A 70,146-nucleotide genomic window follows, 5' to 3' on the forward strand; every position below is an offset into this window, starting at 1 on the left:
CTGCTAGTACCCAGGGAGGCCAAGTCACCTTATGAAGAGATTCAGTGACTTTCCCAGGACACACAGCCAGGGAGTGGCAGGGCTACCCTTGAACTCCAGGCCCCGTACCCACACCCACCAGGCTGCGTCTAACCCCCACCTTATGAGACCCCCCTAGCAGACATGGCTGCTCCCTCTTGCTGCTTTGCTCCTGCCCTTTCCTCATAGTCCCACCACACTGAGAGAGGACAATGATGTCCTCAAATAGCGGACTTGGTGATTCTAAATGTGGCTGGGTTGGCGGGTCCTCCTGGGAAACTGCTGTGAGCCGTAGCACTCTGTGAAAGAGCACTCACCCCCTGCAGCCCCGGGAGCTTGTGGACAGGTCCAGGGCCCAGGAGTTCTGGGTCTTGAAGGTCAGAACTGACTTGGCCCCTGACCATGGGCAGCCACAGCCCTGTGGACACTACACACCGGTGTGCATTACATGAACACTCCTGAACTTGAGCCACCCTGACAGCACAGCCTCCCCCAGCCCCCGCCCCGCATCCGGATGTTGAGTGGTGGTGGTCAGGCCCCCAGAACTTCCTTGTGTCACACCCTCACCAGAGGGGGACCAGGAGCCACACAGTAGCTTGGGCCTGGACTCCCGTCACGTGGCTCTATTGAGGTCACATGTGTGCCTAATTCTGAGGTGGCTGCCACACGCCCCCTGCTCCACACCACCCCGCCTCGCAGGAAACGGAACGTGCCAGGCCTTGAACACCTCTGCTCCTTCTGCAGGGGCCGCTTCCTGCACGGCTCTTCCCATGGCTTAGCTTCACTAGCACTCAGGGCTTTGTCCTGTGTCTTTCACTCAGAACAGTTTTACAGGTTACTCCCCCGTGGGCCAGACACTGGGACCCAAAGGGGCACGCGGGGCCTGTCACCCACCCTTAAGGAGCTCAGTTCCAGAGAGGCTGGCAGCCAGAGCTCTAGTATGTGCTGAGGTACAGGAGGACCCAGGGATGGCCTTGGGCACTGTGAGCGAAGAGGAGGTGTCCACGCTGGTCCTGAGCACTAGAAAGGGGGACTTGCAGGCTGGGGCTGGGGCTCAGTGGTAGAGCACTTGCCTCACATAGAACCCAGTGTGAGGCACTGGGTTCGATCCTCAGCACCACATAAAAATAAACACATAAAAAGACATCGTGTCCACTTACAACTAAAAATAAAACAAAGAAACGGGGACTTTCCTCATTGAGAAGGTGGGGACTGCGGGCAGAGAGTAAGCAGGGGCAGGCCGTGCAGGGGCAGGTCAAGCAGGACAGGCCAGGCAGGGCAGCTGCCTTTCAGAAGCCACAGGTGTCTGAGGAGTCCCTGAAGACGGGGGCAGCCGGCAGTGGGGAGCAGATTTGACAAGAGGGCCGTTGGGGCCGGCTGTCATCACCTCTCACAAGTTTTGACTTTCATCTCTGTGTTTTGTGATTTTCATCTCGATGTTGTGATTTCCATCTGAGCGAGGTCTTCCTGCAGCTTCTGATTCTCCTTCCTGGACGGATTCTGAAGCATCTCTAATCTGGCCAGGCATCACTTCCGAGCAGGGCTCACCTGCCCTGGGGAGCCTGCAGGGGTGGGCTACGCTGCTCTGCCTGCCGTTCCCTCTGCACACCTGAACCTTTCAAGTGGCCTGTCCCCACAGAGGCAGGGCAGCAGTGTGGGCCCCCCAGGTCCCCTAACTCTGTGGGACCTCACTCACCCAGGGAGGGACTTGCAGTCCTACGCTATATGCTACGGGCTCACGCTGGCAGAAGCATTTTCCCACACAGAAAGCAGCTCCTTGACTGGCCACATCAGAGGTCCCCAGCCGTGGGGGGTGGTGGAGCTAGGGGACGCAGATTCTATCTGGTAGGAGGCGGTGTCTCATGTGGGGCTTTGGGGGCTCCTTTCCTCCATTCTGGACTCCCACTTCCTTCCTGGAGAGGAGTCAGGTTGGGGAGCCTGGGCCTGCGCTGGCAAGTGAGTCCGGCAGGGCAGACCAGGCTGTGTCCAGCCCCAAGTCCCCCAACAGGAAGGGCTCAAAATGTGTGCTGAGTGAAAACTAAGTGGACAGTAAGAAGGACCCCAAAGGGGGGACACGGAGCTCTCCCCTGAGTGGGGGTTGGGAGAGAGAATAGCTAAAATGCAGAAGGGCTCCTACGTTCAGGAGCTCAAAAAGAGGGGGACCTCGGGGCCATGGATGGCAGGTGTCTAGATTGTTGAGCACTTGGCCACTCTGCACTAAAACAGGATGAATGTGAATATTTTCTCACTTTTTAATTTTATTCATAATTCTATTTTTTTTAATTTTAATATTTATTTATTTTTATTCTCGGCGGACACAACATCTTTGTTTGTATGTGGTGCTGAGGATTGAACCCGGGCCGCTCACATGCCAGACGAGCGTGCTACCACTTGAGCCACATCCCCATCCCCATAATTCTAGATTCACAGTTCTAGCTCAGCTTTAGGTTCTAGTTTGGAATTCTAGATTTGTAGAAAAATTGCCAAGATAGAGAGAATCACCCAGGTTCCCGTCTGTTTGCATCGTACCTAGCCATGGTCCATTGATTTGCCAGAACTCAGGCACTGATGTCGGTACAATGGTATTAATGAAAGCCTAGGTCAGGTTCACATCTTACGTATCTTTCCACTGATCACTTTTGTCTTTGGGATTCAACTCAGGATGAAGTTCTGGATTTACACGTGACACCTGTTTAGTTCTTCCGAGCTGTGATGATTTTCATATTTTTCCCTTTTTTATGACCTTGACACTTCTGAAGGTCAGATATGCTGCACACTGTCCCTCAGTTTGGATTTATCTGAGGTTTTGTCATGATTAAAACTGGGTTACAGGCTTGGGGGAAGAATTGCAAGGTAGCAAAAGTGACTCAGCCCCGGGGCTGTGACTTGGTCGCTTGGCCCAGCAGGTGTCTGGAGGGTTCTCCTCTGCACAGCCATGTTCTCCCCCCACACTCCAGGCCCACTCCTCCCTGAAGGAGCTCCACCAAAGAGAGTGGCCACGGCACCTGGGGAATGCTCTGTCACTACGCACCCCCATGGTCACAGTCCTCGATTCCTCGGCAGGGTGGAACAAGGAGGGTGAAATCAGGGACCCGAGACAAAGTGGACAGAAGAGTTGTCAACACTCTAGGATCGAAAAAGGTCCCTCAAAATATGCTAGCAACTGCCCTTTCCTTTCCACAGTTGGCCTGTCCTGGCAAAACAGATGTCTTAGCCAAAAGAACCGTCATTAAAACTATTCAGAATACAGAAAAAATGGAGCAACCCCATTTAAAAACAAACAAAACGACGACAGCAGCCGTTGCCCCTGAGTGAGCCAGAGGTTCCCGCATTCCTGCCAACCTCGCTCACCTGGGCTCAGCCCTGCCGCCGGCCTGGGGTCCCATCCCACCTCCGTCTCCAGCCACGTCCTGTGACATACTGGTGGCCTTTTCCAGCTTGGAGCCTGAGACACAGACTCTACTGTGGGTGGAAGAGCTTTTCTATACAGCAACAGAAATTCCTCCCAAAGAGGAGCAGGCCAAGAGCGGGGCCACCACTTCCTAGCCACAGTGCAGACCCTCTTTCTACCCAGAGCGGTGTCCTCCTGCCCACCAACTTTAGGGTCCCAGAGCACGGCTGGCACAGGGTAGAGAAAGGAGATGGCCAAAAACCCGCAGAGACCTACCTCGTGGCTTCAGTGGCTTCTCACCATAGCTCTCCGGAGCCAGGACCCCTACTGTGGAGTGGCCTTCTGGCTGTGACCAGCAGCCCACCAAGCAGTGGTGGAGGAAAAGCCCGTCCTCAGGTGGAGTCCCCGCATCTCCATCCTGTGCACAGCTCGTGGCTTCCTGCTGGCAGCAGACGGGGGCGTCGCCCCCCACTCTGTGATCCTTCAGCTGCCTTCACAGAGGGAGCTCAGCAGGAGCCCTGACCCTGCAGACCCCAGCCCTGCAGCTGGGCACTGCAAAAGCTTCTGCGCGCTCACAGAAAAGGGTCTTGTGGCCCCTCTGTCCCAGAAAAGCCCACTAGGAAGGTCTGCGAGCCCCGGCCTTTCCCCAGCCTGGGGCCACGTGGGTCAACAGGCCCCTCTGCCGCCCCAGTGTTTTCTCAGGGGGTTTTGGTTTAACGGCATGGCTGATGCTTCCCTCACGAGTCTGGCAGGGTGGGCGAATCGCTAGCAAACTCTACAAGGTGTTTTGCTCTGCTTACAGACAAGAGCTTGGCCTCTGCATGTGCCACCTGTATGAGCCAGGGCAGCTGTCTCTCGGCTGCATGGGTTCTGTTTTGCCTTTTAAATGATGCTAATAATAGCCAAGTCACAGGACGCTCTGAGCCCTGCATGGTAGAATGAGTACCCACGGTGGGCATAGAACTGGTGCTCCGCGAAAGTGAATTCCGCATTTTTACAGCGCGGTAGCCTGTAGGTGATTCTGATCTCAGAGCTTCTTCAGCTGCACCACTTCCCTTGGCTATGACAACTCAGAGGGGCAGAGACAGCAGGACGATGGGGACAGCGTCCCAACCCCAAGTCTAAGACCCTTGAGGGCATGTAGGTCAGTCGGGGCCATGTCTACACCACAATCCAGAACCTCAGCTTCCTCGTGGACTTCCTTTCCTCACAATTTAGGACTAAGAACAATTCACTGTGAGTTCTTCTGGGGAAGACCTTGTGGTAGATGTCGGCAGCAGCATTAAGCTCTTGAGTTTTAAGGCACTGTAAAAACAATCTGCTTCGTTGGTTTTGTGAGAATAAATGGATTGATGTATAAAAAGTCCCTATTACAAAGGGCTCAGAACAGTGTGCAGAATACCGCGAATGTTCAGTGCATGATAGCTATTGTTAATTTATTATTGTATTAACCGCCTGATGCCTAACAGTTGGATCTAAGCATCAAACACAAATTGAAAGAGCTTCAAAGCCTTAAATGATTTAAAAAGTGACTGATTGAAGAGCCGGGCACAGTGGTGCACACCTGTAATCCCAGCAACTTGGGAGGCTAAGGCAAAGGGATCTCAAGTTCAAAGCCAACCTGAGCAATTTAATAAGGCCCTAAACAACTAAGTGAGACCCTGTCTCAAAAAATAAAAAGGACTGGGGATGTGGGTTCTATCCTCAGCACCAAAACAAACAAACAGCTACTGATTGGAGTGAGATCACTCAGCCTTATTATTTCAATTCAATTCACGCACAAACTTTTGTGAACATCTCTCCACTCTGGTAAGCTCACACTGGGGGGAGGTCAGCTATAAATAGACATGGTCCCCTCCCAGGGCCCCAGCCTAAGGGGCTTGGGAATGGCTTCATGTAAACAGACGATCACAATAGGCATGGCAAGTGGGGCTAGAGAAGCCCCATCAAGGCCCCATATCAGAACAAAGGCGGGAGCCACAACCCCATCGGAGATCACTGGGAGAGTCCCCCAGGAGGCAGCTCTGAACGTGACTGGTGACAAAGAATCAGGCAAACTGCTTCTCAGAGGCAGGTCCCTGGGCTGAGAATTTTACTAAACAGAGATCCCGTGTTGCTGCTGGAACTGCCTCTCATGTTTTATTGGTGGGGACTGACTGTGCAATTTTCAGACAGCTTTATAGGCTTGAACCCTAGTATCGAAGAATATATCGGGGAGCAAGAAATCCACTCCCTGAGGAGGAAGCCCATTTTCCTGACGCGGCCCAGAGTTCCAGGAGGCAGTGGAAAGGCGAGAGGGGGTTTGCATGAAGGAGGCTTGGGTCTCCTGGCTGTGGGGTTCCTGGGGAAAGTCACCACTCTGCCCACCCCCAATAGACAGAAGGTGATGGACATGTGGGGACACACACACACACACACACACACACACACATACGTCCAAGCAGCCAATCAGAAAAGAACAAGGAAATGACATTGGTCTCGGGTTCCAGGTATCTGAACAGAAGTGAAAGTTAAGTGCAGCCATTTTCACCCTCATGGAGTCGCAGAGTCCAGGAGAAGGCAGAGGGAGCGGGGACAGGACTCCAGGGAGTGAGATACAGTGAGATGTGCTAGGAGGCCGTGTCCTTGGCTAGACACTTAGAGAATTTCAGAGAGGTCCTCTCAGGCCTGGATTGGACAGACCCCAATTCTGAAGTTCCAGTTTCACATTCAGCCGCACTGACTCCCCCATTTATTTTTGCACACTTATGGTGTCTTATGCAAAATTCAGACTTCTCCTTCCATGAGTCTGCACCAGCCTCCTGATACCAAGTCATCCAGAATCAAAATCAAAAGCTGTGGGCAATAGAATATTTGAGTGGAAGAATCATCAAAATAATTCAGTCCAAGATCTACCTCTGGAATGGTGGAGTGAGAAGTTGGGCAACTTCCTTTTGATGAAAACAAATATAAAATTAGATAAAATCATCAAAAAAAATTTGGAGCGCACTAGAAAATGATCCAGGGCAGTCAACAAATCTAGAAGTCTAATCTTTGAAAGTGCAATGGTATCAGAACCGCCAGAAGTATGCAGGTCTTCCTGCCGGAGGTTCCAGCACTTATCTTGGGTAGGAAAACCACAGGTTTACTAGTGGGAGAGGGGGACTTGGTTTGAAGTCTGTCAGTGAGCACCAGCAGCTGTACCAGCTGTAGGTAACAGATTTGATCTGAGATGGGGAGATGAAAACTTGCAGTTTTGGGGGTTAAGGCTTATGCAATCAGTTCTACACAGGATGTAAAAAACTCCAGCCTTCCTGGCCTACATTATAGCCTTGATTCAGGTTGGACAGAAGGTCAGCCAGAATTGGAATGGAGAGATCCTGAAGTAAGAGGGCTTTCAAGAAAGGGCTGAGATAATAAACTTCCTGTGCATTCCTAACCGACTGCCTTAACATGCAGGAGTAGGGCGGTGGGTGGGGGGAGGCCAGTAGAAAGTGAAAGCCAAGTGAAGTGGGGTCTGAGCATTGGCTGCAGATTTGAAGTGTTTCTCCAACCACACAAGCATGGGCAGCAGAGGGTGAAGGCTCCCTTCTTCAAGATGTCTGAGCATAACCTCTGTTATGAATAAGAAATACCCTTAGGGAATCAGACTAAAAAGCAAGTAAAATACTAACAATAGACACTACCCGGTGATATTAGTGGCTGAATGTCATGGAGAAGACTAATGCTGCAATTAAAGTCCAGATAAGTTATTAGAATTAAAAATAAAAATAGCTTCTTAAAAAACAAAGTATCATTCAGAATCACTATAATACTCAGTTTTCAAACAGAAATAACAGGACATGCAAAAAAATTAGGGAAGTGTGGCTAAAAAACAAACAAAATAAAACAAAAGCAGCCAACAGATTCTGACAATCCTTGAGAACATCTGTTATAGTTATGTTCAAGTAATTAAAAGAAAATATGTTTGAAGACTTAAATAAAATTATGTTTACAAGAGTCAATGAATAAAAATATATCAAGAAATCAAAAATTTTAAAAAGAATCGTATGGAATTTTTAGAGCTGCAAACTACCAAAACTGAATTGAAAATTCATGAGATAGGCTCAACAGCAAATCTGAGATGGCAAAAGAAAGAAACTGTAAATTTGAAAAGAGAGCAGTATAGTTATACATTCCAAAGAACATAGAGATAAAAGAGCAAAGGAAATGAGTAGAGACTCAGAGACTTGTTAAATAATGTAAGCTGTTGAAACAAATGTAATAGAAGGCCCAAAGGGGGGGGAAAGAGAAAAAAACACGGAAAAAATATTTGAAGAAAAAATAGTTGAAAATTCCCTTATGTTAGTGAATATCATTCATATAAACATTAAAGAAACTGCATGAACCCAAAATAAGATAAACACAAAGACATCGTAGTCAAAATGCTAAAAACCAAAGAAAGGAGAGAAAGGGGTCACATTCATGTCAACAACCATATGATTGACAACTGACTTTTCATCCAAGACAACAGTGACTGGCAGGTGGTAAGTGATGTATTTAAAGGGATGAAACAACAACAAAAATTATCAGGTGCAAATTTGCTGTCCAGTACATGGATCCTTCAAAATGAATAGTTTACAGATAAACAAAACTCAGAGTATTTGTTTCTATCAGACATTCTACAAGAAAAACTAAAATCTTTCCAGAGAGAAAACCAATGAAACCAAAGATGATATTGACAAATCTTCACCAATCAAGGAAGAGAAGATTCTGTTTTCCTCCCAGAATCCCCAAAAGGTTCAGGGATTAGAAATTAGGGTCATGGGGTGCTGGAAACCCATGTGATAAAAAATGTTACCAGATGGTAACCCAGTTCACAGACAGGAAAGAACAGCAGTGAGAATAGCAAGCACACAGGCAAATTAAAAATATGTAACATAACAGCAAAAATATAAAGCGCAGGGATATATTATCTCTTTTTCTCTTCTTAAAAAATTCATGTGAATATTTAAAGCAGAAATTATAACACAATGTTGTAGGTTTTTTATCCATATAAATACAACATCCATAACAGTAATAACACAGAGGAAAATAAGGAATAGAGCTATAAAAGTACAGAGTTTTATTTTTCACCAAATATAAATCAGTATTAATTTTAAAGCAGATTTGTTATAAACTGAAGATGCATAATATAATCTCTGGAGCAAACATTGAGGAAAAGAAAATTCAAAGCAATGTTGTTTTAAAAATAAAGGGCTGTGGATGTGGCTTGGTGGTGGAGTGCTTGCCTCAGTTGAAGGTCCTGGGTTTGGCCCCCAGCACTCCAAAGTAAATAACTACATAAACAGAGGAATTTAAATGTATATCACAAATATTTTTTAATGTAAAAGTATCCAGTAAAGTAAGACTATTGGGACCATCAAAGAACTTGACAAGTAGAAAAAAAAATAGCACAATAGTAGATGGGAATCCAAACATAAAGACTATGTTAATTATAAATGGATTGAATGTGTCACACAAAAGGAAAATTTTATTAGACTGAAAAAAAAAGAGCAAGATTCAACCCTATGATGACTACAAAAGATTTACTTCAATGTCAAAGACTCAACGAGATGGAACAAGGATAGGAAAATATGCACCGTGTAAATAATAAATGCAATAAACAGAGCACTTACATTAATATCAAAGTAGTCTACGATAAGAAATAGCATTGGGAAAAAGAGGGTGGTTTCGTGATAACAAAAGGGCACATGCAGCCAGAGACACCAGAATTATTTGTATGTTCCCCTTTTGAAAGCCCTAATGCATGTGGAGCAAAGACGGGCAGAATTAGAAGGCAAAGCACATCGTGGAACACTTATTTGAAGATTTTGATACTCCTCATGCAGGAATTGACAAACAAGTGCAAAGCAGAGCACATGATGTATTTAAAAGGCAGAAACAACAACAAAAATTATCAGATACAAATTCGCTATTTGCAAAAAACTGAAAAAACTGGCGAGCACTTCCAGCCAACCCGACCCAAGACAGAAAAAGCAGCCTCCCAACATGGGGGAGCCAGGGTTTCCAATCCTACCTGGAACAGCTTGGGTAAATCCTGTGGGCATAAAGCTAGCCTTACTGATCACCGAAGGCATAAAAGTATGCCAAGTGTGTTCTCCAACCACTAGGGAATTCAGTTAGAAATCAATGTCGGAAACCAATCTAGTCAAATTTTAGATTTATGTAATGTGCACAAAGAGCATACTTCTAAATAACCTCAAGAAAAAAATCAAATGGAAAATTAGGAAATATTTTTACCTGAATCAAAATGAAAGTATAGCAAATAAAATTTTATGACAGCAGTGAAAATAGTAGTGACATGAAAATGTATGACTTTAAATGTTAATGTTAGAAAATAATAGAAGCACGCTCTATGATCAAGGAGAAGGAAAAGCAAATCCAATCCACTGTGAGTGGAAGGATGTTACTCAGAAAGCTCAGAACAGGAATCGATGAAATACAAGCCAAACAAAGAGATAACCAATGAAACCTAGGAAGGTATTGACAAACCTCCAGCTACACCAATAGGAAGAGAAGATTCTCTTTTCCTCACAGAGTCCCCAAAAGGTTCAGGGATTACAGGTCAGGGTCCTGGGGTGCTGGACACCCATGTGGTTGGTGAAAGGTTGCCGTTAGGAAGCTGTTAGACCCACCCCTGGCTCTGCCTGTCCACTCCCTTGACACGTGCCCCTCCTCACTGCCCCAGGAGCCTGAAGGCTGTCCCCTGGTGAGTCTCGGTGGAAGGATTCTGAGCACGCTTGAGCACACTCTGAAGCCAAAGGAAGAGTGGACGCCTGCCCGCTGAGGGTGGACAGCTGCCAACCCCGGCTTCCTCCCCACTCTCCGTCCACAGCACAGACAGCTAGGCCCAGGCCTCCGAGGAAGAGAGTGAAATGTCCTCTATGGGAAACCGGACCAGCCAGAGTGGACGCAGGCCAACAGCAGGCAGGGAAGGGCGTTCCATGGCAACTCCCAGGTCAAAGCAGCTGGAGTGAGAGCAGTCGACAAGACCTTCGCCCGGGCTCAGAATTCCCAAAGAGCTGTTTCTCCTCCCCTACTTCTCTTAACACAACATTCTGAAATATGAACAACTGGCCAACAGCAAGTAGATAAGCAGATATTTGAGGGGAAAAATCTAAAAAATGTCTTTATAAAGTCATGCAGGGAAAAAATAGGAAAAAGAAAAAAATTATCTTGGAGGACATAGCCTATGCAGGAACTTCCAAAAGACTCTGATAGTTATTCTTAAAGAGTTAATAGGTAATACTGAATCATAAAAAAATCAAAACAAGATGTCTAAGAAAGAAGATTCAGAGATTTTTTTTTCCAAACTTTTAGGGATCCATAGGAAAAAAACGAAAAAGAAGACAAAGTTGAAGAAATCTCAAAGAAATAAAGCAAAAGAAGAAAAGAGAAACAGAAAAGAAACAAAAGATTTAAAGATCACTCCAGAAGGTCTAAATAACAAAGTCTTACACAAAGATGTATAAAGAATACAGAAGGGAGGGGATTTTCAAATACTTAAGGAAAGTTTCTTAGAGTTGAAAGACATAAGTTTCCAGATTGAAAGGGTCCATTGTTCAGAACAGTGATAAACTCAAAATCAAAGTTATATCAAGGCTCTGTACCATAAAATTCCAGAATAATGAAGTAATAAGAATATCTACAAGCTTCCAGAAATAAAAACAAGTAGCAGAGAGTCAATAACCAAAATACCTTTGAACTTGTCCAGGCAACACCAGAAGTCAGAAAATAACGGAACCATGTTTTCAAAATGCTAAGGGAAAATTGCTTGCAACATGGAGTCCTGTCTTAAACCAAATGAACCAGGGATGAAAGTAGAACGGAGACATTTTCAGGCAGGTGGGGTCTCAAAACATTGGTTTTGTATCCCCTATCTTAGAAGGTACTCAACAAGGTGCATCATCCAAGGGAAGTCATAAGACAAGGAAGAGAAGATCAGGGATCCCAGAAAGAGAACAGACATCAGGAGAGAGGCAAGGGGTCCCCGAGAAGCCCAAAGAGAAATCCTAAGGAGTCTCCAGGTGCTGCAGGCCTGGGAGAAACCCACCCACACAGGGGCAGGTCGGGGCTCTGGGAAGGTGATACCACCGTGTCATTATTATTCAAGTTGCCTACTATGTTTGAATGTATTGGATAGGAAAGGTAGCAGAATACAACAATTACTAATAGGGCATTATGTAAAATTGTGGATGTGTAACCGACGTGATTCTGCAATCTGCATTTGGGGTAAAATTGGGAGTTCATAACCCACTTCAATCTAATGCATGAAATATGATATGTCAAGAGCTTTGTAATGTCGTGAACAACTAATAAAAAAAAAAAAAGATTTACACAGTCGGGCAACTAGTCTGGAGGTTGAATTATCTAACAAGCAAATGAAAAACATCAAACCAGTTATATCCGGGAGAAATATAACATTGTCTTCAAAAGAAAATAAGCATGGTATACCATGTGGCTCATGAGTTGTGAGTAGAGTTCATTGCAATCATTATAATACAAACACTGAATATTTGATCTCATCAAATTTATTTTATAGCTATCCTGGGAAGATGGTGAGTTGGAGAGGTGAAAGAGTTCAATTTACATTATAGTAAGAAGTCAGAATTTATGCCTAAAACTAAAAAATAAAGAAGTAGCAATCCAAGCAGGTTATTTGGTGAAACAGAGGTCAACGTCACCAGCATCAGCTGAACCAGCTAAGAGCCGGGGCTCTGGGGAGCAGAGCGGGTAGGGAGTTGGCAAAGCCAAGGGAGCCTTTTTCAGAGGAAGTGAAAACCACATCCAGCTATGACCTTGAAAAATACTAGAACTAAAATCTGAAAATAGAAAGCATCCAGGGAGAAAGGTCGGAGTGACTCACGTTGGGGAGGAGAGCTTCTGTGACCTCGCAGGTGGCATCTGCCAGAGACCCGGGGAGATTCTGGGGCTGTGGCCCTGAGGAATGTCTTGATGCAGGTGTAAGAAGAAGCAAGGACACAACTCTCAGCATCCATCCCAAAGTTCACCCAACTGACAGTCTGGGCCCTAACCTTTGGGGATACCAAAAGGAAATGGATTTGCTTTTCAGAAATAGCTCTGTCCAAAGCTGGGAGGGTACGGGGACCACCGTTAGGACACGATACCATCATCCCTGGGCCCCAAAGGAGGTGCCTCCTCATCCAGAGCAGGGAAAGAGCGCAGCAGGGGCTTCCAAGGTCTTGTCAGTGAACAAAGTCTCTGTTACAACCAAGTCGTTCATATTACACCATGAACATGAAACCAGTTTCACCCAAAAACAGTTTGTCTCACCTTCTCTTCAATTTCACACCCATATCGTCTTTGCTCTTTTGTTCTATTTCATACCCGTATGTTCTTTGCTCTTTTGTTCTGTTTCATTATTATTCATTTAATTTTCCCAGATTTATTGAGATATAACTAACAGGTAGAAAACTTTTCAGTACTTAAGGTATACAACTTGACGTGAGATCCATACATCCATATGTATCTCTCATCTCTACAACCAAGCTAATGAACAAATCCCTCCCCTCACATACTCATACTTCTCATTCCCCCCCCTGTGTGTGTATGTGTGTAAAACACACAATATCTACTGTCTCACCAAATTTCAAGAATACAACAGAATTGTTAATTCTCTTCACATTTCTGTGCATTAATCTCCAGAACTTGATCATCTTTTGTAACTGTTACTTGGACACTTGAACAACACCTTCCCATTTCCCTTTTCCCCCAGCCCCCAATAACTGCCTTTTTGTTCTCTGCCTTTATAATTTTAAGTATTTTATAACGCGCACGTGTGTGAAATCATGTTGGGTGTGTCTTTCTGTGACTGTCTTCTTCCACTCAGCACAGTGTCCTCTAGGTTCATCTTTGTGTCGTAATTAACAGGATTTTCTTCTTTTAAAAGGTCAACATTCCATTGTGTGTATATAGGCTTATTTTTCTTTATCCTTTTATCAATCAATAAGCATTGTGTCATGTCCATTTCTTAGCTATTGTGAATCAATGCTGCAACAAACGTGGGAGTTCAGCCATCTCTGTGATATTCATTTTACTTCCTGCGGATGTTTACCTAGAAGTGGGATTGCTGAATTATAATGTGGTTTGACTCAATAGTTTCTCAAGGATGTGTTATTTAATTTCCGTGTATTTGTGATTTTTTCCCCTTTTTTATAAACTATCACTGATTTCTAGTTTTATTTCAGGTGGTCAGAAAATATACTTGGAATGAATTTGCTCTTTTAAGTCTTGTTCTGTGATCTATTCTAGAAACTTTTCCAGGTGCACTGGGCGAGAATGTACATTCAACCGTTCAGTAGAAAGTTCTGCATGTTTGTGAGGTCTACTTTGTTTACAGTGTTGCTCAAGTCATCTATTTATCTACTATTTCTATCTGAGTGTTTTATACCTTATTAAAACTAAGATACTGCGGCCTCCTATTATTGTTGTATTGTTGTCAATTTCTCTCTTAGCTCTAGCTGTTTTTACTTTATATACTTAGGTACTCTGAAAGTAAATGCATATATATTATATTTCTTGTATCTTCCTATTGACCCTTTTATTATTATATAAAATATGTTCTTTATTCTTAGAGACAGGGTTTTTTCCCCTTAAAACCTATTTTGTCTGATCCAAGTATAGTCGTCCTTGCCTTCTTTCATTTACCGTTTTCATGGAATATCTTTTTCTACTCCTTCACTTTCAGCCTACATATATTCTTAAATCTGAAGTGCACAGTATTCTTGGTTGGCAGTGGTTTCTTTCTTTCAATACTTTGAACATATTCCACTCTCCTTGTCTGTAAGGTTTCTGCTGAGCAATATGCCCATGGGGCCATTGAGGTTCCTTTATATATAATGAGTTGCTTTTCTCTTGCTGCTTTCAAATTCTCTTTGTTCCTGACTTCTGGCAATTTGATTATAATGTGTCTTGCTGTTGTCTTCTTTGGGTTGATCCTATTTGGTGTCTTCTGATCTCCATGATGTAAATGTCCATTTCCCTCCTGAATTACAGGAAGTTTTCAGCCATTTTATTTCTTTAAATAAACTTTATACCCACTTTTTTCTTTCTTCTCCTTTTGGGACTCTGACATGTATATATTGGCTCACTAGATGTTCTCCATAAATCCCCTAAGTTATGCTTACTCCTTTTCATTTTTTTTCTCCTCTGGCTAGGTAATTTCAAATGACTTGCCTTAGAGTTTGCTGGTTCTTTCTTCTGCTTAATCAAGCCTTCTGTAGATGATTTGTATTGAATTTTTTTTTCACCTCATTCTTTGTATTCTTCAACTCCAGAACTTTTGTTTGGTTCTTTTTAATGATTTCAATCTCTTGTTGAATTTCTAATGTTGCTCAAGTATTGTTTTCCTGACATAGTTGCATTATCTACCTATGTTGTCTTGTAGCTTGATGAGCTCCTTTAAGACCATTACTTTGAATTCTTTGTCAGGCAATTTGCAAGTTCCATTACCTTGGGATTGTATATTTATATTGTATATTGTATATTTTGGTACTGTTTTGGCTCCCTAGTTTTTGGGTGTTCCTTGTAGCCTTGGGTTGATGTCTGAACATTCTAAGGACAGTTAGTCTTCCCAATTTTATGGGCTAGCTTTGGTGGAGAAAGACCTTTACCTATGAGTGGGCTTAAGGGTGGTGGCTGGATGAGACATGGGAGGTGCCCTGTGCAGGGACACTGATTCCAGGGTGTAATGGTGAATTCGAATTGGGGATTTGACCCTTTAAGAGACGCCCAAGATGAAGAGGCTTCTGGGTATGTCGAGGAGGGGGTGACAAGAAAGAGGGTGTGTCAAGAAATGATTGGCATGTGGGATAGCCAACTGAAATGGAGACCCTCCCTAATCATGGGCAGCACCATCCAATAGGATGATAGTCTAGATGGAATCAAAGGTGGAAGAACAAGGAAGTAGCAGAGATGCAAGCCTGATTCTTCTTGAAGGGGATTCCCCCAATGGATCTTTATTTATTTATTTGTTTGTTTATTTATTTATTTATATGTGGTGCCGAGGATCGGACCCAGGGTCTCACACATGCCAGGCAAGCGCTCTACCACTGAGCCACGACTGCAGTCCCTTGAACCGGTTCTTGATGGCTGCTACCATCATCTGAAGATATCAGGGACTCGTGCTTCTTCACTTTTTCAAAGTAGACTCTGCTAGTGATTCTCCAGGGAGTTTCCAGAAGCCATTGATCTGGGGACTCGGGTATCACCATTGATCCCTCTTGGTCTGGGGCTTCAGCCTCTTGAAGGGCACAGCTACTGGTTTCCCCAGCTCTCTAGCCTGCAGACGGCCATTGTGGACTCCCCAGCTCTGGTCTCGTAAGCCAACCTAATAAGTCCCCCTTTTATAATTATTCTTCCTATTGATTCTGCTCCTCTAGAGAACGCTGACTAATACACAGGGCACACAGGTACCGCTTCTGGGGACAGGCAGCAACACCAGGTTTGGTGCGTGAGCACTGGGTGCTAAGACGACAGGCATACGTGGGGCAGCAGCAATAGGGCTGGGACACTGGTATGTGTGTGTGTGGTGGCGAGTCCAGCCCCAGGAGGGCCCAGAGGCAGCTCTGGGGGTTGTGGAGTGGGGGTTCTGGCTCTAGGGGAGCACAGTGGTGTGGGCTTTAGGCAGATCCTTCAGCGGGGGTCAGCACTGGTTAAGCCTGCATGGCCTGTGGTGACCATGGCAAGAGCTGCTGGCACCTCTGTGGAGAAAGCTGCTCTCCTTTTCCTACGTCAGGAAGTTTACAGCCAAAGAGGAAGCTCTTGCCCTCGAGTTAGGCCAGCCTGGGATGGGGGTGATCCATGGAAAACGCTTCCTATACTTTCCTACCTTGACTCCCTGGTTTTTGTGCGCTGCTCGGGCACTGCAACTCCCTGGCTGTTCTCTGCAGCTCGCCAGAGCTATTTTCTCCATGGGTAGTTGTTACATCTTGTCTTTGTGGGCAAATAAGTGGTCGTCTGCCATCTTGCTGACATCATTCCGTCTCTGTTTCATTTTTATAATGTTAGTTTAACCAACCATGTTGATTTTTACTGTCACTCGGTCATCAAGTCCCAAAAAGAAAAAAGTAATGCTGGTATGGAGTTTCTGGAAGGGAGTCTGTGGAGCCTAGGAAGCCCTGGATCCAGCAGGACAAGCCCGGGACTTAACACCATGCAAGATGACGTTGAAATCCAAGCTGCGCAAACTCGCCAGCTTCAAGATTCTTGTCGTGTTGTCTAACTACCCAGACCTTAGTTTCCTCAACTCTAAAATGGGGACAACAAAATGCAGCTCTTGGGGTTCTTGCATCAGCAGGTCTGTAAAGTGACTGGCCCTCCAAAGGCACTCAGAAAGCACTTGTTGTCTTTTCTTTAAAACACAAGGAGTGGTGACTTCTCACCCGGGAGTCCTTCTGTGTCCCTGGGGTAGCTTAGTGGCCAACAGCTTGGAGTTGCCAGCCCAGCTAGGGTATGTTTCCTTGCCCTGAAGGATATTGATATCTATCTTCCCTGGTGCCGTGAGGATTCAATGAGCTGATATACACAGGACTTTTAGAAGAATTTCCAACACAGAGATGACATTTGCCGTCACCACTGTAATCACATTGGCAGGACACATGAAATGAGGACGGCGAGTGGGGACAGGGTGATAGGTCACCCTGAACGCCGAGCATGACCACACCTGCACTGCCATCCTGGCCCTTTCGCAGGTAGAGACGGGGCTGTCCTGCTGGTGTCTGTGCCTCTGTGTGGCCCAGCCGTTTGAACTGCATCAAAATTATGCGTCATCTTTGGACTATCTATCTTGTGGCATCGTCAGACTACCCGACCCTGCCACCAAGGAGGAAGCTGGGGTGGCCCGGGTGTGTGGTCAGTGCCCAGCGACGTCATGCCTTCTGTTTGTTTGGCCCTCACCATTAGCCCATTTACTTCAGGTTTAGATTTGTGGATAGCAGTTCTAGAACAGGAGGTCTGTTTTTAAATCCAGACTCCCATTTCATTTTGAAAATTCCTCAGGGTTGCAGTGGCTCTTGTGAGGGGACACAGGCAGCAGTCACCCCACCCCCGCCCAGGTGGAGTCTGTGCACCGTCCCCGTGCAGCCTGGCTTTCAGTCGCCATTTCTCCCTGAGCTGCACTGTGGCTTGCCTGCTGTCTACAGGCCCATAGAAGGCAAAATCATTTCTGTCCCCATTCTGCTATGACAGTGGGACAATGAGTGGCAGAGAGAGAGGCTACCCTTCACCTGGATCTGCTCTGCCCGTCATGTTCTGGATTAATGGGGCCTTTGGGTTTTTGACCTTTTATCTGCTCCAACTTCTTCCTCCTCTTGGAGCTAAGAGCACTACAACCCAAAGAGGGAAAGGGATTCAGAGTGACTCCATAATCCTGAGACCCTGGGTCCAAGTTTCTGTCATGTTCCCTGCCTCAAAGACAAAAGCCAGGTGTCCCAGGAGGGCCCTCTGCACTTGGATGTCGTCTCCCAGCTGGGACCTGAGGGCAAGTTAGTTTTCAAAGTTTCCCTTCTTGGGTAAGTTCCTGCCTGGAGTCCTCAGCCGCTGTCCTGGAGAGAGTAGAAAGAGGGTAGGCTGTGATGGCAGAAAAACTTTGTGTTGCCTCTGTCACTTCCTAAATGTGACCCTGGTCAAGTTACTTCAGTCCTCTGAATTTTTGCACAATCTCTGTTCTCATAGGGTACTGTTTTGGGGGGAAATGTAAATGTTCATACAGAAATGTAAATGTTCAGACTGTCAGAAGACCTGTTCCCCTGCTCATCCTGAGGAAGGACCATACTCAGGAGTTGAGCTCCTGTTACCAGACCCCCACATGCCAGTGGTGACTCCCCGAGGGCCCCGTTTGGTCTGTGGTGGCAAGCTCTGTGGCAGACCCTGTGCAAGACTGCCCACTGCTTACTTCCAACCACAGTGGTCGCCAAGCCGAACAGCCCACCGCCAGCAAGGCTGCATTTCCCCAGGAACAAATCAAGCTTTGGTGGCAGAATGTAAACGTCAGCTGAGCAGGGCGCAGTTGAGCACCTCTCCAAGGGCTCAGATCCACCCAGCGAGAGCCCCGGGGTATGTGCGGCCCCCAGTCTGGGCTCCCCAGCCTTGCTCAGGAAGCAGACGGCTGTCTGATTCCAGAAGGACAGCCGTCTGGTCTGAACATGGAGGCAGCCTCTTGACTCCTGTCCCCCAAGCAGCAAACCCCACGGGCTCCACCTCCAGGGGGATCTGTTTGCCAGGTCAAGGCTGAGCCTGCCCAGACACTGGCCTTCTGATGGCCCACTCCGTGATTTCCCTTGAGTCACTTGTTTTGTTTTCTTGATGGTACTTATCAGTATCCAAAGGTACCTTGTTCACTGGCTTATTTGACAGTTGCTGCCTATTTTTGCTTACTAGTATACAGGTAAGATCCACAAGATGGAGCCCTGCCACCTTGTCCATCACTGTGCCCCCAGTGACCTTGAAGAGTCCTTAACACCTGGAAGGTGAGCCATCAAAATTACAGTGATTGAAACAGCCTCATATCCGGGTCCTGTTGCCCCTGTTTTGCAAGGTTAAGAAAGAAAAAACATTTTCTCAAGGTCACAAGACAGCAAGCGGTGACGTCATACCAGACCCAGGCCTCTCGACCTGCGGTCCAGTTCCCTTTCTCTCTGGCGTTTGCCTCTTAGAAAACACTTCCCAGACCTCCATTCCACAGTCCCACTAATGACTGGTTAGGATGAGAGCAGATGTGCTGGGAACTTCAAACCCTGAAGGCTGAGCTGCACAAAACAACCTTTCTCAGTAATTTAAAAAAAGGTCAACAACGTCCACAGCTCGGCCACCAGGGTCACCCCAGCCTGGAGGGGCCCACCCTGGTGAGTCACAGCCTAGTCGGTGGAAGCTATTGCAGGGCCCGTGGCCTGAGAGGATCCTGTTCTTGCCAGGGCAGCAGCAAAAGCTGAAGCTCAGCCAGGGTCTCTCCCTGAGGCACAGGCCAAGGCGGGTGAGCATGACCGAGCAGGGGGAGCCGGGGCTGGGCTGGGCAGGCACAGCGGCTGCAGGACTTGGCATGTGATGAGCTGAGGAAGGGAAGGAGGCTCTGGTTAGGGAAGAACCTCCCAGGACACAGAGATGGGACCCCAGATAGGTCCCAGGACCACTCAAAGTGCTTTCCTTTCACTTTGCATTCAGAGATGACATTGCTACCACAGGCAGGGAGTCAGCAGACAGGAACTAGCAGAATTACGAGGTTGTCAGGATATTATAAAGCTGTAACAATTAAAACAGTGTGGTGACCCAGACTGCCACCTGTGACGCATCATAGGAAGGCGGGGGGATAAGAGTAGGAAAGGAAGACAGAGGAGGAAGGAGGGCAGCCGACCAAAGCCCCGGGAGGCTTCTCCTCCAGCTAAGGGAGCACTCACTCAGCTCTGGATTTTCTAGATTGCAGAATGAGAGCACACAGCACACTCATTTGCCAGCCTCCAAAGGAGAAGGATGAACCTGCTGCTCTGCAGAAGCCCAGTCCTCCTGAGGCTGAGGTCACTAAAACGACGTCGTCCACTCAGTGTGGTGGCACAGCTGATGGATCTTCTTGGGTGAGGACACTTATACTGTGGGCACAACCCCCACCAACACTCGTGACAAAGCTTGGAGGGAGGCTCATTAGTCATTCCCCGCAGCACACACAGGTGCCAAGGGGAAGAAGGACCAAGGCACAGCAGGCAGGAGAATCGGCAGAGAAGGAGCAGCGGAGCCGTGTGAGTGTCAGCCTCCTGTGAATCGCAATGACAAGCCCCGCGGTGCTGACCCAGAGTGGGCCAGGTCAGCAGGAGTAAGCACAATGACCCACGCGCATGTGAAATAAATAGTATTACGTGTTGGCATTTAAACCCAGAATGGAGAAAAGAGATTCAATAAATGATAACTGAAGCATTTGGCATCCAAACGAGAAAATAAATAAATAAATTATATGCTCAACCTCAGCAGCAACCAAAGGAAAGCCACACGGAGATCCATTCCCCTGCCACACTCAGAAAAGTGAGCCACCCCCGGAACTGACCTGGTTATCAGGTCACGGGGTCTCCGGGCTCAGATGTAAGTGGGAGTGACAGGGCCACAGCGAGGGACTCTGCCTGCCCCTGGTAAAACGGGAACTGTGCAGGGCCATCACCCACAGTGTCACCTCTAAGAACTTGTGCTGGGAGCAGGATGCCACCTCAGATGGCTCTGGGAACATGCAGATGCCCATCAGGAGGCACGGGTCATTAAAATGCACAGATCTATGCCTGTCCACAGCGAGTCCCTATTGGGGAGGAAGGACACAGCTGTGGGACAACACAGGTGACATTTCACCACTAGGAAAAAATACAAACAGACAAAATGAAGCCGTGTGCTTGATACACCATGGATAAAAGTGAAACAGTGAAGTAGGAAAACATACCCCAAGCACATAGCAACGAAAATCTCTGGGGAAAAGAGAAAAGAAGCAGCGGGTGGGTGGGCCTTATCCAAGAAGACCTAGCCGAAAGAGAAGGACGGAGCCCCACCTAGAGGGGTCCATTTTTTTTTTTTTGAGAGGAATCAATTTGCTTAAATCAGCGTACTTTAAAAAGCAATGTATATATAGTATGAAAAAGAAAACAGGAGAAAATGTGCTGGAATACTGTAACAGTTCATTATTGGTGATGGTAATATAGATGACTGTTATTTTCTTTGAAGGGGAGAACACTCTCATTTTTCCTTATGTTTCAGATTTTTCACACCTAAAAAGAAATGGGGTCTGGGGCTGGGGCTCAGTGGCATTTGTGAGGCCCTGGATTCAATTCTCAGCACTGCATAGAAATAAATCAATAAAATAAATTAAATAGAGGTATTGTGTCCATCCACAACAACAACAAAAAAGCACGTCAGAGGTCCACATGTGCTGAGTGCCAGGTGTGACTGGCATGTGCCAGTCTCGGTGGCTTACGGGCAGGTCTGTGGAGACAGCCGACATCCTGAAATTCTCCAGTTAGATCCGTCAGGGTGGAGGACGCCTCTCTTGAAGGCAACCCTGTGGAAGTGTCTAGGAAAACGCATTACCTCTCCTACTGGGCCTCTTTTCCCTTCCAGTAGCCAGGGCTGGTCCCTCGGAAGGAGGGACAGGTTTTACGCAGTGCCCTGGTATGAGGACAGAATTGGGTGGATAAGAGAAGGATGAGCAGTGCTCGAGCTGGGGTGCCTGTGTGTGGAGTGGGGTGTCGAGAACAAGCGCAGCCTTGATGGGGTAGACATAGGAGGAGGGGTCCCGGGGCAAGGGGACACAGAACAGAACACAGTACAGAGAAGGGCACCCAGGCACTATGCAGGGCAGAAAGGCTGGAGGTGCCCTCCTGGGAGAAGGGGCTGAGAGGCACGAGGGCGGGTGGGCCCTGGCCCCTCTTCCTTCCTGCCTGAGGCTGGCTCCTGTCAGCCATTAGCTCCCTGCCACTTGCCCCTCTGGGTGGGGAGAGCGGTTGCTCGGCTCTCTGGGAAGCCACCCTCACCCTTACCTGTCTTGGGAACAGGCTCTGTGGGGAGCACACAGGTGAAGCCCAGAGTTGGGCTGAGGAACGGAGGCCTTTCGGAGTGACCTTGAATCCAAGCTACCTGGCCTCGGAACCCCCAGTTCCCCGCCAGCCTCCTAAGGTGGAAGGAGATCCTGCTTTGTCCCTCCCAACACCCATTTCTCTCCCACAGCCTCGGGCCTCACCCCATACTTCAGGCCAAAGGAGTTTCCCCAACAAGGCCACAGGGAGAGCGTTTGGGGCCTGCTCAGGGCCTCTGAGCCAGAGTCTGCCCAAATGTCCACTCTCGCTCAGGCCAGGCTGTCACCCACCGAGGGGTAAGTCAAGTCCAGGACCTGCATGGGCCCTGTGTTCCCTTCCTCTCCCTGGCCCTGCTCACAGGTGTTTCCCGAAGCTGGGTACCGATACTTCAGCAGCCTAGATCTGGGGTGTGTGGTGCGTAGGGCAGGTTGTGGAATTTCCCCAAGTCACTGTGACTGCTGAGGAGGAAATACATCTACATGCCTCACTCCTGAGCTCAGGGCCCAAGACCGCAAGAGGATGCCTGGGAGAGATAAGCCCAGGCAGGGCCCTGGCCGTGTGCTCAGACTGGAGGAGTGTGGGAGGTCAGTCAAGGGCAGTGTCCTGTATGAGCCACCAGGAGGCACCTTGTGAAGGGACCTTCCTTCCTCTCCCTCTGCAGAAACTTGAGTTTACCCCCTGCTGGCTTCTAGAGAAGGAAGATGGAATAACCCCAGCCCCCTTTGAGCTCCTTAGAAAAGAGGAGCGAGCACGCTGACCCCTTAAGAACAGGGCAGAGACTTGCTCCTGGAGTGGGTTTGGGGGCCAGTGGGGTGGACCCACATCCCCGGTGAGTAAGGGAGCCCCACGGAGCTTCTTACTGCTTCCTCCCACAGCCCCTTCCGCTCTGCCTCTTTGCTCCTCAGGTGGCAGAGGACAAAGGCCCAACTTAGCCATCACCCACCCCATCCCCAAATGTCCGTCTGGAGTGTCCCTGCATCCCTGGGTCAGCACATGGCCCTCTCGTCCCTTGTTTAACAGAGACTCAGCACAGGGTGTGAGAAAGCACCCTCATTCAGTACCTGTTCACTCCGTGAGCACCATCCAGCCCCAGGCTGGGCACCAGTGACAATCCCAGGAAAGGAAATCAGAATAGCACCATCCCTGACCTCAAGAGGACGGAGGGTGGATGAGAGGTGAGCGACCACCAGCTGGTGTTAGAGTGGGGGCCTGCCCTGGGCAGCAGAGCTGAGGGGCAGTAATCCAAGCTGAGAAAGTGGATGTTGGGCCAAGGGGAGAGAAAATAGTTAAGGGAAGGTCAGCAAATCTTTGTACTCTAGGACCTGCAGATAGGTACCCCTGACCAGGTTTATGAAGTCAGTCCACAGAATTTGTTCTATTGACACTTGGGTGGGTAAGTTTAGTGTGGGTGGGTTTTAAAGTGGGGGCAAAATGTCTTAAAGAAGGAGAATTGGAAGGAGCATAAGGTTGGAAAGATTTTTATCTTAACCATATTTTAATCTTGGCCTCTGCCTGGCTTCTTCTGGGCCCCCTCTGATTTCCTTAGACTGTGAGATCCTGCAGGCCCTGCTGGACGTCAGGGCTTGAAGGTCCAGTGCGGTGGGCGCAGTTGTAATGACCGTCTGCAGTCACACTGAGGCCTTGATCTCCAACTGCCCACTGGCTGGCTTTCCCTCTTGGAGAACTTCAAAGACAATCCAACGCCCTCCGCACTGTGAGTATGGCCCAGGCTGTGGACGTGCCCCTTGGGAAACTGGCTATGGAATGGAGGTGGGCGTGGGAGAGAATGGGGAGGGTCCTGCAGGGCAGAAGTCAAGCACTGTTTGCAGGAGGAGAGCCCTGGTGAGGCCGTCCTGAGTGGGCCAGGCCGAGCAGGCCCTGGACAGCAGACAACCCAGGCCTGCGTGGAGCTCGGCCTTTGTGAGGAAGAGTCAGGGTATGTCCACTCAGGCTTCTGACTCCAGGTGACAGGCTAGTGAGACAGCACACCTCCTCTGCCCTGGCCTGTCCTTCCTTGTGCTGAACTTCTTCTCCCCACCGCCCTGCCCCCTCCCCTCCTCCTCACAAGCCCCGGCATCATCCCAAACAGCACTTTCAGGAGGGCTGAAGTGTTTGTAAAGCATTTGGATCCCATGAAGCTAACCGAGATGGGCCACAGGTCCTCACCGTGGCGACCATCGCTCTCTGTGTGCACATCCATCTCTGTTCCCAGTCTGTTCTCTCCCTTTCTGACTCTAGTTCTCTCCGCCCTGGTGGAGCTGTGAATCAGTCCAGGGGCAGCCCTTGGGGTTGGAGTGGACTGCTGTGTTCCCAGCCAGGAAGTGCTCTGAGTCTGCACAAAACCATGGCTGAACTGCGGGTTTGCCTGTCTGCCGAGCTCCCTCCTGTTTTGCTGGTGTTAGGTTCCAAACAAGGCTACCTCACGCTCCGGAAAAGACAAACAAGGCAGCCAAGCCGTTCAGAGCTCTCCTGGTGTGACTGCGGAGTATCTGTGTGTGAGTGAGGGGCACCAGCGCATCAGGCACGACAACCATTAATGGAAGGTGCAGTCAGCCCTGGTGTGTAGACAGGACACTGAGGCTGGACGGGCTCTGCATGAGGACATCCCCACATACCACAGCTGGGGGATTGGGGCTGGGAAGGGGGCCTGAGTCCCATTTGTTCCCACATTTATAGGGCAGTGGCTGTCAACTGATTGGAAGACAGCAGTCAGAATTAAGGGCGTCAGGGGAGACAGCTTGATCTCTCTCTCCTCGGGATGCCTTTCTGGAACAGGGCTGAACAGGAGGACCCACAGATTTCCCCCAGACTCCCTCCTGTGCTCAGCTCCCTGCCCAGCAAACACTCAGCGCCTTCACCATCTGGTCTTGATCCCACCTCTAAAGCCCGTGCTTCTGTCTAGGTTGGCTGGATGATAGAATGATTAAGTTTGAATTTATCCAGTTTCTCTCCCGTCCCATGTCTGGGGCCCATTACCCTCAGGGATTGGCTGGTGGAAATGAAATCAACTCTCCCACCACTACTGACGGGGCTGTTGGCTCTGCTAGGAACAGGGCTGTTGAGCTGGGTGAGCCGTCAGGCATCCCTGGCCTGGCTTCCCTAAGGAGCAGAATTCTACTGAGACCCTCAAATTCTGAGCCCTACCTGCAGGTCCAAGGCCACACTACCGGAGTTTAAAGCAGGGAACAGGATAAACAGGCTCCCCCAGCCCTAGAGCCCTCTCCCCACCTTGTTCCTGAGCGCCCCAAGGCTAGCCCTCCTGTAAGCTCTTCTCTCCACCTAGCTCTGTCTCACTGGACCAGATTTGTGATGTCCCCATGAACTTCCAACTTTGCAGTTTCTGATGCCGTCTCCTCCACTGCCCATCATGAAGGATTCTAGGTGGTGGGTGCCAAGGAGCTGGGGTCAGAGGGTGCCAGAGTCGTACTTTTGTTCTAGTGAAGAGGGACCAACCAGTGCAGCAAATTGATGTGGCCAAGGTCTAATTTGTAAAGGAGCTGAGATGAGACCCTGGATCTCTTGGTTCGTTCCCAGGGATCCTTCCATCGTTCAGGGAGCCAGTCTCCTTGGTAGACCTGATGTATAGAGTAACATCAGGAAGGCCGTCCCACACCCATCAGGGTTGTGCACCACCTCCATTAACAGTGACATTCTTTATTTCCTTCAAGTGCTGTACATGCCAGGGAGGCCTCCGTCCAGTTGTCACCAGGCATCTGCTGGTGACTGGAAACACTTTCTCGATGATGATTCTTAGGAGTGCTCACAAGAGGAAAGAGCAAGTCCCAAGAGGCCACAATGCTGCTGAGAGGGAGGACGACAGCGACGGCTCTTGCTTAGGTGTGTGTCATTTGCTCCTTAAACAGTAGAATGGGCTGTATTCACGCCTGCCCAGGACATTTGAGAGGTCCAAAGCAAGGGCATAAAAGGAGGCCCACATGCCGTGTGTCTAGATATTTGAACATCATAAGTCAAGCCAATAACTGTGAAATAAGGTTTGTTCTTCCCTTCTGCCTTAACAAATGTACCTTTATAACAACCTGGAAGGCTAGACTCTGATTTCACCTTGGATTCCTGGGACTTGGAGGGACATGGGGAGCCAGGCCTCAGCCCCCGTCCATGGTCTCTTCTTCCTTTCCCACCCCAGGGACTTGTCCTTTGGTGGAGGGGCTCCCCAGGCTAAGAGTCCAGCCTCCACTCAGCCTCACAGCCTAGGGACAAGGCTGAACAGGCTGGGGTGTGGGCCCTTTGGAATGGAAATTCCTGGGTTCTGGTACCTAGAGCACAGAGCAAAAGGAGAGCGTGGGCTCTGAGTGGCAGGTCCCAACAGCAAGGCTGTCGACAGCCCAGGTCCGGGGCAGACCCCTTGGCTCATGCCTCGAGTCCATCCCACCCATGAAGTAACTGCAGACTCAAGAGACTGCTGCACACCCGCTAATCCCCAACAGGGCCAGGACTTCATCCCTGGGCTGCCTGCCTGTCACCTGCTGATTCCTGTCACCATCTGCGGTCCCATTGCCACCATCTACCTGACAGATGGGAAATGCTACCAGCCACAGTCCATAAGCTGCTCCACCACAATTTGGATGGCAGTCACCTCGGGGAAATATGGAAGCCATGTCTGTGGGCCTCCTGCCCCAGGCCTCATCATTCAGCTCCCTTGACACCTTGAACCTGATCTAATCCCATGGCCTTGAGGATTGAAACAGTTCCCCGAGTTTGACCCCAGCCCCACGGAAGGCCCTCCTGCTCTGCATGAATGGCTTATGTAGTACCCTCCACTGCTCCATCCTGGCCCACCTTCAGGACTCCCCCCACCCTCCCCAGATAATCCCTCTCCTCTCGGCAGGACTCGGATGACATGTGTCACCTCCCTGACCCAGAACCAAGGGGGAAGCTCAGTTCTCCTACTAGTAAGTTGTGTGCACTGTGCTCCCTGGTGCCTAGCACTGGGTGGCACAGAGTGGCCGCTGAGTGGACGTGACAGGCTCCCTACAGGTCAGGAAGCTCGCCCTCATGGCTGAATCAGCCCCTTTTGAGAGAGAAGGGCAACAAAGAATTATTGCTGGTAAACACGCCGAATGACAGCCACTTCCTGGTTCCTCTTGAAACCCACGCCACTACCCTCCCGAGTGGAAAAGTCCCTTCCAAAGGCAGATGGCAGAAGCAGGTGGACTCTGGCCCAGTCCTAATTTCTCCCTGGAGCAGGGAAGGATGGCACCCCCTCAGTCTCCTCTGGATCCTGGAGTCAAACTAAAATGTCATTCTTCTTCCTCTCAATCCAGCAAATATGGAGCAGATCATGGGGACGGTGAGAGAGGGATGCCAGGAGACTAGACATGGAGTTTGCCTTGAGTCCCTGGAAAATTCAAGTAGAACAGGAGAGAAGGACTTAGAGTGCTCTGTGCCCTGCTAACAGGGCAGAGATTCTCTCCAGCTGTTTGTTCTGTGGTCCCCGGAGGGAAGGCCAGCCCTGCCCTGTCTCTGACCTCATCTCCCATAATCCTCTCCACTCCCTGATCACTGCACTCCAGCCCAGAGGCACCCTAGCTGCTCTGTGATCATGGCAGGCACGTTTGTTTGCTTGGGGACCTTGAATAGCCTGTTTCTCTCCTAAAATGCTTTTTCCCCCACACCTCAAGATCAACCTCTTCATCATCATATTTTTGCTCAAAAAACACCTTTTTTAATGAGATCCTCCCTCACCACCCTGCTTTAAAGTGCTGTCTTCCCCCACTCCCACCATTACTTCCAATCCAAGTCTGCATTTTCGCCTTTCTACAACAATCTTGGTAATTTATCTAGCATGCCTACTGTTCACTGTCCTCCCCCTCCCCTGCTAGGGTACTAGGTCTCAGGGGCAGTGGTCTTTATCTATGTTGTTCCCTAAAGCGTAGACCCGTGTTCATCAAATGGATGAATAAATGAATCTGGAGAAATGCTGAAAGATAGGCATTTTAAGTTTAAATTTTAAAACCTTCAAAGTGAAAGGTAGAGTTTATCCTTCTCTTCTCCTTGATGTGACTGGAAATGAGAATGTAATAGGGGGACTTGAGAGGGGTGGCAGGCGAGAGGGAAGCCCCTGAACTTCTGCTGCTCCAGGGTTTGCATGCTTGCTGCTGAAGGAGCTCCCCTCCCATCAACATGCACAGGCCAGAGAGGACCTCTGGCCTGTGACAGAGGGCTGTAGGTGACATTCCAAAGAAAGTGACCCAAGTGGTTTGTGACCTGTAGTGACCAGGTCAAATCCTTGTCTAGTGGTCTCTTGGCTGCTGGTTTCCCAGAGAAGTAAATTCCATCCTCCCATCTCCATGCAGTGGCTCTGTAATCTGAAATCCCCACCCCTTGACACACAAAATCCCAGAAATACACTAATAATGTTATTGAGCTATTTTCTATGCTGAGGTTTTCATATTGCACCTCTCTGCCATCATGCCTGGTGATTGACAGGGGGAACACACAGGTCATCAGTGGGTTTGAATGTAACTTGCAACTTTTTGTGTTTGAATGATTTGCTGTCCATATTCATAAACCCTTGTGCAGAGCTCAGCCCACGCAGAGCCAAGACACAGTGGTAGGTAGGGAGAGGGGTGTTTCTGGAGTTGAAGGTCAAATTAAAGGTCATCCCCCAAGTTATTTTCTAGCACAGCAGGTAAGGGCAAGGGGCATCTCCTATTCAAGCACCTCTGTGAGCCAAGGAGAAAGAAGGCACCTGTGGGTGGTCAAAGGGGAGATGAGATAGAGAATGGAAGGTGTGTGACCCTTTTACCCTCAGGCATCTAGGAAAGGTGCTTCCCAAGGTCTGGGAGAATGAGGCCAACTTCCAGTAATCAGCTCTGAAACTTGAGTCCTGCAGAAGGCAGAGCCTCCGGCATCAGACGACTCTGTCTGCAGCCAGGATCAGTCCTAAGGGCTTGCAAGAAGGGGCATCCCCAGCCGCTGTCACGTACCTGTGTTAGGTGCATGCAGCTGGAGGCTCAGACAGGGCAAGGACTGAGTCTTAAAAGAACAGAAGCGATTGGTGCCACTGAAGGATGAACATGGAGAAAACTGGCTCCATTCAGATCCATCTACCCGGACTACTCCCCTCTGGCTTCTCCTTAACCTCTCTGAGCCTGTTTCCTCCTCTGTAAGCCGGTGCTTCTCACATCTCTCCGGTTAGTGCTTGCGAGGGTGTGGCGCACGTCAGGCGCTCAGACATAGTGGTTGCTGCTGGGATTAGGAACCCCGGTCATTTGTGGGTGGAGTGCAGGCTCGGGCGTGGGGTTCCCCTGCCCCCTCCACGCAGGCAAACTGCTGACAGTGGCAAAGCCACGTTGCCATGTTTGGGGGGAAACTGCCTTGGTTTCGGGCTTAATGAGAAACTGGATGTTTGGGTTTGGTTTCGTCTGGGGCTTGGCAAGTGCGCGCGGCGGGTCTGCTCTCGCTCGCTGTGGCCGCCCGGGCAGGGTGAAGTCGGGGGGCTCTAGGACCTGGCCGCCGCGCTCGGACCGGCGGGCCCGGGGCGGCCGAGCGGGCCGGGGCTTGAATGGGAGGCCGGGGCGTCGCGGCGGGAGGCTCGCGCGGCCGTCGCCAGGCAACCGCCCTGACGCAACGCACCGAGGGCTGCCTTCAAAAAGAATAGTGCCGGGCGATCTTGGGCGCACGGGCGCAGTGAGGCGGGCGCGGAGAGCGCCGGGGACCTGGCGACGGCGCCACGGGCCTCGGGCGCCCGCAGGTGGGTTCGCGCGCGGCGACTTTCCCAGGGACGGTGACGGGGCTGTGGCGGCGGCGCGGGCTGGCAGTGGGCTCCACTCCCCCCAGGGCAGGCGGCGGGAGCAGCCGATCCCGCGGCCTGGAAGGGACACGCCCGCAGGAGCGCGGGGTGCGTCCCCACCTGTTCCCGTGGCAGCGAGGAGTGGGCAGCCACCGCTGGACTGCTGGCCCCTTCCGGGGCTAAGATCCTGGTGGAGATTAGGAGCCCGTGGTCTTGAGGGAGGGACCCCACTCTGGGAAGACGGCTGGTGACTCGGCTCCCACCCTGTCTCCTCTGTGGACTTCACCGGGGGCCCGGATGGAAGTTCCTGGCCCCAAGGATGCAATCCCTCCCCAGGAAGGGGCCCAGGGCCCTTGGGGAGGGTGCTCTAGGCCTGAGGCCAGGCTAGTTCAAGGGCCTGGGGAATTGAGCAGGTCAGTCCTGAAGGTGGGCACCTAGGGTCACCAGGACAAGGGGCCACAGATTGCATGGGGGGTGGGGGGGTCCCTTCAGCCAAGTCAGGAGGATTGCTGCTTCTTGAAGACCCCTTATTGCCTGTTCCAGTCTGGGGTACATGGGTCCTCCTGGAAGACCTAGAAGGTGGGGTGGCTCTAGATTGGTGGGTCCTGGCTGCTGTCTTCTGCCCACAGCAGGTCCTCCAAATCAAGTTTCCATAAACTGCCTGTCAGGTCCCCATCCACTGTGGTTCCAAAGCAGCTTCGGTTGGATGTCTCAGAGACAGTCCCGCCCCCTCCGGCGCCCCAGGCTCAGTAAGTGTGAGACAAAGCCCTGGGAAAGCCCAGTGGCCCAGCCTGTAGCCTGACCAAGTCTTTTGGATGGGAGCTCCTCCCAGCTGGTCTTAAAGGGGCGTGGCAAACAGCCAGGAGCACAAACTGCTGAGAACCTTTGGCATCCTTGGTCATTTGTCCTCCCAAGTCTTCCTTCTAGGGGACATTGTTATCCCCATTTTGTCAGAGGGAGTCTGAGAAGTTAAGTAACTCGGTGCAGCTCCTGTGGCTGGTGAGAGAGCAGAGAGATTCCTGTGCCTGGCCACCAGGGCTCCTGGAGCAGTGCTAGAAGGAAGGTCACTGTAGGAGACCCAAGGCCTCCGTGGCCCAGAGAGTGGGAAGGAGCCAGTCACAACCAGATGAAATGAGAGCCCTGTGGCTGGCGGTGCTTATAACCTAGGAAGGTCCCCACCATCTAAGGGAACCTTTAGAGCCAGCAAAGCCATTTCTTGTCTGAGGAGCTTAGAAGCCTTTGCCATCAGGCCTGGCCAGCCTCAGAAGTGTCCTCGCTCATGCCCCTTCTCCTTGCTGACCCACAGATGCCCAACTCCCTGCCCACTTTCTCCCGTCCTTCTTGTCCTCTTGATTACATGCATGGATTGTCACTAAATGACCAGTGCCCACTTCCATATCTACCAGCTTGGCCTCCCTCCAAGAGGACTGAAATCAATTACGGCAGTGCCTGTTTGCTGAGAAAAAGACCCACGGTGCCCCAGGCCCTCCCGTGAGGAGGAAAAGCGCTTGTCAGGCTGCTCACGCACTGGGGCAGGTGTGTGCTCTAGGTAAATCTTGCTGTTGGAAAACCCTGATGACCCAAGGGGAGCCCCCGGAATTCCCAAGCCCTCTGGGAGCCCAGCAGTGGCTCTTTGCTTGCCTGGGACATCGACCTGCTTGCAAAGGTAGAAGATAAACGATTATTTGATTGACAGGTGGGGGCTGGGGAGTCCTCATGTGCCCTCATGAATGTCCCTTACAAGTAACCGGTGGATGGCATTAAGCATGCCAGAACATCCTGGGGTTTGGATGGGGTGAAGGCAGGCCCACTCTGAAGCAGACCAGGGAAGGGTGAGATGGCTGAGAACAGGGGCCGGGTGGGGTTGAGAGAAGCGGGATGCGAGGGCAGGGAGGGGGAGACTGCAGGAAAGTGGCCGGTGAGTCTTGCTCATTGACAGGCACCTGTCGATTCTGAGCTGCCTTAGAGGCTGGAGCTGGAGGGAGTGAAGACTGGGATCTCAGATTTCCCTGGTTAGGCCAGTTGCCCTGCCCACTGAAGGCCAGGTCCTCCCCACCTGACCATTGACACTTCTCTCCTGAGAAGGAAGGAAAGTCCAGAGGAGGGAAGAGAGCAGGAGAGTCAGAGGCTTGCTGCCCCCAGTCCACCCCTTTCCTGCGGGCACTCCAGACCCTGCTGCTCACCCACAGCAAAGCTCCTCTGAGAGAGCAGTGCATCGGACAGGAGCCCCGACTCCGGTGGGCATGGGGGGCTTTCCTCTCGGGGGAGCTCTTTCTGGCATCAGGCCCCCTCATGCCAAAGCCCCTGCCGTGTGGAAGCTCCCTCGAGTTCTCTCTCTCCTGGGCTGAAGGCCTTGACCTGGCCCTCCCTTCCAGAGTTCCCAGGGTGCAGTCCAGTGTAGCCTCCTCCCCAGCAGCCTTGGCATAGACCCAAGAGGTGTCGGGGTTCAGCTGCTCTCGTGGGCTCATGGGCTGAGCTCCCTACCTCCCCGGAGAGGGCAGGGATTCCTTTCAGGGCATTCTGATCGGATGTGAAAGCGGGCAATGGATCCCAAGAGCTCCCTTATAGGGCTTGTCCCTGGGACCTGGAGGGCTGGCTCAAGCCAGAGCTCAGTTCTAGGTGGAAAGCAGGCATCAGTAGGCTCAGGCAGTGGCCTCCAAGGTGACCACGGCTCCAGGCGTCTTGAAGGTGGGGCATTTCCTCATTCCAGGAAGCCAGCAGAGTGGGAATGGCAGTGGAGGGTCAGAGGGCCCTCAGGGTGTTCAGTACCCAGGAATGTTCTGGATGAGGTCTGTACCAGCAAGGCTACTTAGGAACCTGCTTCTGACCCCACCCTACCCAGTCACCAGCAAGTAAAAAAATAACACCAGCCGCCTCTGTCCTCTGAGCTTTCAAGTGCTATGCCCCAGGGACACTGAGACAGGTAGGAACCAAGCTGAGCCTTCTGGGGAGCCGGCAGAGGCTGGAGACTGACTGTGTTGTCATCCTATTGTTTTGTGTATTTGGGAGCAGCTGCTGGAAACCGGGAGGAGGGTGAAGATGACCCTATTATCAGGTTGGAGAGAAAGCAAGCCGTAGAGGGAATTGTGCCACAAGTGCAGGCAGCCTGGAGACATCCATTTGCACACAGGTCCAGCAGGTTCAGACAGCTAGCTAGCTGGTCCTGGGGGTTTGGTGAAGTGCCAGCACTCTGTCTCCCAGTGCCTTGATCACCCCTCCCTGGAGGCCTTACTAGATCCTTCCACCTGCTCCTTCCAGGGTCAAGCTGTCCAGTAATTCGTTTGAGCAGTCAACACCTCGAACACCTCTATCTTCAAGAGACAGTCGCTTTGCTGATTACCAAATGCCTTGAGCTGCCCAGAGATAAAGATGGCTCGTACCTGCCTGAGTGGGGGCTTCATCTGGGAGGCTAGGGGAAGAGGGTCTCAATTTGAATGCCCCTGGGTTTCAGCTCACCCAGGGAAACCATTTAGAACATGTCCCATCAATAACTTTAGGATCAGTAATTTGCATGGTGCTGAGGACCCTCAGGCAGCGGCCCTGCCTGGAGGAACAGGGAGGGGTCAGGGCTGCCCAGGGGTGCAACTTGTGCAGCCCTGGTGCAGGCGGACTGCAAGACGGTGCTCTGCACACTCTGGAGTGCAGAAAGGCATTTGTGAACTTTAGTACTTTGGAAGCCTCTTACCACGTGACAGGCCCAGGGGAGTGCCAGCCAGGCACCATCCAGAGCAGACGGTGGCAGTCCCATTCCAGGTGTAGCTGTTAACACACCCCTCGCCTCCTGTGGTCCTCCCATTTCAGAGGTGAGCCACCTGAGGCCTATGGGGGTTGATTGACCAAGGTAATGGAACCAGCTGGTGGTGGGTCTGCCCCCAGCTCTGCCCCTTCCCTAGCCTGCTCCATGTCTTTCTGCTGTGTCTGATCCCTTCCACTGAGAACCCGAGGGTCAGTACTGGGGGTGGGAAATGCAGAGAATGGAGGGGTCCCCTTCACAAAAAATGCTTGACCACGCAAGGATGCCCAGGAGCTGCCTAAGGCAGCCTGTCCTTGTCCCAGCCAACTGCCACAGTGACCACAGGACTTTTCTAGCCAAAGATCACAGTAGCAGTGGGCATTAGGGCACAGAAAGGAGATATAGGGTGGCCTTTAAAGCAGTGTATGGAGAGGAAAGCAGAAGGCAGCTCAGGCAGTGGCTGCAGAAGCCCAGCCACATTCTCTCTCACTGACACCAGAGGGCCAGCGCCGTCACACAGCCCGTTCTCTGTCCTGCCTAGGGGGACTCAGGAAGATGTTCCCTCCACATTCCAGGTGGGCACAGCACTGCCCCTGCCACCCACCGCCGGCCACACTGCAACCCCACTGCATCCTTGGGTCCAGCCCCACCCAGACACCAGGAAGACCCTCCAGCTGCCCAGAGGTCAGCACACCCAGGCCCAGCATGGACGTGCAGGACTCCAGTCACACGGTGCCACTGCGCAGCCTCAGGAAATCCCTGCAGAGTGACTGGGCTTTGGAACCTGCACAGTAGGACAGACTCCCCCTTGAACTGGAGCTTGTGGATCTCGCTTATTTGAAGTTGGAGTCAGTTGTCCTGTGGATTCCAATAGGCCCAACTCCGCCTTTTCTGAGGGCTGAGACAAACGCCAGTTGGGAGACTCTGGTGGGCCACAGTGCCCTTCGCTGTGAAATGGTGCCTGAGCTTCAGTCAGCTGGGAGCTGTTTCCTGTTAGCGTAACCAGGACGCCCACTGAGCTGCCTTCTGCTTTCCTCTCCATAAACTGCTTTAAAGGCCACCCTATATCTCCATTCTGTGCCTTAATGCCCACTGCCACGGTGAATTTTGGCTAGAAAAGTCCTGTGGTCACCTGTGGCAGTTGGCTGGAACAAGGACAGGCTGCCTTAGGCAGCTCCTGGGCATCCTTGCCTGGTCAAGCATTTTTATGAAGGGGACCCCTCCATTCTCTGCATTTCCCACGGCCACTTCCCACCCCCAGAACTGACCCTCGGGTTCTCAGGCACCTCTCTTCCTGCCTGCCAGAGCAGCCCTTTCCCAGGGCCTTGGAGGGGATACCATAGAGACCGAGTCCCCCACAGCCCTACCTCCCTACAGCAGCCCTCTGCACGCTCCTGTCCTCTAGGGAGGCCGTAAATCAGATGTATGGCTCCCAGGAGTCAGGGCTTCTCTGGGCTGAAGGAAAGCCCAGCTCTTCCTTTCACTGGGCCAAAAAGGACAGGTCTCCACACCCCCAGCCTCTCCACAGGAGGCCTGTGCGTCAGCCCTGAGCCCAGGAGCAGAGCCATCAATTATTCAGCATTGACCTAGCACTTTGAATTCACAAAGGTCTTAACAAGTATTTTTATAGATTCTTTCCTCATAATGTCCCAGAGAGACCAAGCAAGGTTTCCCGTTTCCTAGACAATAGAAGCAGGGTTCAGCTTAGAGTCAGAAAATTCGAGTGCAAGCCGAGCCAGCCCCTCCAATGGAGCAGTGTGACCCTGAGCTAGTCTTGATAGTTTCTCTGGTTTGCAGTATCTCTGTGGTCTAGCTCTTGGAAAGTTCCTCTAGCCCAAGCCATGATGCCATGATATGTGGGAGAACAAAAAGTGTAAACTTCAGTGTGACTTAAAGATGTCCGTGATTGCTCTTGTTAAACCAGGTATGCAAATGGAAGCTTTGAACTCTGTGCAGAGGTGCAACCATTAGCACGGGATCCTGCAGACCAAGCCTCCCTGGGCAAATAACTCCAGGAGAACACGGGTAAGTGTTCTCTGCCCCTGCCCCTGGGTGCAGTTCTGGGACATGTTGGTGACCCCACTGCTGCTGTGGTGTGAGACCCTGAGTCTGTCAGGAAGGAGGGAGAGGTCATCGCAGGGAAACCACGGTTCCCAGAGCACAGCATCTCTCCTCAGAGGGGGTGAGGCTGCAGGCGCTTAAGCAGGGGAGCAGACTCCTCTCTCCCCCACCCAGCAGCAAGGCTGGGACCCCAGGTGGGAGATGCCCAGGGCTGTCCCAACAGGACCATACCCAAAGCTCCCTGCCCCCTCCCCAGCCTCCCCAGCCTCAGCCTACCTGGCTCCATGCTGGAGCTGCAGCCTCCTTCAGGAGAAAGGGTGGATTCTCAGGAGGCTTTGCCACAGGGAGGCCTGACCCAGGCAGCAGCCAGCCAGCTTAGGGGGAGCACCTAGGCTTGTCCTGGCAGGAAAGCACACACTTATGTGGGCATTCTGCCTCCATGCAGACCACCTGAGCCTTGAGCAAGACCCCAGGGGCACTGTCCTGCAGAAGCCTGCTAGCACCCCATGTCACCAACCACCAGCCCACCCGACCCAGACACACACCCTCAAGACAGCCACCCCCCCCAACTCACACACACACCAGGACAACCACCCCCCATTCACACACACCCTCAAGACAGCTACCCCCCCACTCATACACACCCTCAAGACAGCCACCCCCCACTCACACACACCAGGACAACCACCCCCCACTCACACACACACCAGGACAACCCCCCCAACTCACACACACACCAGGACAACCACCCCCCACTCACACACACACCAGGACAACCACCCCCCACTCACACACACACCAGGACAACCCCCCCAACTCACACACACACCAGGACAACCACCCCCCACTCACACACACACCAGGACAACCACCCCCCACTCACACACACACCAGGACAACCACCCCCCACTCACACACACACCAGGACAACCCCCCCAACTCACACACACACCAGGACAACCACCCCCCACTCACACACACCCTCAAGACAGCCACCCCCTACTCACACACACACCCTCAAGACAGCCACCCCCTACTCACACACACACCCTCAAGACAGCCACCCCCTACTCACACACACACCAGGACAACCCCCCCAACTCACACACACACCAGGACAACCACCCCCCACTCACACACACCCTCAAGACAGCCACCCCCTACTCACACACACACCCTCAAGACAGCCACCCCCTACTCACACACACACCCTCAAGACAGCCACCCCCCCCAACACACATACACACCAGGACAACCACCCCCCACTCACACACACCCTCAAGACAGCCACCCCCCTACTCACACACACACCCTCAAGACAGCCACCCCCACTCACACACACACCAGGACAACCACCCCCCACTCACACACCAGGACAACCACCCCCACTCACATACATGTCAACACAGTGAGCCCCATCACACACACACACACACACACAACTGGCGCCAGTCTGGACTCTGCCTGGTCTCTGTCCCCCATCTCAGGGGCTCCTAACACCAGCTCTGACCAAGAGCTGGAATGAAAATGAGCCTGGGAAGGGGAAAGATGCCTGGCACAGGGCCAGACTGGCCATGTCCCTCCTGCTTCCGTCACCATGGCAACTCTGAGGCAGAGGCAACGGGCTCTGGGCAGCTCCGGCTCCTGTCAGCAGCTCTGTGGGACGCGCAGGGCTGTGTGCCGTCCTCTCGTCCTCTCAGAGCAGAGGCGTCAGTCCCAGACTGACCTGCCGTGGGGGTGAAGGTGGGAGGTCAGCCCTGTCCCCACCTGGGGCTCTGCATGTACCATAAGCATGGGACCGAGTCGGAAACGCCCACCTGTCCCAGGCCTGCTCGCCCTCATCACCTGTGGACCCCTGGACCTGTCACCCCCCTGGGGAAAAGCAGCTGCCTCTTTAGAAAAGGGATGTGGCCAGAGCTGTGTCCTAGCCACCCTGGTCCCTGTCCCCACCCACCTTTCACCCCCGGGGCAGCTCTGTAGTTTTCAGAGGAGGAGCCTAGGCCTGATGGCTGGGGCCAGGGGGGCTCTCAGCCTCAGCCCTGAAGGCCTTTAAGTTCTCAGCTTTGAGGCCTGGGAAGCCTTGAGGCCCAGCCCAGGCCAGGCCCCGCCCCAGCCAGCCAGCTCTCCCTCTGTACCCTGCTCCGGCAGGTGCAGTGAGGAGCCACAGCTCCTTGCTTAGCAAGGCTGACGGATGGGGATTGCCACCACTCCCGCCCCGGGCCCCCGCCTGGCTTTAGCTCAGAGCAGTGAGCCGCACAAATGGTGTCCTGGCCTGGCCTGGCGTAAAGGCCAGACCAGCACTGAGGATATCCCATCCCCCAGCCCTGCCTTACTGAGAAAAGCCATATCTGCAGGGGCCTAAATCATGGTGTAGCCAGGTCTTCATTCTATAAACTTCCCGGAGGACCAAGTGCCGCTTGCCAGAGGGGCCCAGAGGGTGGTAGGCAGCCCTGACCAGATAGTATGTTCTGGAAAGCAGCCAGCATAGCAGCCCCCAGGAGTGTGGATGAGAGTGAGAGTCACTCAGGCCCTCACCCCAGTTTTCCCAGCTGCAGGGGGACCAGAACACCTGCCCTGCCTTCCCTACCTCGCCAGTGTGGTCCATAGTCACAGTCAGAGGACAGCACAGAGCCAGAACAGAGCTGGCCATCTCCAGGGACCACTGGATCCCAAAGGGTGTTTGTGACTTATTAGCACAAGTGGTAGACCGGGGGAGGGACGTCAGAGCCTCAGGCTCTGTCCTGGCCCCCAGTTCAGCCTTGCTGGATCCTGCCCTCCAAACTTACCTGGTCCCATGCCCTCACCATGCCATGTGCAATCTGAGTATCTCTGAGCCAGCTCCTCCTTGTCTCTGTGCCTTGGTTTACCCATTACATAATAAAGGATCATAGTACACGGTTTGCAGGGTCCTCATGTACAGGAGACGCTATTTCCTCAGTGCCTGGTACCTATGGATACCTATAAAACTAGCAGCTTGGCAGTGCTGTGAAAATATTCCTTAGCAGGACATTCACCAGGGCAGAATCTGAATTGCAGTTTGGGAGATAATTGTCATCATGACCAAGGAATCCCAGTGAGACATTCAAGGGGGATGTGGACAGAGCTCTCCCAGCTCTGGCACAGTGGATCCTCATTCCTGAGAGCCACCCTTGCAGTCTCAGAGTTCTGTATGAAGTCAGAATGACATGAGGTGTAAGTGTGTGAACACCGTCCCTGAACTAGTATAAGGTGACATTATTCTTCTTCCCGTGCTGGTGCTGGGGGACACAACACCATTCATATGTTCCTAATAATGACCCTTTTCCTGGGCAAGGTTCTCAGCCCCCTCACTATTGTTGATGGGAGCTTGGGTCTAAGTTTCCTACGGGAAATCCCCCATTTCCTCCCTGGATAATGGGGCTTCTAATAGGCTTAGTGGACTTCTTTTATGCTACAGAATAGGAACAAGGTGACCCCCGGAGGTTGTGGTTGATTGTGAGAACACCTGGGAAGCAGAGGGCTGCAGGAGCCAGGCTGACTAGATAAAGAGCAGAGTAGCCTACAGGAAGCAGAGAACAGCAGCAGGGACACCCGTGGGCATGCCCTCTCACGCTGGGACTGTCACTCTGCTGTGGAAGTCCAGGGGGTTGCTGCCCCAAAGAGACTGCTTTCCCAGGCTGGAGGCCCTCAGGCACTCTGACGCTAACCCAGTTCCCAGGCGTTTGGCTGCAGCCCAGTTGGGAAGGCTGCATGACCCAGAGCACAGGGACCCGTGGGTGGCACTTCTGAAAGAGGGAGCAGAACGGGTTTAAGTTTATGCAGATGGAATATGGGTAGCCTGTCACTGACCGTCACCTAGGAAACATACCTACTAGGAATGTAGGTGGATTCGGCGAAATTTCATTCAGAGGACAGTGACCCTATGGGTCTCAACTGCAGGTGCCAACGCCCTCGGGACTTGTGGGGATGTGAGAGAAGGAAGCCTTTTGGGCTGTCACAATGTTTTGGGACGTTGCTTAGTTCTCAATGACATACGTGGCCTCTCCAAGGGAGTGGGCTGCTCCCCCGACTCCAGCCCTCAGGCTCCTGAGCACCAGCAACAGAAAGCAGCAGGACGACAAGGCTGTCGGCGCTCGGAGACTGGCAGGAAGCAGAGACTCACAGGAGCAAGCAGGCAGAGCCCGGGCAGCTCCGGGACAGCGGGGAGGCCCTGCAGCAGCACTCCGGCAGGGGCAGCTGGCTCCTTCCCCCACCCAGCACTTATGAATCCCAACCATCCATTCACGGGGCCCCACACAGGCCAAATTCAGATCCTGGGCCCGAGCCTCTGATTGGCTGAGCTTAAGTCACATGCTCGCACCTGGTTGCCAGGGCCTGGGCGGGGGAGGAGGGAGAATCTGGTCCTCTGATCCCAGAGAACAAATGAGAAGGGCGCCTGCCTGCTGTCTTGCACAAAGTGGGGGCTTCCCACAAACAAGAAAGGAGGGAGGCTGGGAACGGCAGACAAACAGGCCGACCAAGGCCAAACACCAACAGAGACCCACACGCCGCACCCTTCTCCAGCGCCCACTCAGGCCAGGCAGCTGTACCTGTCAGAAGCCCCGCTCCAAGGAGCTCTGCCCAAGAGGAGGCTTGGAAAGCTGTGTAGCCAAAGTCTGGCGGGGTGGCTTCTGACGGACCTGAGGGAGGCCTTCAAACCATCCTGTGTGCTGGCTTCGTGTGCCAGCAGACCCTCTCTGTGTGGGAGCAAGAGGGCTCCAGTACCCAGGCTGGCTGGGAAAGGCCGGCTTCTGGGTAGGTCTGGCAGGAAAACTTCAGAAAGGCTCTGATTGGCCCAGTAGAGTCATGTGACCTCCTGCCCCCAGGTGAGAGGGGAGCTCAGGGCCACAGGTACCACAGGGACAGACTCCCCACAGTAAGGGAGAATGCTTTTTCCAGAGGGAGAAGGAAGGTGCTGGGTAGAAATGTCCTCACAGATGTCAGGTGACAAGTAGGTCCTCTCTGGCTATAGTTCAAAGTCCTGGGATTTGGCACAAGCTAAATCAGGTTCTTCCTGCTTTGTCCCAGGAGCCGGGCCTGCATACCTGTGTCCAGGCACACCTGTGTCCAGGCACTCCTCGGCCAGGGAAGGGAGGTGTGTGTGGCCTCTCATGAGGACAGGTGGTGGAAGTACTGTCACAGAAGCCCGGGGCCCCTCTGGTCCTCTGGGCCCATCCAAGCTGGCTTACTGTGAGCAGCACAGGCTGCGGCAAGAGGCAGAGGCGTGCTCTATGTGCCCGTTCATTCCATGTCTAAAGACAGCAGCATCTCACAAGTGCCAGAGGACCAGGATAAAAGGCCTGCCTTTGCCCTCATGAACTTGAGTCTGGTAGAAGGGACCATCAAGAAAGTGCCTGGTGTAAATGGGAGGGTTTAACAGGGACGGGAAGCCCAGTTCGGGTCAGGGTCTCACATCCCAGCCTCGCCACTTACTAGCTCTGTGACCATGGGCAAGGTACCAAAGCCGTCTGCGCCTCAGTCTCTCCACCTGGAACATGAGGATGATGGCAATCTTCACGCGTGTGAGCCCTAACTGTGCCTGAACATGTGAAGCTTTCCGAGTGCCTGCTGGTGTGGTTGCTCCAAGTGTTAGCTCATGTGTGATGGTGTCACTGTTTCCCTCACGTGCTCTCGTTGCCGGGCACACACAGCCAGCCCGGGAAAACAGAGGGAAGGAGAAATGCCTGAGGACTGAGGCGGAGGAGGGAAAGAAGGGCTTCTGGGCTGTACAAGTTGCAGGCAGAGGAGCGAACTTGGGGTTCTGTGGGGCAGGAGAGTCGAGGGGTTAAAAAGACTGTGCACCCTGCAGAAGAAACAAATAGTTCCGGAGAAGCCTCTGTGCGGGGAGAGCAGGCTGAGCCCGGGAGCATCAGTCAGCAGCCCCCGTAGCCTTCCCTGCCCAGGAAGCCCATCAGGAAGTGGGTTCCAGGGTTTTCCAGGTGAGCAGGTGAGGTCATAATGAGACAAGGTGTTGGCCGCCTGGCAGGGCTGCACCCACCTGGCTCCTGGGGCAGCTGGGGATTAGCTCATGGCTGGCGAATCCTGCTTCATGGGCCAGGAAGCCTGGAAGCACATCTGAACCACAGTCATCCCAAGCCCTGGCATGTTGCTGGGGCAGGAAGGCTGTGTATCCCCAAGGCTTGTCCTCGCTGCCAACCAGTGGCCTGGCTGGTGGGCATGCCTGGGCCTCATGGATTATGGGGTCTTGGGATCTCATCTTGTCTTCCAAGACTCCCGAGCCCCAGATCTAGTGGTGTCCAGTGTCCTCTGCTTTGTGCTCCCTGGGCCTAAGCCCCAGGAGTCGAGACAGACTTCTGCTGCCCACCAAGCCCAAGAGGTGTCCAGAGCTGCCTCCAATCCCCACCCGATGGCCTTCCCCACTAGTACAGGACATGTCAGCTCAGTGCCCACTAAGTGGTCAGTGGACAACAAACCCTTCTGCTAGCACCTTCCTGGGCCTGTGTGGGTGACATTCCAGCTTAGCTCCTGTGCCCAGCTGAAAGGGAGGGAGGAATCCCCGCTGGGCCTTTTCAGGCACCAGGGTGAGCCCCAAGCAGGTGGGATCCCTGGGACACTGCCCGGTGGCTCTGAAACAGCCTTGCTGAGCAGGAGCTCTTTGGGTGAGTGTGGCCTTTCTTCTGTGCCCAGCCTTTGCGCGCACACAAGGCACCACCAACTGCAGAGCACAGGCTGGGAAAGATTGAACCCGGGTCCTCCTCCTGTTAGCAGTTGTGCTGGAACCAGGACCAGGCCTGCAGCCCAGCCTCAGTCTCTGGCGTGGAGAGCAGGCTGTTACACCTGGGTCCCTCCAGCACCTGGAGCTGGGGGTGGGAGGGAGCAGTGCAGGGTGGTGTTCTCGCAGGCTCTTTTTCTCCCTTCCAAGGCAAACCTGCTCTTCACTCTTCCAGATCTCCTGAGATCAAAACTGGGGGAGGCAGGGCCAATGGAGGGCATCCGTGGGCTTCCAGGAAGGATGTAAAGATACAGAAATGGGCTCAGGACACCCAGCATTTCAAGGACCGACCAGATGACTGCTCAAGGCAGGGACAGGGGTGATGTGACTGATGTGACACCCATGGTTGCACCATCCTAATAATATTTTTTAAAGTGTAACTTTGTCTAGGGCTTACTGTACACCAGGGGCATGCTCTATCACCTCTGTCACCCCATGAAATCCTGGCCATGACCTACAAAGTGGATATTGTTATCCCCTTCATGGGCATGGGACCCAGGGGGCACACAGGGACCCCACTTGGGTTAATGTTCTGTTGTCACCATCCTGAAATTCTTAGGACTTTTTTTTAAAGAAGAGACCCAGCCCTGAGCCCTACAGATTGTGCAGCTGGTCCTGGTTGAGCCCACTCCTCAGAAGAGGACTCAGAGGCAAGGGATGATCATGAATCGATGGCCCATATCACAGAACTGGTGGCTGTCCTTGAGCTCTGACCCCAAAGCCCACATGCTCCAGGGTAGAAAGAGGCTGACCACCATCACACAGCTCATGCCCAGGCCCCCAGCTGGCACCTGCCTGGAGGAGGGCACTTCACCTCTCCTAAGTGCCTCCCATACCCCCCGTGTGAAATGGGTGCTCCCACCTGCCTTTTGGGTTTGGGTGAGACTGGCGTGAGCCAAGGGGCACCCAGGTGCCACACCATGAGGCTCACCCTCAGTGGACTGAAAACCTCTTGTTAAAGTACACTCCCTACACTATGAAGTCACACAGAGTCTCAGACTCTCAGTGGTTCCAGGCCCCAGAGGAACCCCTTACCTAAGGGGGAAGGACACAGCCCCTACAGAGGGAGGGCACAGCCTCCTACTGTGTTATCTCTCACCAGTTCTGTGATATGGGAATGTGGCTCCATGATCATCCCCTGCCTCTGAGTCCTCTTCTGAGGAGTGGGCACAACCAGGACCCAGGTGGGGAGGGCACAGCTCATCAGTCTGTCTGTAGACTGGACCTTCTCCAGAAAACTCTTCTGGCTCTAATGAGAGCTCCTCTTCTGTGGGAAGGAGGCCCTGTGGGATTCAGCCACCCAGGTGCACTCAGAAGAGATTCTGGGCCCTCAGCAAACAGGCAGAGGGCAGGCACCTGGGTGGGGCCCCAGAAAGCAGCTCCCAGCCTTCAGACTTGGAGAGAGCCTGGGAAGGCTGTGTCATGAGAAAGTGCACAGCAAGCCCCATTCCTGTGTTCTTGGAGCACGCTAAGATTTAGAGAGCACCTATGACCCTCGTCCTGCCCATCCCCAAGAGCCCAGGAGATTGGCAGAACACCTCATTTTGAGCATAGGAAACTGAGGCTTGGCAGGCCCCATGGGGCCTAGGACCAGAATCTGATCCCAGGTCTGGTGTCTCTAAAGGAGACCAGCAGCTCTCCGTCCTGACTGCACCCTTGTATCTGATCCTCAGGTCACCTGGGAGCCTAAGAACGGGCTGCTCTCTGAGTCCTGGGCCCACATCAAGGGAATCAGAACCCCTGGAAGTCCATCTGTGTTGCCCAGGTTCCCAGGGGACTTTCACTTGCCCAGAGCAGCGCAGGAGGTGAAGCTGAGTTCCTCTGCTCTCAGTGGGGGTGGCATGCTCTTCCTCATTCCCCAGGGATGCCCCCCACTCCCGCAGGGGCAGGCTCAGAGTAGGGGAGCGTCCTCTGTCCTCCAGCCAGACCTCCCTGGCAGGCTGGGCCCGAAGGGTGGTCCAGAACAGAAGCTCTGCTGTCTGTCTTCCCGAGCATTTCCGTGTGTCAGGAGGAAATCCATGACCTGCCTGGGCAGCCCAGCCTGCCAGTGGCCTCCCCATCCCAGATCTGCTCCCCTCAGTCCTCATCTCAGCCCGCCCAGTTCCCACACTCCAAGCAGGCATCACGATGATGATTTGCTTTCTACTTTCGGCAGGGATTTTAAAAGCACACACATCAACAAGCATCTCTCTCCCTTTCCGTCCATTTTCATCCCAGGGTGGTGTGTGCACCAGGCTTCTGGGCATCTTGATTTTTCTTTTAGCCTGATCTTGGACATTGCTCTGCATCAGTTCATTAGTTTTTACACCTGCATGGCCTCAGCACAGATTTTGAAAACTAGCCCTGAAAGCCAAGTTCAAGTCACACATCTCCCGCTCGGATCGGCCTGTGTCTACCCTTGCTCATTCCCCGAACACACAGGCACACCAGAAGGCTGGTGTCTAACTATAACCTACCCACCCTGGCACGATGGGGTCAGAGCCTTGGCTTATATCCCGCACTAGGTCCTGGAGGCCAACTCAGGTGGCAGCTGGAGCCTGGCGGAGGTGGCGCTGCTGTGTGGGCACTTTAGGTAAACCTGAGAGCCACCGTCCTGGAAGGCTGAGTCACTAGCTTCCTTCAGCTTCACCGTCCAGCTTCCCCTGTGCAGCTGCAGACTTATTTGCGTCCTCTCTGAGGGGGTGAGGTCAGGCGGTGGTGGAGGAAGCTGAGGGTGGAGGAAGCCGGCCCTGTGCTCAGGGAGGGGTGCCGAGGGCAGCAGCTCCTGCACGGTGCAGGCACACCTGAGTCTGCGTGGGGCTCCACTGGCCTGGCAGCTGGCTCTGGGGACCCTCAGGCAGCTGTCACTGAGAGGGGAGACCTGTGCCCTCAGATTCAAGTGACTGGTCTTGTCTCCCTGCGGGAGTTCTGTCTCAGTGCGGCGTTTAGCCTCTTAGGGATTTGGGGTCCTCCCATGTCAAATGGGGACACAAACTAATCTCCCCAGACTTGCTGTGAGGATTAAGTGAGATAACACGGGGGTGGGGGGATTGTAGTGCTGCCCAATTTGTTCAGCTTCTCTGCACCAACTTAAAGTGGTCGTCTCACCTCTAGTCCTGGACTAGCAAGCGGAAGCCCTGTCACTGGACCTCTCTGAGCCTCCTTCCCCTCCTGGAGTGTGGACGTGCCTCCACCCAGCAGCTGGGGAGGGGTCAGACTGACAGTGTTCTCATTCTTCCTGCAGGGCCCGCACCACCTGCCTTTCCTGGGGAGGGTGAGCTTCTGGCCCGTCTCTGCTCTGCGCACACCTTCGGGACAGACAGATCTCCTTGGCAAAGGCTGCCCCTGAAGAATCCTGCCAGTGCTTGTCTGTTCCTGCCTTCTGCGAAGCATGGCACCCACAGGCTTCTGGGACGAATCGTAGACCTCGAACCCCCGCAGCTGCTCTGAAAGGCCCTCCCTGGGGCTCAGCCCACGGTCCCTCAGCTCCGGGTGCCGCCCGGCCTCTGCAATGCCTTCTGGAGGCACGGCCCCAGCTGGATGAGGCCCTTCCAGAGCAGGACCCAGCCTCATCGCCCAGCAAGCCTCCCACACAGCCCCTCGCCAGCTGCCAGGTCTGGCTGCCAGGGCAGACTGCAGAATGTCTGTGCCCGAGATCCAAGTGGAGGAAGTGGGTGAGGAAGAGGGGCTGGCAGGGGCCGCCTCGCCTCCTGATGACCACCTCCGGAGCCTGAAGGCCCTCACCGAGAAGCTGAGGCTGGAGACCCGCAGGCCCTCCTACCTGGAATGGCAGGCCAGGCTGGAGGAGCAGACGTGGCCCTTCCAGAAGACGGCCACCGAGGAGAGCTTGGAGCAGGGAGAGTGTGGGGGCGGGGAGCCCCTGCTGCCCCCAAGGGAGCCCAGAGAGCACCCCCCGCCTGCCGGGAGCACCAGCCAGGGCGACAGGTCCCCTGGCAAGCTGGAAGGCTTCCAGAGTATCGATGAGGCTATAACCTGGCTCAGGAAGGAACTGGTGAGTGGCTGCCCCCACAGAAGTCCCCAGAAAAGAGAGGATGTCATTCTTTGTCTCTGTGTGTCCCTCTGTTTCTCTCTGTTTCTATCTCCTCTCCCCCATCATGTGTTGGACCTCCCATCTTAATAGACCCACCACTTGCACATCTGTAATCTTCCTATTTGACAAAGGAAGATCTTATTTCTCTGGTTGCATGGGGCTGTGTCAATCAGCCATTAATCCTGGACATTGTGGAGGAATCAAGCTGTGTCCATGAGGATCCGAGCCCATGTTAGGGTATCTGTACCCTTCCCCCGACTGGCAGAGCCTCGCTGTCCTGCCTGGACTGCTAAGTGGGTGCCTGGAGCTTACCTGCCCTCTGAAGCCCCCTCCCCTGCCATCTGTCCCAGCTGCCCACACCTCCTATGACCACTCACTTACCAAGACAGTGGTTGCTCTCCCTCCCCGAGTGCTACTGTTGGGTTGCATGGCAGGCTACCTGGGGTGGACTGACTACAGGAGGGGCCCTGGGTCTGGGGGTTGTCCTGTGCAAGGAACGGCTGTGAGTACTGAGGCCCAGCGTGTAAAGTGCTGTATTGATGACGTGTGGTGTGCAGGAGCTGCCAAGGGATGTGCGCCTGATCATGTGTGGGGTAGAGGCTTGGTGAGGAGGCTGAATAGGAGCTTGCCCAGAGGTTGAGGCAGGGACGGTTTCCGGGTGGATTGAGTGTAAGCAAAGAGCCCTTTGCTTAGCCCTTTTCCTGCCCCTGGGCAAAACAGATTTCCAGTGGGAATCTCACGGTGTGCAGTGAATCTCAGCCTGAGAAACCGGGTGAGGGTGCAGAGCTGGGTGCTGCCTTCCCCCAGGGAAGAATCACCGGTCCCAGCACAGTGGCTTCTCAACATGGCAGGCATGAGTCTAAGCCTCCCCAAGCTCTCAACCCCTGTCCTCCTGTCTCTGAGGCCCAGGTAGCACCTGCCAGGTCCAGCCATCTGGCCCCAGGGAGCCAGGAGTCTAGGTCCAGCCACCATCCAGAGTCACTAGTAATTCCCAGGGCAACAAGGCCTACAGAGGCCCACTCAGTTTGCTTTGCAGAATCCTGAAAACCAGAATCCTGTGGGGCCTGGAATGCATTATGGACTAAAATGCATGAACTGGGGTTTGGGATGGTAAGGGACTCTGGGACTCAGGTATCAGATGGATCAGGGACTGTTTTGGTCTCAGTCCTTGATGCTGAGAATGCTGCTCAGGACCCAGGGTTCTGTTACGTGTGATTAACCGGTAACTGGAGTGTGCGTGGCTCTTGGCTTTCGTGGAAGATAAGGCACCTGTGGATTCTTGCTCTGTGGCCCCAGGGTGCCTGTGGGGATATAAGAGGTGAGAGGTGGACATGCTGTGCCCCAGGACAGACCCTGAAAGTGTTCTTTGAATTCCTGAGGCTAAGCTGCTTTGATCTGTTTTCATAAAGAAGAACAAAAAATATTCTCATTAATCAAGGATGCAATTGTCGGTTTCAGCTTCTTTTGAGGTTCATTGCTTCTGAAAGCAGAGGCGGTTTCTCTCTAAATACACTCACATTCCTCACGGGCCCCCTCTGGAGCAGAGGGTAGAGAAGGACTCTTCTGTGTGTAAACCAGTGAGGATTTTCCTAGAGCTTGTGCTGTCATCTTCAGACAGAGATGTCTTGCAACCCTGACTGTGTTTATAACCACCTGGGGACCTTTGGAGGCTCCCAAAGCCTCAGTCAGACCCCAGACCAACCAAATGAAGTTCCAGGGCGTGGTGCCCAGCATCCATAGCTTTCAAAGCTCTCACCTGCTCCCACTGTGCAGCCGGGGCTGAGAACATCAGCTGAGACCCACCGGGCAAGCTATTTTCTCTTGCCAGAACTCTGTAAGCAAAGTGGCAGGAGGTGCCCCACCCAGAGATGCTGGCCAAGAGCACCTGAGGGGAACGAGGAGATAGGGACCCTTGGGTGGACAGCAGAGCACTCCTTGCCAGGACTAATTTGGTCCCCAGGGCTGAGTAACTGAAGCTTTTAACAGATGATATGACTGGTAAGTGTCAGAGCCAGAGTCAGACTCACAATCACCACTGGGAGGAGAACGCTATGGGAGAGGCAGGGGGTGCGGCAGGTGATGCAGCTCAATGGCAGAGGACTCACTGGGTATGTCCAGAGAGCAGCGGCCTTCAAATTCTCCCTGGGTCTCTTTGTAGAATGAAGATTCTGTTTCCCCCTGATTCAGAATCGACATCTCTAAGGTAACCTCTATGGCTGCTCCATGGGCCACATTTTGAGTATCAAGGAATGAAGGGAGGCTTAGCCTGGTGCCAGGGAACCTCTGAGGCACCACACGGGACAAACCTAGGGGTCCCCAAGCTTGAGCTTCAAGTCCTGTCCCTGCTATATCTGCCCCATGTGGCTTAGCACTCAACCAGTGCAGAGGCCTCAGTGAGCGAACTCACAGCGTCACAAAGCAAGTGGTCCAGGAGCGCTGGCCAGCAGCAGCCGCGATGCAGACCAGAGGCAGGCGATTCTGACCCAAAATTCTGCCTGCCCCAGAATTCGGCAACAAAGGCAACTTGTAAAACCCTTTGACTGAGGTGGACAGTTCTCATTCGAACACGTCCTCCTGTCTTCAAGCCTCAACCAAAACAAAGCTCCATGCCACTGGTTTTCTGATTCATCCTCTGATCATCATTGAAGGTGCCTTTAAAAATCCACCTATTTTTAACACATCCAAAGAGGCTTGCAGAACCTCTACGGTACTGTACTGAATGTAAGCCCGGAATCAAGTTTTTCCTACCCTATTTGGGCCTCCCATTCGCCTGTATGTGAATTTGACTTTACTCCAGGGACTGAAGCGCTGTGAGTCAGTCATGTGGGGTTTTTCCTGTATGATGCCAAACACCCCCAACTTAATGAAAGTTTGGGGTTCAGTGAGGGCAGGCCCCTAAACTGTCCCCTGACCATCTGGCATTCCAGGGAGGCTATTGTCAACCAGCACCATTGGGAGCAGCCAGCGCTGGGTCTGGGAGCAACCTCTGCCTCCCCCTGCTCCTGCAAGGCCAGCTGAGAGGGACAGCCTGAGCGCGACGGGCTTCCAAGGCTAGGAAGGGCCCGAGGCTCCCCCAGGCTTCCCTCCTGAATCCCTCCAGGCTTTCACTGCTAGGACACCCGGGGACCTGCGGGCAGAGTCCACTTCCCTTCCACTTCTGCACGGGGGCTTCGAGGAAGGTGGAGCCCTCGGAGCCTGTTAGGGTGATTTCTCAGCTAAGGCCTGACTTTGGCTCAGAGTGGATTTAGAGACCTAGTGACCACCTGGTTGTGGCAGGTGGGGCAGCAAGGACTCCTCCAGGCTGAGGTCCAACCTCACCATTCCCAGGACAGCCACTCGGGGTCCAGTAAGTGGCCACTGTGCACCTCTACTGGTTCCTGGCTGCTCTGGGTGCCGGAGGGGTCCCAGCCTCCAGCTTCCCAGCTTCTGACTGAGTGGCCTGGTGGGGTGGGGCAGTGCCTGACCCTGGAGCCTCCACCCCAAGCTGAGCGTGGAATTCAGGACATCTCACCTAGGCCCCTAACTGGGCTGGGGTCAGCAGCCAGCTCTAGGGCCTGGCCTTGAGTGGCCAACATCTTGTCTCTGTAGTTGTGCTCAGAAGTTCCTGGAGTTAAAGCCCAGGGCAATACAGCATTCCCCCAGCTCTGCGGGTGCCAGAATCTGAACAAGACATCCCGGCTTCCTCCTGGGCCGTCTTCCAGGCGAGAATCCTTGGGTGTGGACAGACATTTCTCTCAGTTTCACGCAGGTGTTTAATCCCTGCAGACGGAGCTCCTGAGAAGGTGTTTATAGTTGTTAGAAAAAAGGAAAAGAAGTCTGGCGGTGTTAGTCACGGCAGGTCTGCGCGGCAGGAGGCCTGAGACCTGGCCCAGCCGGCGCCCTGCGGTCACAGCCGGGGTGCCCGGGAGCCCTCTCCCAGCACATCCTCTCTTGCCCGTGCTGCCTGCTTGGCAAGCACAGCCCTGCTGTGTCCAGGGCCTGCCCCCTGAAGCCAGAATTGTCTGCTGACCGGCCCAGCCAAATGACAGGTCTCACTCGCCGTGATGTATGGAGGCGAGGAATGTGGTGCCAGCCATGTCACTCTGTGGTTCCAGTGAACCTTCCCAGTGTCCCCTAGGAAGCCTTAGATGTGTTTGCTGTCCCCACTTTACAGAGGAGAAGAGGGGGGCACAGAAAGATTGTAGGTCTGAGGGACAGAGAGGCTAAGCAGATGGAGCCCCAGGCCACCTGGCTCTGCACCCAGACCAGGCCTCTCCAGGTGCTTTGGGCCATGCAAGTCATCGGGGCCTGAGCTGGCAAAAGCCTGCACGTCCCTCCTGATTTCAGAACAGGATACTTGTAAAAGGTCAATGACTCATGATAACCCTTAGGGGGGCCCCCTGCCTGTTTCTCCTTGAGGACAAGAGCAACACAGAGCCGCCCACAGGGGACAGGCTCCACAGGGGGAGTCCAGGCACCCTCCGCCTAGACTGTGTCTTCTCAGTGACACCTAGGGCTCTCAGACAGCCACCACAGGAGGGAGACCCCTGTCATTTGGGCAGATGGGGCTTCCTGGGAGTTATTACGGAATTCACAAACAAGGGCACCAGCCAAGGAAGCAGGCGGCGTCCTCGGGGACTCTCCTTCTGGGTGGTGGTGTCATTCTTTCTGCTTTTTGTAGCTCCTGAGAATTCTAAATAGGAGTATGGTGGATGCACTGCAGGGGCGAAAGGCTTTAAAAATAAAAGACTGAAGAAAGAAAAGCGCCGGCTCCTCTGGGTCCCACCAGTGCAGCCCTTACCTGTAGGCCACAGGTAACGCAGCTCAGAAACCCAGGCCCTCAATCCCCAGAAGTGCCCTCCGGGCCCGAGAGTGATAAACTGGGCACTGCTGGCCACCGGGGTGACAGGGATCCCCATCACAAGGCCCTGCCCGCACCCCTTCCTCATCCTGGGAAGCAAGGAGAGCTCACCATGGAGCAGCCCCAGGCAAACCTGGGCCGCGGGAGGCAGGTGGGGCCCTTCCTCCAATCCCTTGTTCCCCTTTGGTGCTGGGGAGAGGTGGGCCCCGGCGGGGGGACAGGGTCCTGCCTTCATGGAGTCCCCCACCCCCAGGAGGAAACAGCCTTAGGACCTGCACCAGGGCATTTGTTAAGGACACATCCCGCTGGCCCTCCCTCCCTGGAAGCTCAGGCTACACCTCTGGGTGGTGTTGGGGTGAGTACCCACAAGTGACACCCCTGCAGCTGGCCCAGTAACTGCTTGAGGGTGGAGTGGAGAAGGCCTCAAATGTGTGGCTTTAGGAAAGCGATTTACCTGATCCTCCTGGGCTTTGTCCTTGTAAACCCTACCTAGCAGGGAAGGGACAATGAGGATGAGCAGCCCAAGGGCAGTGACCACGGGGACCCTGAGACTGCAGGTGCTGAGTGGTGGAGGGTCACAGTGTCACATCATTTAATACAGCCATCTTCCCTGGTGGCTGCTGGTGGCCTATTACTCTCCCCATTTTAAAGGGGAGAACAGAGGCTGAGAAATGGGCCCAGCAGAACAGGGATTTGAACTCAGACCTGCCCAAGCTCAGAGCCCAAACTACAGAACTAGTTGCTGCCCTGGCAAAGGAGCATGAATGCACTTTCTGCTCACTCGGTACATTCTCCCAACTCCTGGGGCTTGGGGTATTTTTTTTAAATTTTTCTAGTTATAGATGGACACTATACCTTTATTTATTTATTTGTTTGTTTGTTTGTTTGTTTGTTTATTATGTGGTGCTTGGGATCAAACCCAGTGGATCACGTGTGCTAGTCAAGCACTCTACCACTGAGCCATGGTCCCAACCCGGGTTTGGAATATTATTCTCCAAAGACTACTTGAGTTGTCCTCTTTCCAAGAACTCATCTCTCTCTGAAAAGGGGACACTTATTATTCTAATACAAAGTCCAGTTCTGGTGGTTCCTGGGCTCAGAAGGGGCTGTTCAGCCTGAGGTATTATTCTTACCTGGACAATTTCTTTCTGACAAATGTTATTTTTAAAAATTGACATATAATACTTGTGCTTATTGATGGGGTGCAGTTGTATAATACATGTCTACAGTACATAATGATCAAATCAAAGGAATTAGCATTTCCATCTCCTTGAATATTAGCAAGTCTTTGTGTTCTGAACACAAACTCTCCTAGTTGTCTTGAAATGTGTAATAAATCGTGGAATACTTTTGTCACTTCTGTGTTACAGGACTCTAGAACTAATCCCCCCTCCCCATCGAACTGTCTCCCTCTATCCCCCCCATCTTCCTAGCCTTTAGAGACCTCCATTCTCTTTACTTTTAGGAAATCAATTTTTTTAGCCTCCACAAATGAGGGAGAACATGTGGTGTTTGTCTTTCTGGATTATTTCCTTAAAGCCCTGTAATTCCAACCATGTTACCACAGATGACGGGATTTCATCCTTTTTATCGTTGAATAATATTCTACTGTGTGTATATACCACATTTTTTATCCATTCATCTGTTGTTGGACATTGCAATTGATTCTGTACCTTGGCTATTGTAAATAGTGCTGCAGTAAATATGGGAGTATAGGTATCTCTTTGATATGATTTTTTTTCTTTGAATATATGCCCAGGAGTGGGATTCCTAAACATAGGTGGTAGTTCTATTTCCAGTTTTTGGAAGAACTTCCATCTGCTTTCTATAATGGATATACTAATTTATAGCTCCACAGAGTGTATGAGTTCTCCGATCTCTGCCCCCTCACCAGCAATTATTATTTGTCTTTCTCATAGCCATTCTGACTGGGGTGAGAGGCTAGCTCATGGAGGTCTGGATTGGCACTCCCTGACAGTGGTGGTGGTGGTGAGCATTTTTTGCATACACATTGTGCATTTGTATGTCTTCTTTGGGGAAGTGTCTGTTCAGGTCCTCTCCTGGTCCACAGCAGCCCCCCTTCTCCTGCTCTCCCTCTCTGGTGTAGCTTCCAGGCACGCATCCCTCCACATCCAAGGTGCAATCTGATGAGATAGGAGGGGGTGACTTTCCCCTTTTGCAGAGGGTCCCACTCCCACTGTACTGGGCCTGGAGGCAGCAGACCTAAGGGCTCTTCAGAATGCATTATCCCACCTTGCACCCCCAATGTAGCATTTCGATCTAGAATGTTCCAAGTGTGAAAAATCAAAGACTATCTAAAGGTAGAATTTCATTCCAGAGTATTCTCTGCAGTCCTGAAGGGTCTCCTGCTTTCTGCCCCACCCTTTGGTCCCAGCACAGGACCCCCTCAGCGGGGAGAGACCAAGAGGCCTGGCGCAGACAGAGGAGCTGCCTGGCTGGCTCCTTCCTGTCCCACAGAGCCAGCCCAGGGGATGGGAACAGGCGTGTTAGCCTCCTGCCCACAGCCTGCGCCAAGGCTGCAGAACACATCACCCAGTGCAAGAGGCAGCTCTGCTCCGTGAAACATGCAGAGGACCTCTGAGGTCCTTCATGTCCCCCAGAAATGAACTCACAGACCTGGTTTGGTTTCTAGGAAACTTTGAATTTTTTTTCTTTTACATTTCTCCCAGAAATTCAACTCTCATTTTAACCACACCGCCTGCCTTCCTCCTCCTAGCATTAATCCAGAGACCAAACCAAGAGCAAGTAACACTGTCACCGGGGCCTCTAGGTGGAACCCCTACGTGATGCCGATTGTCACAATAGGGCAGGCCTTGACGCAGAGCAGAACAAATCCTGAGATGGGTTGCAAAAACCGTTTGCAAAGTTCAGGAATGAAGTCTCATTACCCAGTCGGGAAGGAAAGGAGTGCTCAGACCCTTCACACACTGAGAAATGGCCTGGGTCTTGTTCCCAGGCTCTTCTCAGCATCAATCAGAGGCTAATTATAGCTCTTAGGCTGGGCCAGTATAGGTGCAAACAGCCTCCACCTTGGGGTTCTCGGTCACCAGTCGGTGCCAGCCAGGACTTTCTAAGCAACGCAGCTTGCACCAAACTCCAGCTCCCAGACCCCTCCCGAGGCCCGCAGCCCCTCTCTGCTCCCTGGCTCCACGGGTTTGGTCACTTTAGCTACTCTGTATAAACAGGACCATCACAGCATCATGTGCTGAGTGACTGGCCTACGTCACTTAGCACAGTGTCTTCAAGTTCACCCCTGTGGCAGGCGGCAGAACTCCCTCCTGTTAAGGCTGAATGTGTCCAGTGCATGGAGGGACCACACTTGCTTATCTCTCCAGCAAGGTGGTTGCTTCCACCTTGGGGCAGTTGTGACTAATGCTGCTATGAACCTGGGGTGCTGTGAACGTGGGGTGCACACTCCTCCTGGAGTCCCCACCTGCGGATGCCTTACATCTGTACCCCAAGGTGAAGCTGCGGGTCCTACGATAATTCTGTCTGATTGTTTTGAGGGTCAGCCTGCCGTTTCCCGGGTCTTCTGCAGCCTTGGTTTTATCCCTGCCTGCCCCAAGGCAGATGCAGCTCCTCCTCTCCCCCCTCAGGAGACAGTAGGTGCAAAGAGCCCACCCACCCACACCCACACCCATGAGGGACGCATCCTGGGGCACTTTCTGCTCTCTGAATTTCCTCTCCACCTTCCCCCTCACCTCCTCACCTCACCTCGCCTGCTTGGGAGTGAGGATGCTCCTCTCCTCTGACAGAGCCCTTCAATGACACTGTTTGTGACTGAATTCCGCCCTGGGCGGGTTCACCTTCCACCTGCAGAAACAGCCAGCCGGCTGTCCTCGGAGGGCTCCTGTGTGCCTGGTGCCTCCTGTGTGCCTCGATGTCTGTGGGTGACCATCGAGCCTAGATCACATTCCAGCCCTGCCGGGGGCCACCTTCCTTTCCTCCACACCTGGGGCACCCACCATCTCCCTACAAAGTGCTGAGAGCCCCTGACCAGTGGCATCTCACCTCCTTTCACCAAGTGCCAAGGTCAGGCTTGCTGGAGAGATGGGTGTCCTCTCAGAGTCCAGCAAGTGCCTCATCCCCAGAGGACAGCAGGCCACCTGGGAGAGGGGAGGGAAGTCACCCTCAGGGGCCAGGACCAGTGGTCAGCCTGTTAAAGGAGAGATTAAGCCTGGGATGCCCTGGCCTGGTCCTGAGTCCGGACCTGCGTTGGGGCACTAGAGAGCTGGCGAGTGCCCGCCTCCTTTGGCCATCGAGGCTCATATTCATGGAGTGTTGAGTTTGTCTCTTCCATGCCTCCTTCGAGAGGCAAAGGACAGAGGTTCAGGGAGCATTAGTGGCTTCGCCCAAAGCCACTGAGCCAGCAGGAGAGGGGCTCTCACCCAAGCCATAAAGCCCTGCATCTGCTGCCCCAGGAGGACAGGAGCCCTGGAGGGGCCACTGCACTGGGGCCAGCCCCTGGGACCTGAGTGCCACGTTCCCAGGCTGCTGAAACATAACCTTTCCCTGCTCTCTGCTGCCCCCTGCAGGCGGTGTCTCACAGCTCCTCTCAGACACTTGGCCAACCTGAAATTCTCCAGTGTTAAAGGATATTTCAGAACAAAGATCCAATTCCTGAGGCTAAACCACAGGGTTCCTCTCTTTCCAAGGAGATCTATCTTCAAATTCCAAAATACTCCTACGAGAAGCAGGAAAAGCCAGGCTCCTGAGGGTGGCGTGAAGGCAGAGGTGTGGACAGTGTCTTCAGACAGGTCCAACTTCTGTCTCCGTCAGAGAGGGTGCACCCAGTCCCCAGCATATTAGGGGCTTCACAGAAAATGAGTAGATGACCAGCCACTTGTGGCAGCCCATCACCCTCAATCTGGTGCTACTCTAAATCATTAGGATTCCTGACTGGCAAAGAATTTGAGTTGCGATGCCCGAGGATTGAAAACTGAGCTCGGGAGTGGGACTATGAGCATCCATCCCAATTCTTGTTGACCCTCAGGTGAAGTCAAGGCTTTCTCTCTTGATGCTTCTCACCCATGAAATCAGGAAACGAGATCTGTAAGGTACATGGAAAATGAGTCCTCGTGAGGTCACACATTTTTCTACCCAGTAGCGCCTCGTATTCCCAACTTTCGAAGAGGAAGGTGAGGACATTGGCTTTAATTTGCGTAACCACAAATTAGGAAGGGTCCCTCTGGAGTCTCATTTGGCTTCAAGCACCAGGTGGGCCACATAGGACCCCAAAATGCTAAAACAATAATAACCACTTGCAAGTGTAGGCAGAGTGAATTGTGAGAAGGAATCAGACCTCAATTCAAGTAGGGGCAGCCTGTGGCCCGTCTTGGTGACACTAAATGGAAAATACTCCTCTAAGCCTGGCGATATCCTGCCCCACTCTTGCTCTGCCATGTCACAATTGTGAAGCCGAGTGACACACTGAGCCCCTGAGCTTGAACACCCTGGCTCATAAAATTCAGGCTCACGCTGCCCTGCTGGTGCCTCTGGGACCGTGGGGGTCCCACAGTTTCCACATGGAGATGGATTTTGGAATCTGGGGTCACGTGCAGAGTTATCATGTCCCTTCCTCATCAGGAAACACGGAGGCACTCAGATCACTGTAGCCTCCCACAGGGTCACAGGCCACTCAGCCAGCTCCACGTCCCATGCGCGCTCCAGCTCTCCCTCGGAGGCGGAACTTAGCGGTCAGTCCTTGGGGTCATGGAGTCTGACTGAGTCACTGACCAGCTCCGCTAATGGGGGACTCTGCGACCTGACAGGGATTCTTCTCGTGCCTCTACTTCCCTACCCACGATGGCGTTTTACTCCATGGGCTGCAGGGAGGAGCCTTGATGTGTGTGAGTACACCCAAAGGGCCAGAACAATGCCTGGTTCACAGTAAGAGATAGTCACCTCGTTTCACGTTCAATTCCCTTGAAACTTTATTAAATATTTCAGCATTCAAGGACATTTAAAGGATAACATAGCAGCTGCCAGCCCCCCAGCATATGACCTAGAGCCCTTAAATCCCCCCCATTACATTCCTCTTTCCCACCTCCTGAACTCGGGGTTTGTCCTTCTCATCTTTTCTTCATCCTCTTGCTGCATCTGAATATATCGCTAAACTGTGGGAATGAACTGGAAGGGTTTTTGGACTGGTTTGGTTTGGAACCAGGGATTGAACCCAGGGGCTCTTAACCACTGAGCTACACCCCCAGACTGTTTTTTTTAAACAGGGTCTGGCTAAGTTGCTTAGGGTCTCCCTAAGTTGCTAAGTCTGGCTTTGAACTTGTGATCCTCCTGCCTCAGCCTCCTGAGCCCCTGAGATTACAGGCGTGTGCCACGGTACTCAGCTGGAAGTATCTTTAAGCCAGGACTACATGCACCTCTCTCAGAAGAGAAGGATTTAGGTAGTAACTTGCCCAGCACAAAGCTGGGTTGGACAAACACACCCTCCTTTGTCACCTGAGCCCAGAAGCTGCTGCTGTTTCTAGATGCACCATTCAATGACCCAAGACATCCATTAGGACTCCTGGTAGGGGAGGGACCAAGTGCCTGAGTGTCAGGCACTGTTGCAGAGGAGGTGTTTGTGCATGTGAGGGACCCAGGAGCCGCCACCTCCACCGCTCTTGCTGACCCCTCCCTCGTCCCTTCCAGGCGGAGATGCGGCTGCAGGACCAGCAGCTGGCCAGGCAGCTCATGCGCCTGCGAGGCGACATCAACAAGCTCAAGATCGAGCAGACCTGCCGCCTGCACAGGAGGATGCTCAACGATGCCACCTACGAGCTGGAGGAGCGGGACGAGCTGTCGGACCTCTTCTGCGACTCCCCGCTCGCCTCCTCCTTCAGCCTCTCCACGCCGCTCAAGCTCATTGGGGTCACCAAGATGAACATCAACTCCCGGAGGTTCTCTCTCTGCTGAGAAGCCCCAGAGGGGCAGAGGACCCCAGAGGGAGGGAGCTGGGCTGGGCAGTTACCCAGTGGGGTCCCCGGGCAGGCCCCCAGGACCTGGTGGAGGGCGGGTGCTCTTGGGAGGCCCAGCCCTGGGCCCCAGTGTCTCCTGGCCCGCTCTTATTCAGCACCCTGAGTGTGCAGAAGCTCCGTGGGCAGGGTCCCCGGTGCTCCACCTCAGTCCCCCTCCTGGGTAGCTGGTGCTATGAACTGGGACCACCCAAGGGAGCCCCCAAAGCTGGCCTCTCTTATAGAAGGCTCTCCCCAGGGGCGATCAGATGTGTTAGAAGCACCCAGCTCACACCGTTGCCACCCTCCAAGTCCTGGCTCAAAGCCGCCCTGGGTTGGTGACTTAGCAGCCTTGACAGGGACCCAGCAGGAAAGGAAAACCAGAAAGAAGAGCAGGACGTGGTGCTGGAACGTAGGACCCTTGGCCTGGCAGAAGCCAGTGCCCTGGTGGCACCACCTGGGCTGCTGTCAGTCTTGGGCACCGTGAGGCCAGGTAAATTGTTGCTGAGTGTGTGGGGATGTGTGCTAGGTGTACACCTGTGTGGCTGGGGTGGGGCCCCCTTGCCTCCCCTGGCCACGTGCACCACCAACAGCTGGAGAGCACCTAGGAGGTGGCTGGCGACTGGGCCAGGCAGGTAGGGAACAGGTCACCCATCACTGAGTTCCCCAGAGGGTGCACAACAGAGGCCTCCAGGGAGCCCAGAAGCCCCTCCTGGGCCTCCTCTGAGACAGTGTCTGAGCTCAGCCGCTCACTTTAATTGAATAGACTGTTACACTAACGTGTTGCCAACTTGTTTATAACTGTTTGGTTCTCGTCCAAACTGGAAGCCAGTTGAGCAGGTCGAGCACAGAGCTTGGGGTTTGGCTTTAAGAGCTTCTCCCACAGGAAGTGTGAGGGTGGGCAAGTAGGGAGCAGGTTGGTGAAGTCACCTGGTCACCACCACATGCCACAGGGTGTCCCCAGGGGCAGGAGTTTCTATATATTTGATGGCATCTGGCAGAGTCCTCTCATGAATAAAGGAGCAAAGTGAAGCTGGGGCAGGAGAATAACTGTCCTCGGGTCACACGGCTGCCCGACGGCTGTAGACTATGAAGGTGTGAAATCACTGTGAACATGCATAGAGAGGTCAGCCACCTTGAATCCAAAGATGCTTTGCCAGACCATAAACTGCCCACCCCCTCCACTGCCCAGCCCCCACCCTGTCTTCCTACTTTTTGATCCAGAGTATTTGAGTGGGAGGCAGAGCTGTGCCCAGATGGTGGCCCCTTGGGGTCACCACCGGTGTCCACCCTTAAGTATCCTGACTCTCATGTTCCAGGTCCTTATTCTGCAGGCCACGTCCACGCCCCCACAGCCCACCTGGTAGGAGCTGTGTTGGGGGGACTGAAATGGGGAAGAGCAAATGAGGGGCCCCAGGTAGCAAGAAGAGCATGTGGTGTCTTCCCGGGACTTCAGGGAGACCCAAAGAAGGTAGACGAGCGTAGCCAGGACTTGTTGTTGACCCTAAATACCAAAGGATTGTCTGGCAGGTTTCCTGGAGGGCACACAGCACGGCCAGGTCCTGAGAGGACTTCCTCCTGCCACCTCCTTCCACACCGGTGGGTCCTGCAGGCCATCACCCACCCACCCACCCTGCAGAGAACACACAGGAAAACCCACCCCACATTCAGAAAAAATATATACATAACTGGTTTTCTTCTTAGAAATCAGTCATTGGAGTAACTGAAAAAATTGGAGTGAAGGAAAGCGGAGTGACAGAGATGACGTGGTCAGTGCTCTGTGGCCCAGCGGGGCCCCTACCTTTGTTCTCTGGAAGGAAGTTAAGACCCAGACAGAGGTTTGGGGATAGTTTAGATGTCTCAGCTACTTTGTTTAGTTCATCCCAAGAGAATTTTATTCTAGGATAGAAGGGGAGGTGGAGGTCTGCGAAGTGCAGGGAAAGACAGCTGTGCTTCCCCGTGTGTGTCCCACACCGGTTAGCACCTGCCTTCCACAGTGAGCCCACGACTGACCGATTCCTTCAGCTTTGTGAGTCCCTGCTGTGTGGCAGCCAGGTGGGTCCAGCCTCCGTCCCTGACTTTCTGGCTTACCATGTGTATACAGTGCTGTTTGCAGATTCATCCATGAGCCATCTGTGCCCCCCCACCAGGATGTAAAACACCCACCAAGTCTCCACTGTGCTGTCACATGTGGTCATGTCCGATGCCTTCGTAGGCTCAGTAGCCATCACAGAGGCCTAAAGGGCCTGGGCAGGCTTGACCTACCCCTGTAGCAATACCAAGTGCTATTACATAATCGATGGACAATTTTATTTTTATGATTGTTTCTATATTGCTGTTAGAAAAAAGTGAAATAAAAAATTTCAAAAGAAGATATCCATGTAAAGAAGAGACATTTGCTTCCTTTTAGCTTGTTCTTGTTACAGCACATGCAGAGCCCTTTTCCTAGTTGAAAGAGGTGGGTGGATGGATGGATGGATGGATGGATGGATGGATAGATGGATGATGGATGGATGATGGATGATGAATGATGGATGGGTGGATGGATGGATGATGGATGGATGAATGAATGATGGATGGATGGATGGATGGATGGATGGATGATGGATGGATAGATGAATGATGGATGGATGATAGATGGATGATGGATGGAAGATGGATAATGAATGGATAGATGAATGGGGAAATGGATGGATGGATTATGGATAGATGAATGGATAGATGATAGATGAAGGATGATGGATGGATGACAGATGTATGGATAATGGATGATGGATGGATGATGGATGGATGGATGGATGATGGATGATGGATGATGGATGGATGATGATGGATGGATAATGGATGGATGGATGATGGACGGGTGGATGGACAGATGATTTGAGTCATCAGTTGAAGGTGTAGGAGGGAGGAAAAACTCACCAGTCATTCTCTTCCTCCACTGTGCCTTCCCCCAAGTTAGGTGGCTTGATGGCAGTTACCATCAAATTCCGCAGGGTACGTGGTATGAGCTCAAGATGTGGACTTAAGAAATGCAGTCATTCTTCCTGCATTTGGCCAAAGCCAAAACAAAGAAAACCCATTATCTCCCCCTTTTCCACAGGAGAACACTGTCAAGCTCTGATGAAGACCTGTGCCTTGAATTTTTTCAGCCATTGACAGCAACGTTTAAACCTGAAAATTAGCATGCTTGAGAATTGCCTGAGGTGCTTGCTGCAAACAAATGTTTCTGGGAATGTTCCTGGGAACACAATCCCCATTTTGCAACTCTGGAGTGGGGCCTGGGAATCTGTTTTTGGCAAACACTCCAGGTGGTAATGCAGGTGGTTCCAGAGACACTTTGGGAAAGCTTCAGAGGACAAAGCAGCTCAAGGGAAGGCATGGTTTAGAACTGGTCCTGCTGGGTCTCAGAAGAGGTCAAGTCAGAGATCAAAGCAGGTCAGTAACCACACAGCAGGGAGAAACACCTGAGAGCAATTGCAACTGTGTAGCAGCCACTGTGATTGTACCACCTGCCCCTCCAGGAGCAGCGGGCACAGTCTCTCTCCTCCAAGAGCATGCAGGTACAAATGGCACGTGGCTTCGGGGTGTGAGAGGGTGTGAGGAGGTGTAGCGTAGCTCTTGGAAATCCACCACTGCATTGGCAGGGGATTCAGAAGAATCTCAGAAGTTACTGGCCTTCCCATCGCTGCAGCCAGAGCCACAAGTCCACTTTTCCAACCCAAAGGAAAACTAACATGGCCTACAAACAGGACCAATAACTGGTGCCACAGAGGAGAAAAGGGAACACAGCACATGGAGTGGTGTGGGTGCTCGCCCAGCAGACAGGTGCTACACAGCCAGCCACCAAGGATCATGGGGAAGAGTCCAGAGACTGGGGAAGAGTCCAGAGACAGGTGCAGACCAAACAAAACAGGCGGTCCAGGGGAGTCGGTGCCCAAGGCAGGCTCTCGGCCGTGACCAGCACAGGGAGTGGGGTGTTATTGGGTTGTGCAGCAAGATCTATGTAGGAAGCACTTACTGCCCTATAGAAAGTAGGGGGGCCAGGGCAAAACTGGAGCCCGGAAGAATACAGGGCAGCCACAGAGGAGTGACAAGGGTCTGGCTGGGGGCTTATTTGGGGACATGCTCTGGGTGATAGTTTGATGGTAAAGCCAATGGATACACTGACCACTTGGACATGGCAATAAGGAAATGGAGGATTGAAGGTTGGACTCTGGCCAGCAGCTGTGAGGAGGTGGGGAGTTACTGAGAACCAGTGGGCACCAACAGCTCTGCTTCGAGTTGTGTTTAAATGTAGTTTGAGGATTTGTGTCAATGTGACCAAAATACCTGACAAGAACAACTTACAGGAGGAAAAGCTAATTTTGGCTCATGGTACCAGAAGTTTCAGTCCACAGACGGTCTACTCCATTGCTCTGGGCCCTAGGTGAGGCAGAACCTCATGGCAGAAGGGCAGTGGTAGAAGACAGCTAGTCCACTCAAGGCAGCAGAGAAACAGAAAGGAAGGGAGACGGGGCCACAGAGAAGATGAACTCTCCCAGGGCATGCACCCAGCGACCCACCCCCTCTGCCACTCCCCACTTTGTAAAGCTACCACCCAGTCAGCCCATTCAAAATAGATGGACTCAGTGCTGAGGTTACGGCTCTTGCAATCCAGTCACTTCACCTCTGAAGACTCCAGTGTTCACAGAAGAGCTCTGGGAAGCCAACTATCACAGATGTCAGTTAGACACCCAAGTTGGGGTTGAGGTGGACACAGGGCCTGGGATCAGGTAAAGACCAACATGGGAGACACACATTTGGGAGTCTGGATCTGGATCAGAGAGCTTGAAAACACTCCATCTGGACAAACTCCCCTAGGAAGAGGGCCAAAGTACAGAGGAGAAGAGGCTAAACACAGCATCCTGGGGATCCCAACATGATTTCTTTTTATTGGCTACTGACAATTTGTAATTGCATATGTTTATGGGTACAGAGTGATGCTGATACATGAGCACAATGTGCAATCACCAAATCTAGCTAACACAGCCACCACCTCAAACACTTGCTGTTGATTTCCCTGCCTAGCTGTGGCTTAGCCTCGGCCAAGGTGTCCCTGCTCCCCATCCATCCCAGAGCCTGGAAATCACCATCCTGCTCTCTGCTCCCAAGAGTTCACCATTCTTAGGTTCCACACACAAGTAAGAAAATGCAGTCTGAGGACTCCATCAATTGAAGATTTGACAGGCAAAAAGAAATGGTTGGAAGAAATAGCTAGGAAGTTAGAAGAAAATCCCTGGGAACAGGCCTCAGAGAAGCTTCCAAAAGAAAATATTGCAAGAAGGAGAGAGCCATCCCCATCAAATGTGACCCTGAGTAAGACGAGGACCGAGATGGACATTGGCTTCAGCACATGGAGACCACCAAGCACCACGGTGAGGACAGAGGTCCAGCCGCGCAGGTCAGGGAGAACCCGGAGGACAGGAATAAGTGGCACAGAGAGGCCTCTGTGTCCAGTCGCTTTGCTGAACAGGGAGCTGAGGAATGAGACTGAGCAAGGACACAAAGCTCAGGGGACAGATGTGGGTTTCTTATAGGTGTAAGATAAAGGTGTTGGCACAGAGGACCCACCAACTGTCCCGTGGGGGGAGGGAGACTGACAGGCAGGAGCAAGAAGCTGTGGCAGTGGAGCAGCTAAGGTGACTGTGCAGGGGACGCTAGGCCCGGGAAGGGCAAGGACAGCTCCATCCTAGCAAGAGGGAAGTCTGGGGCTGCCCAAGATGTGCAGGTCGGTCAACACCAGGAAGAGAGGGTGGGCCCAAGGCATGGCTCCTGCTTTCTCCATGAAATGGGAGCATGAATCGGAAGGAGTGGAACGTTACAGGTTTGAAGAGAGAGTCTTTGACATAATGATCTGAAAAGGAGTTGGTCAATTTGTTAGCAGAGTACAGTGAGGTCGTCTGCTGGGGCTGGGGTCACACATGCCATGCGGGTGACTTTTCCCCAGCCACCCTTAGCCGTTCCCACACAGACGCAGACAGGTGGTCAGTGGCAGAGGGGATCCGTCAGGCCGTAAGACGCAGGACAGAACAGGAAAAGGAAAGTGTCTTTGGAGGAGCCATCACCGTGTTGTCTAAGGCACCAAGCTGAGGAGGGAGGGACAGGGCAGAGAGGACGGGTGGTGGCCATACTGGAGAGGTGGGTGCGGGCTGGACATCTCAAATCCACTTGGGATGCTGGAGGGAAGGTGCTGGAGGAACAGAGGTAATAATCACAGGCGGCGACCGAGCTGGGGAGAGTGGAGGAGACATTTCGGAGGTGATGCAGCCTCTGCATTCAGCGGCCCAACTCTGGTCTCATTAGCCGCCAGGCCAGCTGAGTCTGCCTGGGGCACTGGGGACATGGCCAAGAGTTTGGCTTCCACAGCCCCCAAGTTCCTACCATCTCTTTGGAAAGAGGGTGTTGAGCTGATTCCCACCGCCGGCTACTCAGCGGGGACAGCTCTTTGCTCATTGTCCATGTCTGAGCCCCATATCTGTGGTCCTCCAGCCTGGGAAGGAGGTCAGGGCTGCCACAGAAGAGACCTATGACAGGTGACAAAGACAGCCCACCAGCAGACAGGCCTGCACAGCCCAGGCCCATCTGATGGGAGCTGAGCAGACTGAGGGCTGCAGATTGGCTATTTTTAAATACCCTGTTCACAGACTCAAAGGGAACAGGAGACAGCTAGGCGGGCTCTGGAGGAAATGGATGCCAGAAGAGAAACCTCAGAGGAGCACAAGGGCTCTGGGAAGTGGCCGTCCACACCCACGGGGGAGACAGGTGGGCCATGAGGTTTCCTTCCAGCGCCAGGGGACACTAGGAGGCTCAGGCCAGCCTCATAGGAGAGCAGGGTGTTTACTGAGCAGGGGCCCCAGATGGCTCCTGGCCTCGCCCACTTCTCCACGCAGGGCCTACTGAGCACTAGGGAAGGAGCTCTTGCCAAGGAAGGTGCAGAGTCCCAATGACAAGCAGGACCCCCCGTCTCCCTCCAGAAGTCTCGCCTGCCCAGGTGGGTCTAGCCAGGCCCTGAAGGGCTTAGGGAATGCCCCTCCCCACCCACCCTGCACCTGCAGCCTCACTGGGAACAGTGTGCAGGGCTGGGAGAGAGGGCTGGGAGAGGCCGCGCTTCCCCAACCTGTCCCCCCCAAACAGTCAGCGCTTGGTGGGGGAAAGTGGGAGCTCCCCTCATCTTCCAAGGAGGAGAGGGTCTGATACACGGAACAGGGGGCTTCCAGTTTGCAGGAAGAGTGAGGATGTGAGTCAGGGAAGTGTCTGTTGGAGGAGGCGATTCCCAGAGCTCATCCTGAAACCGCCTGGATCTCAGGAGTCAGTTTGGGATTCCTGCACGGTCCCCACACAGCTCCCTGGGGGGCCCAGAGGGGAAGGGCGCAGGCCAGCCTCCCGTGGGACACAAAGTACTTGCAACGTCAGCTTCCGGAGTCTGTTCCAGCCATCCCAGCCACCCTGCTCCGCTCTGCCCACCAGGCAAGACACAGCTGAAGGCAGGACTTGAGGTCTTCTAAGCAAAAGAAGTTTCTACCTAAAAATTCCAGCCATTTCTAGCAGTGAGTCTCCTCCCAGTGATGCGGAGGAAGGGCCAGGATGAGCAGAGGAGGGCCTTTCAGGCCTGTTGGAAAAGGCCCGTCCCACACCTTGCAAAGAGGCTGGGAGCCCTGTGGGGGCTGAGAAGCCTTCCAGAAGAGACCCCTGAGCCCCTGCTCACGTGAGGCTGTTGAAGCACCCCCAGCTCTTGCAGCAGGGGACCCCAAAGGGGCCATCTGCAGGACACAAATGAATGAGGGGCTGTGATGCTGGAACCTGACCAGAGAGGGTGACATCCTGCACTCCAAGGGGCAAAGTACAGCCACAGTGAGCACCCCAGGGAGAGAGGCCTGCCATGACATGAGCTCAGAATTCACCACACAGAATATTAAAAGGTGCATGACCCCAAGCTGGTGAGGCAGGATATATCCATTAGAGCAATAAATGCCGTCAGTACTGAGGGCTGTAGCAACCAGGGCACAGATTTTTTTTTCCTATTACAGACCAAAGAAGCAGATCTGAGAACGGAGGCCATTGACCAGGATCACCAAACGTGGCAGCTGAGCTAGGGGGAGCCATGGTCTCTGGACTTCTCATCCAGGCTCTTGCTGCCAACCTTGTGCCTCACACCCTCCTTGTGGAAGCACAGTAGAGGAGCCCTGGGAAACAGCTGCCTGGGACTTTCCTCCCGGTGCAGACAAATGGATTCTTAGACTGGTACCAGGCAGACATTGAGTTAAGGCAGTCCTAAAGCACCCCCTGCTGGAGGAACAATGACTCTATTTATGTGTATTTTGTCGGTTTCTCAAATGCCAATAATTGCTACATTCTTGGCATTTGCAATTGTCACTGCTTGCTATGCTCTCTGGAATATTCAATTTTTGAACACTGTTTTCTACTGATTAAAACCCAAAATCTGGCCGGGTGTGGTGGTGCACATCTGTAATCCCAGCACCTCGAGAGGCTGAGGCAAGAGGATCACAAGTTCAAAGCCAGCCTCAGCAATTTAGTGAGGGCCTAAACGACTCAGTGAGACCCTGTCTCTAAATAAAATATAAACAAGGGCTGGGGATGTGGCTCAGTGGTTAAGCTCCCCTGGGTTCAATCCCTAGTACAAAAAACAAACAGACAGAAAGAAAACCTAAAATCTGCAGTTGAAGTCCTCTGTCACAACTGAATTAACTTCTGCACCTCTCTTCTAACATCTAGCCTGTGCCAACGCTGGGGAGCCAAACACAAGAACACTGGTTCCATCTGTGCCAACTGGGCGGCAACTCGGGTTTGCTCTCTGCTCTGGGGCCAATCCCATAAGGAAGCAGTAGCCATTGAGTTTGTTGGAAGGAAACCAACTACCACGTATGAAGACCTAAGAAAACAAGTGAAAAAGTGGCCATCTTCGGCCTGAAAATGGTGTGGTAAATTTTTTAATCTATTGCTTAATTAAGTGCTTTTCTTCTAATTTTTGAAGCCATAGTTCCTAAAGGATGCAGCCATTTTTTTCCATTACAATAAAAATTGAGATGCCTGGCAGCTTCCCGTCATTTGGCCTCACAGATGGGAACCCCTGGGCACTCCGTATTCCCCCACCCTTCACCAGTGTCAAAACTTGGCTTGGACTTCACCAACCTGAAGCTGGAGTCCTGCCTTCTCACGCTGTCACCCATCCTCCTCAGTCCTCTGGGGCTCAGGTCCGCCTCCACCTTCCTCCCAGGAGTCCAAAACCAAAAGGTCACGTTCACAAAAGGTAAAATCTCCTGAAGATGTTTCTTGTGGCAGATTTTCCCTAATCCACATGCCTCGATTCACCTGGTCTTTATGGGCTAGTTTTTCACCCTTAGGAACAGAGGCCTTCGGATTCGCACTCCTGTCTCCAGAAGCCTCCTTTCTAGAAAACAGCCAGCACTCCACACCCAATTCCCATTGCAAACACACCCAGATAAAACTCCCCCAGCAAGCAAGGTCCACAGGGTGATCACTCTCAGAGTCTGTATCCCTTCAACATCAAACAGGAGGGGAGGGCCAGGAGAGGTGCCGCGGCACAAAATCCACCCTGTCCTTGTACATCACAGTGAATCCCACCCACTTCTATGTATAATTACAACGCACTCATTAAAATAATGACCCTCATAGGGAGACCAGTGGAGAAGAGGAAAAAGGGGAAAGGGAGGCACTGGGCCATGACATTGATCAAATCATGTCATATGCATGCACAAATGTCACAAGGAATCCCACTATTATGTAGATTAAAATACAATGATAAAAACATTTTTAAAAAGCTGTCTGGAGCTCAATAAGAGCCCCCAGCTCATTTCCCTTATCCCAGGCCCCCTTTTGTCCAACTGTGTTTCTCCACCATCACTTCTTCCAGCAGATTTACATAAAAATAGGCAGTTTTCTGTGGACCTAGGTCTTCTCTTTTTTAATATTTATTGTTAGTTACAGGTGGACACAATGTCTTTATTTTACTTTTTGTGGTGCTGAGGGTGGAGCCCAGTGCCTCACCACGCCAGGTGAGCGCTGCCCCTGAGCCCAGCCCAGGCCTAGGTCCTCTCTTAAGGCTCTTGCTGTGCACGTCGCTTTGCTGATACAGGTTCCTCTTGTCAGCCGTGAACCTCGAGGTGGGTGAGGAAAGGGTAAGGCTCTCTCCTAGTCCCCAGCCCCAACCAGCTCAAAGGGGCTGGGAGACCCTGAGACCCCAGGGCTGAGGAAGGCCCAGGACGAGGCCTAGGCATAGGGAAGGCTTGGCCTCCGGTCCCCCCCACCTCTGTCCAGTTCTGAGGGCAGCTTCTCTCCACATGATGGGAAAGACGCCCGGTTCCTGTTCTCCCAGCTTAACAAGTCTGGCAAAAAGAGACTTGGTTTCCTCCGCCGTGCCCTGGCCGGTTCCCAGGAAGGCCTCCACGGCAGGGTGGAAGCACGGCTACGCGGGGCAGCAGCAGGCAGTCACCTTCTCACGGTTCTGGAGGCTGGACGTCCAAGAACAGGTGTGGGCAGGATGGTTCCTCTGCGCCCTCACTCCCTGGCTGGCCAATGATTGTCCTCTCCCTGTGCGTTCATGGTACCTTCCCTCTGTCTGTGTCTGTCTGCCCAAACGTCCCTTCTTATAAGGCTGCTCGTCATATGAGAGCCACCCTCAGGACCTTGATTTAACAAGAGCCTCTGTGAAAACCATATCTCCAAATGAGGTCGCACGGGAGGGCTGCAGGTGGGGACCTCCGCAGGTGAAGGCAGGCACAATTCAACCCACAGCACACCTGCTTCGTCTCCCCCAGACGGCACCAGACACCTCTGCCCCTCAGGGGATCGACAGTAGGATTGGGCACAGAGTGTCCCTATGGCAGAGAATGAGGTTCTGTGAAGATATTCCTTCCCCAAACTGGAGACAAATGTCCCCAAAGACAAGGTGCTGGGGAAGCAAAGAAAACGTGGGCCAACTCCCCTCCTCCTGGGTGAGACTTGACATCTATGGTACAGTGTGACACCAACCGCACACGCACCAGGCACTCGCCCAGCCCCTGGCACATTAGGGTGTGTGTGTGTGTGTGTGTGTGTGTGTGTGTGTGTGTGTGTGTGTGTGTGCACGTGCAGTTCTGGGGTGGGGGGGGCATTTCAAATCTGATCTTTTTTACCTTTTCATAGAAGGGTGTTTTTAGGCCCTGAGTGGTAAGTGATGGAGGGGCCGCGGCCGGGGCTCGGTGGTAGAGCCCTTGCCTAGCATGTGTGAGGCACGGGGTTCAGTTCTCCGCACCACAGACAAATAAATGAATAAAATAAAGGTTTATTAACATCAATTTTAAACATCTTTTTTTAAAAAAGAAAAATAATGGAGCTCCAGGGCAGGGCAGCCCTGCTCATGGGCCCCACTGCTCAGGGGCCCCACTGCTCTGGGAGAAAGAGGCCTGTGTGGAAGCCCAATTCTAGCCCAAATATGGAACTTGGGAAGGCCCTGACCCTCTCTGGGACTCAGAGTTTTCAAGTATGCAATGAGTCTTCTAAGATCTCTTCACTACTGTTAAGTAGAAGAAGGGGGTGCTTAAACTCCCACAAGAACAGAAAACACTCGTAGACCTGTGGTCACTTGTGGTCAGTGCTACTCAACAGCTAACACGTGCAAGTGACCCAAGTGTCCACTGGCAGGTGAGTGGGCATGCAAAATACGGTCTCTACATGCAAGAGGATAAGATCTGACCTTAAAATGAAGCAAATTCTGACACAATTTGCTGATGAACGTACGGACATCATGCTAAGTGGAATATACACACAGGTACCATGTGATCTCTCCTATGCGAGAGACATAGAGTAGTCAACCTGACAGAGACAGAAAGTAGCAGGGTATTGGCCAGGGGCTGGGAGAAGGGGGGATATATAATTATTAATGGACAGAGTTTCAGTTTTGCAAAATGAAAAGAGCCCTTTTAGGTGAGCAGGGCCATTGTCGCACAGTGAATTACTTT

At 52.5% G+C, this 70,146-nt stretch overlaps 2 protein-coding genes across 9 annotated transcripts; one reads left to right on the forward strand and one right to left on the reverse strand.

The window, feature by feature from the left end:
- Positions 1–25,625: 25,625 nt before the first annotated feature.
- On the reverse strand, positions 25,626–45,837 carry LOC144370654 (uncharacterized). The gene is made up of 3 exons (XM_078031368.1): positions 45,667–45,837; positions 28,935–30,107; positions 25,626–27,343 (listed from the first exon to the last, which is right to left on the reverse strand). The coding sequence occupies exons 1-2, from the start codon at positions 45,835–45,837 to the stop codon at positions 29,178–29,180; spliced, it is 1,101 nt and encodes a 366-aa protein (XP_077887494.1). The 3' UTR covers positions 25,626–27,343; positions 28,935–29,177.
- On the forward strand, positions 28,999–60,500 carry Fam167a (family with sequence similarity 167 member A). Of its 8 annotated transcripts, none has more exons than XM_040292117.2 (5): positions 29,213–29,701; positions 31,147–31,276; positions 35,398–35,498; positions 45,509–46,276; positions 57,825–60,500. In XM_040292117.2, the coding sequence occupies exons 4-5, from the start codon at positions 45,905–45,907 to the stop codon at positions 58,086–58,088; spliced, it is 636 nt and encodes a 211-aa protein (XP_040148051.2). In that variant the 5' UTR covers positions 29,213–29,701; positions 31,147–31,276; positions 35,398–35,498; positions 45,509–45,904; the 3' UTR covers positions 58,089–60,500. The 8 variants fall into 8 exon arrangements, with proteins under 8 accessions (XP_077886909.1, XP_040148051.2, XP_077886907.1 ...); XM_078030781.1 differs by lacking the exon at positions 31,147–31,276 and adding an exon at positions 34,015–34,157; XM_078030779.1 differs by lacking the exon at positions 31,147–31,276 and adding an exon at positions 34,049–34,157.
- Positions 60,501–70,146: the final 9,646 nt, after the last annotated feature.

Source organism: Ictidomys tridecemlineatus, chromosome 14 (genome assembly GCF_052094955.1).
Source record: "Ictidomys tridecemlineatus isolate mIctTri1 chromosome 14, mIctTri1.hap1, whole genome shotgun sequence".
Lineage (NCBI taxonomy): Eukaryota > Metazoa > Chordata > Mammalia > Rodentia > Sciuridae > Ictidomys > Ictidomys tridecemlineatus.

Bases quoted from the DNA above. Each gene is read 5' to 3' on its own strand.
- Fam167a (XM_078030783.1), top strand. From the start codon at position 45,905: ATGTCTGTGCCCGAGATCCAAGTGGAGGAAGTGGGTGAGGAAGAGGGG. The intron at 46,277-57,824 runs GTGAGTGGCTGC...CGTCCCTTCCAG, and splicing joins CCTGGCTCAGGAAGGAACTG to GCGGAGATGCGGCTGCAGGA.
- LOC144370654 (XM_078031368.1), bottom strand. From the start codon at position 45,837: ATGAGGCTGGGTCCTGCTCTGGAAGGGCCTCATCCAGCTGGGGCCGTG. The intron at 30,108-45,666 runs GTGGGTGCCATG...CCTCAGGCCTAG, and splicing joins ACGATTCGTCCCAGAAGCCT to AGCACCCTCCCCAAGGGCCC.